At 54.0% G+C, this 58,443-nt stretch overlaps 1 protein-coding gene across 7 annotated transcripts; it reads left to right on the top strand.

Moving 5' to 3' along the window:
- Window positions 1-2,199: 2,199 nt before the first annotated feature.
- DIP2A (disco interacting protein 2 homolog A) lies at window positions 2,200-47,290 on the top strand. 7 transcript variants are annotated; one of them, XM_075607383.1, is made up of 40 exons: window positions 2,200-2,560; window positions 2,597-2,707; window positions 19,395-19,466; window positions 20,651-20,770; window positions 21,937-22,056; window positions 22,355-22,603; window positions 22,893-23,021; window positions 23,106-23,225; window positions 23,323-23,520; window positions 23,719-23,810; window positions 24,927-25,037; window positions 25,132-25,255; window positions 25,395-25,504; window positions 25,715-25,817; window positions 26,300-26,364; window positions 26,859-26,952; window positions 34,664-34,783; window positions 34,962-35,076; window positions 35,239-35,378; window positions 36,369-36,505; window positions 36,635-36,715; window positions 36,808-36,935; window positions 37,118-37,232; window positions 37,455-37,656; window positions 37,828-37,937; window positions 38,073-38,153; window positions 41,541-41,664; window positions 41,861-41,982; window positions 42,481-42,592; window positions 42,938-43,047; window positions 43,293-43,423; window positions 43,507-43,675; window positions 43,810-43,980; window positions 44,162-44,191; window positions 44,445-44,506; window positions 44,586-44,643; window positions 44,842-44,916; window positions 45,272-45,446; window positions 45,639-45,762; window positions 46,111-47,290. In XM_075607383.1, the coding sequence occupies exons 5-40, from the start codon at window positions 21,990-21,992 to the stop codon at window positions 46,361-46,363; spliced, it is 4,407 nt and encodes a 1,468-aa protein (XP_075463498.1). In that variant the 5' UTR covers window positions 2,200-2,560; window positions 2,597-2,707; window positions 19,395-19,466; window positions 20,651-20,770; window positions 21,937-21,989; the 3' UTR covers window positions 46,364-47,290. The 7 variants fall into 7 exon arrangements, with proteins under 7 accessions (XP_075463498.1, XP_075463501.1, XP_075463497.1 ...); XM_075607386.1 differs by lacking the exon at window positions 19,395-19,466; XM_075607382.1 differs by having other exon boundaries at window positions 2,200-2,707.
- The last annotated feature ends 11,153 nt before the right edge of the window (window positions 47,291-58,443 follow it).

Genomic DNA, 58,443 nt, shown 5'->3' with positions numbered 1-58,443 from the left:
TCTGAAGTATGGATTCCACCTTTTCCTTAAAAAAGTCAGCAAAGTCCTGAGGTGAGATGGAGGAAGAAGAGGAGGCAGCCGATGGTGGTCTGAGTAGAGAGTCAAAGACAGAAAAGAGTCGGCGTGGGTTAGACTTGTGTGTGTTGATTAGTGATGAAAAGTAGGTTTGTTTAGCCTGAGAGAGGGCAGAGTTGAAACAGGATAGCATAAATTTGTAGTGAATGAAGTCTGCGAGCGTATGAGATTTCCTCCAGAGGCGTTCAGAGGAACGAGTGAAGGAACGCAGCATGCGTGTGTGGGAGTTTAGACAGGGTCTGGGGTTGGAAGGGCGAGGACAGCAGAGAGAAAGTGGGGCATGAAGATCAAGAGAGGAAGATAAGGCAGAGTTGTAGTTCCTGACCAGGTTGTCAGGGTCTGTAGCAGAGCTGAGAGAGGAGAGGGAGGAGCGTAAAGTGGGCTCAAGAGCTGGTAGGTTAATAGAGCGCAGGTTTCTGCAAAAACGAGGTCGAGATGGAGGTGGAGAGAAGCGAGAGAGAGATAAAATGAGATGAGGTGATGGTCAGAGAGAGGAAAAGGGGAAATGGAGAAATCGGACAGAGAGAAGTTTTTAGTGAAAACCAGGTCTAGGTAGTGGCCATCCTTGTGGGTACTGGCTGCAGTCCACTGTTGAAGGCCAAAAGAAGAGGTTAGAGAGAGAAAGCGGGAAGCCCAAGGGAGAGAGGGGTCATTAATGTGGCAGTTGATGTCCCCAAAGAGAAGAACAGGGGAGTCTGAGGAGAGAAAGAGAGCCAGGATTCAAAGTGAGAGAAAAAGGCAGAAGGGGGGTGAGTAGAGGAAGGTGGGCGATTGATGACCGCCACATGGACAGGGAGAGGAGAGAAGATCTGGACTGTGTGAACCTCAAAGGAGGGAAAAGCAAGAGAGGGAGGAATAGGAACGGTTTGGTAGCGGCAGAGAGAGGAGAGCAGGAGCCCCACGCCTCCACCCCTGCCATCAGGGCGCGTGAATCACATTTTTTGTGTGTATGGTCTGTGCTGTGAGCGACAGCTGTGCGTGGCTATGATGCAAACGGGTAGGCAGACAACGTTCAATTTCAGTGCAACATGGTAATTAATAAATATAAACAGACTTAGATGTAATTTACAAAACTCATTTAATTGTTTTTGACTTTTGAGAAGAAACAATCAGTTCAGAGCATTATAAAACAGCTGCTTTTAGTCATTTTAAGACTCAAGCCATTATGATTATGTGGCTTGGTTTATTTTTGTTCCATGTTGATACATTTTGCACTGAATGTGTTTGTTTAAGTGGAGGATGTTTTGCAATCAAATTGCAGCCTCACTGTGATTGGCTAATGGAGCGTGACGTGCACCGGCAGCACCGCGAAAAGACACTTTTCATGTCTTTCCTCCGATCTGCCGGGTCAACACTCAGGCAGGGAGCGAGCGCGCTGGCGCTCATGCGCGGTGACGTCATGCTTCCTGCTCGACCGGGAGATTTGTGGCTGGCTATGTGCGCGTGCGGAGGGAGGCGCGGCCATGACATCACAGAACTTCACCCTTATTGGGCAAACAGCTAACGTGACGCGCAAGCGAGAGACAAATTCAAATTTGCTTGCTTCAAGCGCCGCGCATGCTCAGGCGCTTGCTGACGCTGGCCACACACATTGCAGCAATGGGTTTCATCGCGGGCAGCGTGAGCGCCCGCTCAGCGCCACCCTGGTCGAGGCCTCACTGCCGTGCGTAGAACATCAGGTTTAAACACAGTCGCTTATAATTGACGCGCACTATATTACAGACCTAATGGGAAATGCGCCACTGAATGGACACATATATGTCCACATACAGAACAGTCCGGTTCAATACTGCACAACTGAAACTCATACACTCCCATTTATACCCTGATCCTTCTCCTGACAGCCTGTCACGTGGTTCCGGCCCGGCTCCGTCACTCTGCTTTCAAACTGCGCGGCGGGGACGCGCTGCTGCTCTGTAGTCAGCACGTGCGGAGGTACTGGCAACGGCCAACCAATAGGATCTCGGCGGTTTATATCGTGACCAATCAGCCACCGAGGGGAGTGGGGTTCGGCGCGCGCCAATTCGCGGAGAGGAGGTGTACGTGTGCGCGCGCAGTGGGTGGGGTCTGTGAGATCTCCCCGCCCTCATGGGCGGAGTCAGAGCGAACACGGCGGCAGGCTTCCCTGTTACTAGGCAGAAGCCGAGTTCCCGGGAGCGCGCCTGTGTGGGATGCACCCCCCCCCCTCCTTTCTGCGCGTCCTCGGCACCGCTCCCACGCGCGTCCCCGCGGCGGGCCGGTCCTGCAGGGACAGGAGAGGAGGAAAGACAGAAGAGGAGGAGGGAGAGGCCCTGACATAGAGTGGAGAGGCTGCAGGAAGAGGAGGGAGAGGCCCTGACATACAGAGGAGAGGCTGGAGGGAGAGGCCCTGACATACAGAGGAGAGGCTGGAGGGAGAGGCCCGGACATTCAGAGGAGAGGCTGCAGGAAGAGGAGGGAGAGGTCCTGACATTGAGTGGAGAGGCTGCAGGAAGAAGGGGGAGAGGCCCTGACATAGAGGGAGGAGAGGCTGCAGGGAGAGGCCCTGACATACAGAGGAGAGGCTGCAGGAAGAAGGGGGAGAGGCCCTGAAAAGAGCAGGCTGCAGAGTGAAAGGAGGGAGCTGGGAGGCCCTGAGAGAGGAAGCTGCAGGGTGAGGAAGACTAGTGAGAGGATCAGCAAATATTAAGTGATGAGTGGGAGGGTGCAAGGTATCTGAAGGGTGGTGTGAGCTTTTGGGGGCATATAAGGGTGTGAGTGTTTGGGGTGTATGTGTGAGGTTTTGGGGGGGTGTATGAGGGTGTGGTGGTGGGGGGGTGTATGTGAGGTATTGGGGGGCGTATGAGTGTTTTTTGGGGTCTATGTGTGAGCTATCAAGTGTGTGTGAGGTATTGGGAGCCTGTGAGGGTATCTGGGGCGTATGAGGCTGTGAGGCCCTGGGATGGCGGAGAGGGGGGGCTGTGTACTCCTGGAGACGTTGTCGCTGCCGGCTGAGATCCGGGAGAGCCTGGCCGAGCTGGAACTGGAGCTGTCTGAAGGTAAGAGGGTGGCGATGGCCGCAAACCAGCCAGTAACCCTGCAAAAATGTGAGGAACCCCCCCTCTCAAAATAAACCACGTGTCTATAAATCTACGAGGTAGCCCTCCTATTACCCCCCCCCCCCCAAACCTGCGAAGTACACCCTGGGAGACTGTATGGTGCTCCTCGAGAGGTAACAACCTCTTCCCCCACCCCGTCTTTTCCTCAAGGACCCTGTGACACAACACTCTTTCCCTGTGACCCCTGCAAAGTACTCCCCCCAACCCTCAAAAACCCGTCATTGGTCAGTCACATGGCTTATAACGTCTCCTTATTGACCACCGATTGTCACGTTCAGACACGTAAATACTCTGAGCATCTCCCCTTCCTTGCACTGGATCCATGCAATAGGTGTCACCAGGCTTCCACATCCCTGAGGTTTGCAATGCAGGTTTTTCTAGCATCGAATAGTTTATTACCCCCACCAGGCCTGATGTTGGGTGTTATTGGCACCATGCGTATTGCAGCTAATCCCAAGTCCTGCTCATGTTACACATGGGGGATCTGCTCATCTTTCTCTGTTACAGAATGAATGATTAACCATCTAGTTTTCGAGTGTCTCGTGTTGTGCTGCAGAGACGCAAATCAAACGCACCCAACTTATCGCAGCAAAGCTTCCTAAACTATGTGACCTCTTTACACTTTTCCACGTATACCCTTTATTTTGGGGGGGGGGTTACTTTCTGCTAAATGAGGTGGAACAAATGACTGAGCTTGAGTTCAGAGTATTGAACGAATTGTTAATTGCAGCATTTTGTGTATATTTTTGATTCCTCAACATGTGTGGCTGGGTATCATGAAGTGTACAGATTCCCACGATGCAGAGCTCAGGCCCTCCAGTTTTTCGAGTATCCCAGTAGGAACCGTCCCTGAATTGATGGGCGCGCCCTACAATCTTGGTGTCTGCTAAGACGCTCACAATTTTAGGATTGTAGCATATGAACATCGCTATTGTTAACTCATATGTCTTCCTTTGATGCTGTCTGACGAATTAATCCACTTCATAAAGTTTGTTTAATGTAGCCTTTTATTTCACGGCCTGGTATTTAAACACCCACGGTGGCACCTGTACCAACTTGCACAGGTTGTGGTATAAGTGTTGTCTTTGGGTAGGTGAACATCATACATTTTCTATCCCGAGATCAGTCATTTGTTTTTTTTTCCTCCAGTGACAAAGTTTGCAATGACTTGTCTCGCTGTGTATGCATAGGGTTTATAGTCTGCTGAGTGGGGTTTTTGTGTTAGAAAGCATGCTGTCCATGTTCCGTTCGCAATGTTGTGTGTTGGTGCTGTATTCATGTGTTCTGCTCATGGATATTTGTCCCAGTCTGCTCCCCTCACATCAGATTATCTTCTTAATGTGGAACCTTCGGGAGTTGCCCACGGGATAAGTGCATACATATTTAAACCGTGCTCCGCTGTTTGTTTTAACAGTGATATTTCTTGAATTTCCACATGGTGCGGTTTAACTCCCAGGTCGCTGAGGAATGCGCATGTGTGTTATTATATACAGAGCTCCACATAGCTCTCCCAGCTCATTTGGATCGGGAGTACTGGGTATTAATTAAAATAATATCTAATATTCCAGGTCGGGCTGTGTAGTTTGCCCTCTAATTTCGCAGCATCTGTTTGATTTTAGACAGGTGCATTTGTTCATATACGTAATTAAGAATGTACGAAGCTTCTGAAACCTCACAGGTATCTTTTTAACATGTACAGATATACGGTACCGTGTAAATAACAAGTGAGGTTCAATGTTCTCCCCCCCCATTGAGAAGGGTGTAATCTGCTTTTGCAAGTGAGCTTTTCACGTATCATCAATTCAGATCTAAACCTTAAACGGTTCAGTTCAAATAAAATCACAAATAAAATTTGACTCTGGGTCACATATCAGATTTCAATTTTCCCTTCTCCCTTCGATACGAAGTTAGGCTGTCCTAACTATATGTAATGTTCTCTTGGTCACCAAAGAAGAAGCTGGATTGGAGGTGTGGGCAAAGCAAGCGATTGATGCTACGTGGAAACCATCGGCTGTCATGGAAATTGCAATGTTGGGGTTCAGGGCCTACATTTTAAAACCTTAAATATGCAATAATCCAGTTTTAGAATAACAGCGTACAGCAGTAATCGGCCTTTATCCTATTGTTCAGCTTGTCCGTTAACCCTTTGAAGCAGTGGCGCGTGCAAATGCTTGTTCTTCTGGCCCCTTCTGCAGGGATTGTATGGCGCTGGGGGGTTTGCTCTAGAAACTCTTCACTTCCACATGGGAAAATGTGCTGCTTCTTTGACATTGTGCTGGCTATTTCCCTCTGTTCTTGTGCGATTCATTGTTATTACAGGAAGTGAGGGAGGAAAAGGACCCAGATGTTAAACGCTTCATTGTGGGAGCAGCCGCTGTGACCTCTAACTGCACTATTGATTTCTTTCTGTGTTTGTCAGACCCCTGTTAGCCCTCATGTCTCATTTCCAATACTAGGATGGAGTCTGTGCAGTGTACACTCCTGAACACATGAACGTCAATACATGCACATACTATCCAACACACATGCACATAGATACATGTGCCCACTCGCCAACACACATGCACATAGATACATGTGCCCACTCGCCAACACACATGCACATAGATACATGTGCCCACTCGCCAACACGCAGGCACATGGGTCCATGCACCTACTCTTCCACACACAGACCTGTCCATGCGCCCACTCGCCGGCATGCATGTCCATGTGCCCACACAAACATGTACACTAGTTCATACCTCTTGCATTAGTCGTTTTTATTGCAGGGTCAAACAATACCCCATGCCCTGGAGTGATGGCATTTCCTTTACCTGAGGCAGGTGAAGTCCCAGCAATCACGGTCTGTGAGAAGTGATTAAAAAGAGTAACCGTGTGCAGTGGATGCCTGGCAATGCCAAGGGATGGGTAAAGAGACGGCTTGTTTATTTAATCATTTACCAACACAAATGTAAGAGGCTGGTATCTGGGTCACACCGGAGCACATTCAGTGGCTATGTGAGTGGTTTGAACCTCTGCATGTGATCGTACAGTAGGAGCGAGCGGCATTGGGATAACTCTGCATTGTGTCCAAGTTAGCACAAGGTCAGCGCCTGGCAGGAATTCTTTTGTCCCCTCCGACTTTCCGTCCTCTCCCTGTGACCGCAGGCCATGGTGGTGTTATATGGGGGCCATCATTGTGCGTGTGTTGCGCTGACACTGTGCTTAAAGCAGTATAACCCATTACTTGATATGAAAGGAATGTTGCAGTTTATGGTCTGTATCTGGAAGTCCCCAGAGCTGTTCTCTGCAATTTCTTGCACATTTCCTCTTCCTGATCTCCTCATCCGTGTTACTGGATTTCTAGGGGCTCTGAGTGATTTTCTGAGTGTGGAATGTGGGTGCAGTAGCGAATAGTGGCTCATTGCCGCTGCTTCTCCTCGTATCGCTCTACCGCGGGCTAGGCTAGAAGGCGGTATTGGGATGAGTCGCGAGCGTGGCGCTGACTGCCCCCCCCCAGGGCGAGCCACGAGCGTGGCGCTGACTGGCCATTAACGGGTCTGTCTGCCGCTACTACAACTCACCGCCAGGTAGGTCGCCACTTGACATTTAGCTGCGTGCGCTCCGACCCGACGCATCATCTTGAAATGTCAAGCGGCGATGTGATGTAGTGGTGATGAGGCGCTGGGCCAAACATCCCCTTCCAGCCTATTAAGACCAGTGCTAGTCAATAGTGTCACAAATTAGCCCAGAATCTTAACCATGAATAGTATCAAAGATTATGCCATAGTCGCTGCGGCTGGTTCTGGAGGGGTGTATACCTAACCGAGGCAGCATTGCTGTGATCAACGCTGAATTGTTAAGCAGTGTTTTTTTGTTTGTTTTCCAGTTGTGGCTTTTTTGTGTTTGTTTTTTGAGCGCACAGAGCCAATGTTATTGCAGAATGGAAATGTTGTGGTCATATCCCAACCGTGTATGTGTCTGGGAAAGAGAGAGATGGAATATAATAGCAAATTAATAATAATCAATGCCAAGTAAGCTACAGGTTTGTATATGCTGTAAGTGAATGTTCCGCTCCCTCCTGTCTCAGGGAGCGGTGATACCTCCCTGCAGACTCGTTATCTCAGCCCTGAGTCTCACCGTTTCCTAGTTATTGTAGCAGTGCAGAGACCTGCACAGGAGGGCTGCAAAGTCACCCGCAGGGAGACATCAAGCCAATTCCTGCTCCCTCCTCCCTGGAAGATCAGAAAGAACCTGTGTGGTCCAAAGGGAGGTAGTTAGCTGTTGGCTGCCAGGGGGGGTCTGTGTAGCCATGCATTGCAGGCTGCTCTGTCAGTCAATGTGTTAAGGGGCTGACATGTCTCTCTGAATAGTGTAGTTTAACCCAGGGGTTCTCAACTCCAATCCTCAAAACCCCCCCCTACCCCAGTAGGTCAGGTTATCAGGATATCCCTGCTTTAGCACAGGTGACTTGATCTTTGAGCCACCTGTGCTGAAGCAGGGATCATGAAAACCTGACCTGGTGGGGGGTCTTGAGAACTGGAGTTGAGAACCCCTGCTTTATCCCCTTCTATGCAGAAACCTGCAGCACATAGTGGAGTCCTTTAGCTTTTAGATATACAGTATTTATAGGAAGTAAGTGGTGTATGGTCCTACTTGCAGCTCCATGTTCCTGCAAAAATGGAGTGCTGGTTCTTGTCCAAACCTACCACTCCCTGCACAAGAAGCAGGTGTTGCTGAGCCGTAGGGACGTTCCCAGTAATGTTTTTTCAGTGGTGATAGGAGCCAAACGGACTTGTTATTGGAAACTATGCAGAGATGGCAGTCCACGGATGCTTTAAGTGTATAATATACTTTCAGTTTGCCTTGTGTACAACATATAACAGCAGCAGGGTTCCATGGCAATCTCCCTAGCTTCTGCTTATTTTGTGTTTGTTTTTATGGAGCGACACAATCCTGTCTCCTCTTCACAGCTGCCATGTGAAGCATCAGGTGAGGAAGATGTAGCAGGGCGAGGAAACGGGATTGTGCTATTCTAGGAGCTGGAGCAATGTAACTAGTAATAAATCTCAGTGCATTGCCGCTTTCCAGTCATTGACAAGTCAGACTCCTGGGTCGAAAGTAGAGATCCCTCATTCATTTCCTGTTCGAATTCTCTCTGTAGGGTGGCAGTAGTGTAGGTGGAGGGTGTCTTTGCCTCTCATCATTGGGTTCTCCGTGCCCGCGTCACCTGAGGGTTACAACTTACAGGGACCTCTGTAATGGTTGACCTGTCCTTTCCAACCTGTTTCTGTGATCGGGAGGAAAGGTCTGCAGCCCTTGCTGCTGGTCACAGGTAGACATTAGATGTAATATGGCATATAACTGATGACCAAGACAGGAGAGTACAGAATTGGTTCTGTATCAATTGTCTTAACTAGTTCATGGGCTGAAGGGGCAGGTCAGTGGTAATGTCACTGTCACTTCCTTTTGAATTGGGTTAACACACTCTACTTTTCTTGTGACCTTGGGCAAGTCCCCCTTCTCGCTCTCGTGCACCAACGTTGCATTGTAATGCAGAGACTGTTTATGTTGCCACTTCTATGTCCAGTTGTTCATAGACTCATTGCTATAGAAGAAAACTCTTGTTATTTTAACCATTCATTGGGTCTGCGGATGGCTAGTGTTGAAGCTCCCTCCAGCAAGGGGAAGGTTAAGGATTAGACCTTTGATTTAAAGCAGACTCTGAATACTTGGCATTGGTGGCCGAAGCCTTAATTGAACTCCCCTCTGTTTTGTGTGTGTTCTTTACTTCTCGCTCTCTCGTCCAGACAGCAGCTGGAAAAGGAATGGCCACTTTCAGCCTTGTCCTGACATCTGTCAGGTCCGATTGCTGGGGATCAGCATGTGTAAAAGTGCCAGAGCCATTAAGGGGTCTATATCGAAATAAGGAGCCCTCGCTCCGGATTGATCGAAGTGAAGGAAAATAAGTTTGCTTAATTTGGTGCTGTTAAGTTTTCTTCCTGTGGGGTTTGCAGCCGTGTAAAGTAGCAGCCTCAGAATGTCAGCGGGGGAGAGAGGTGATGTAGGAAGCCTGACAGTGATAGTCAGTGCAGGGACAGGGGACCACTCCTATTCAGTGCAGCAGCAGTAGGGAATCTGTTTAGCTGATCTGTTCTGGCTCTTGTTAGTGTGGACGCTCTGAGCTGGTTCAGCTACTTCCTTTACTCTGAGTCTAGTCACATAAAGAATGAATATCTTTATATTGTGCCCAGTGTACTTGGCGCTTTATAAAGACAACACAGTACAGGGATTTCTAATACAAAAAGCACAACAAAATCCGACAATAGGAAAATAAATCCCTGCCCCGGAGAGCTTACAATCTAAGTGATATGTTGGAAACTTCGAGAGAGCGTATGTAGGCAGGAGCAGATGACGGGAGAGCCTTAAAGGTAAGGAGGAGAACTTTGTAGGTGATCTTAAATTTGATGGGAAGCCAGGGAGGGATTTAAGGAGGAGATGAGCAGAGACTGTTTTGAGAGAGTGAAATTATTCTTGCAGCAGAATTTTGGATAGATTGTTAAGGAGAAAGTTGTGAGGCCTGTTAGCAGTATGTTACAATAATCCAGATGGGAGGGGATGAGGGCATGCATTAGTTTTAGCAGTCGATTGACAGAGGAAAGGTTGGATCTTGGCAATATTACGGGGGAAGAAGCGACACGTAATCTAAAATGCATTGAAGGCCGACAATCCTCAGCTCTGTTTTTTGCAACTGAGGGATGGTTCATTGTCTCTGCTGCTGTTCCCGTATCTGAAAATCTGTGTGCATGTAGTATAAGAATTTAACATGCAGTCCGTCACCCACACCCCCCAAAAAACAATTCCTATGTGTTACTCCACCCCTGACAAGCCTCTTATTAATGTTCGAGTGTTGTGTGGCGGGCGATGTATGTGCCACACAAAGGACTGTGTGTGATGGGTGATCTGTCACCCACCCTGCAGTCACACACACAAGCTTCCTTTACAGCATGAAGATTAATGACGTGGTTCTGGCTCTGGGTGGGGAGCAGGGCCAGTTCTCTGGGTTCGTGGGGATATGAGGGGAGTGGATGTTGCTCTGCGGGTTAGTTTTTGTATGAATTATTAGCCTCTGGGTCCTCCCAAATCTTTTATTCTCTCTTCAGCTCTGGCCGATCCACCCTTTTGTGCTTCTCCATATTATCCCCACGAGAGCTGTGTTCACTCCTAAAACAAACTCTCTTCCCAGCACGTCCTCGCTACCTTTCAGTCCAGGAAGATTTTCAAATAGCACTGCTCCCACCCAGAGGCCAGATGGGAATGTGTATAAATAGGAACACTTCTAAAATAACAATCTAATATTCATGGTTCATTGAAGTCTCATTACTATTGCTCTGTTGCCCTGTGTAATTATTATGCATTCAGTTGTGTGTCACCAAAGATCAACAATCCGTTGTGTTCTTTTCTCTACACCACAAACTCCCACATTCTCCCTTACCCCAACAGGTACGGGTTATGATTTAGTGTAGACCAATAGAAGCTGTATTGGTCTTAAGGAAGTGTGAATTTGTCTTAAGTTGTGGTATCATTGTAATGTATCTACATGGTAATTCTTCAGAAGAGAACTCACAGGTGGTGTCTTTACATGCGGTGAACCTTTCCGGCCTCGCAGGTCGCCTCTCTGCGCGCGGTGAACCTTTCCGGCCTCGCAGGTCGCCTCTCTGCGCGCGGTGAGCCTTTCCGGCCTCGCAGGTCGCCTCTCTGCGCGCGGTGAGCCTTTCCGGCCTCGCAGGTCGCCTCTCTGCACGCGGTGAGCCTTTCCGAGCTCGCAGGCCGCCTCTCTGCGCGCGGTGAGCCTTTCCGAGCTCGCAGGTTGCCTCTCTGTGCACGGTGAGCCTTTCCGAGCTCGCAGGTCGCCTCTCTGCGCGCGGTGAGCCTTTCCGAGCTCGCAGGTTGCCTCTCTGCGCGCGGTGAGCCTTTCCGAGCTCGCAGGTCGCCTCTCTGCGCGCGGTGAGCCTTTCCGGCCTCGCAGGTCGCCTCTCTGCGCGCGGTGAGCCTTTCCGGCCTCGCAGGTCGCCTCTCTGCGCGCGGTGAGCCTTTCCGAGCTCGCAGGTCGCCTCTCTGCGCGCGGTGAGCCTATCTGAGCTCGCAGGTTGCCTCTCTGTGCACGGTGAGCCTTTCCGAGCTCGCAGGTCGCCTCTCTGCGCGCGGTGAGCCTTTCCGAGCTCGCAGGTTGCCTCTCTGCGCGCGGTGAGCCTTTCCGAGCTCGCAGGTCGCCTCTCTGCGCGCGGTGAGCCTTTCCGGCCTCGCAGGTCGCCTCTCTGCGCGCGGTGAGCCTTTCCGGCCTCGCAGGTCGCCTCTCTGCGCGCGGTGAGCCTTTCCGAGCTCGCAGGTCGCCTCTCTGCGCGCGGTGAGCCTTTCCGGCCTCGCAGGTCGCCTCTCTGCGCGCGGTGAGCCTTTCCGAGCTCGCAGGTCGCCTCTCTGCGCGCGGTGAGCCTTTCCGAGCTCGCAGGTCGCCTCTCTGCGCGCGGTGAGCCTTTCCGGCCTCGCAGGTCGCCTCTTTGTGCGCAGTGAGCCTTTCTGAGCTCGCAGGTCGCCTCTCTGCGCGCGGTGAGCCTTTCCGAGCTCGCAGGTCGCCTCTCTGCGCGCGGTGAGCCTTTCCGAGCTCGCAGGTCGCCTCTCTGCGCGCGGTGAGCCTTTCCGAGCTCGCAGGTCGCCTCTCTGCGCGCGGTGAGCCTTTCCGAGCTCGCAGGTCGCCTCTCTGTGCGCGGTGAGCCTTTCCGAGCTCGCAGGTCGCCTCTCTGCGCGCGGTGAACCTTTCCAAGCTCGCAGGTCGCCTCTCTGCGCGCGGTGAGCCTTTCCGGCCTCGCAGGTCGCCTCTCTGCGCGCGGTGAGCCTTTCCGGCCTCGCAGGTCGCCTCTTTGTGCGCGGTGAGCCTTTCCGAGCTCGCAGGTCGCCTCTCTGCGCGCGGTGAACCTTTCCAAGCTCGCAGGTCGCCTCTCTGCGCGCGGTGAGCCTTTCCGGCCTCGCAGGTCGCCTCTCTGTGCGCGGTGAGCCTTTCCGGCCTCGCAGGTCGCCTCTCTGCGCGCGGTGAGCCTTTCCGAGCTCGCAGGTCGCCTCTCTGCGCGCGGTGAGCCTTTCCGGCCTCGCAAGTCGCCTCTCTGCGCGCGGTGAGCCTTTCCGGCCTCGCAGGTCGCCTCTCTGCGCGCGGTGAGCCTTTCCGGCCTCGCAGGTCGCCTCTCTGCGCGCGGTGAGCCTTTCCGGCCTCGCAGGTCGCCTCTCTGCGCGCGGTGAGCCTTTCCGGCCTCGCAGGTCGCCTCTCTGCGCGCGGTGAGCCTTTCCGAGCTCGCAGGTCGCCTCTCTGCGCGCGGTGAGCCTTTCCGAGCTCGCTGGTCGCCTCTCTGCGCGCGGTGAGCCTTTCCGGCCTCGCAGGTCGCCTCTCTGCGCGCGGTGAGCCTTTCCGAGCTCGCAGGTCGCCTCTCTGCGCGCGGTGAGCCTTTCCGAGCTCGCAGGTCGCCTCTCTGCGCGCGGTGAGCCTTTCCGGCCTCGCAGGTCGCCTCTCTGCGCGCGGTGAGCCTTTCCGAGCTCGCAGGTCGCCTCTCTGCGCGCGGTGAGCCTTTCCGGCCTCGCAGGTCGCCTCTCTGCGCGCGGTGAGCCTTTCCGGCCTCGCAGGTCGCCTCTCTGCGCGCGGTGAGCCTTTCCGGCCTCGCAGGTCGCCTCTCTGCGCGCGGTGAGCCTTTCCGAGCTCGCAGGTCGCCTCTCTGCGTGCGGTGAGCCTTTCCGGCCTCGCAGGTCGCCTCTCTGCGTGCGGTGAGCCTTTCCGGCCTCGCAGGTCGCCTCTCTGCGCGCGGTGAGCCTTTCCGGCCTCGCAGGTCGCCTCTCTGCGCGCGGTGGGCCTTTCCGGCCTCGCAGGTCGCCTCTCTGCGCGCGGTGAGCCTTTCCGGCCTCGCAGGTCGCCTCTCTGCGCGCGGTGAGCCTTTCCGGCCTCGCAGGTCGCCTCTCTGCGCGCGGTGAGCCTTTCCGAGCTCGCAGGTCGCCTCTCTGCGCGCGGTGAGCCTTTCCGAGCTCGCAGGTCGCCTCTCTGCGCGCGGTGAGCCTTTCCGAGCTCGCAGGTCGCCTCTCTGCGCGCGGTGAGCCTTTCCGAGCTCGCAGGTCACCTCTCTGCGCGCGGTGAGCCTTTCCGGCCTCGCAGGTCGCCTCTCTGCGCGCGGTGAGCCTTTCCGGCCTCGCAGGTCGCCTCTCTGCGCGCGGTGAGCCTTTCCGAGCTCGCAGGTCGCCTCTCTGCGCGCGGTGAGCCTTTCCGAGCTCGCAGGTCGCCTCTCTGCGCGCGGTGAGCCTTTCCGAGCTCGCAGGTCGCCTCTCTGCGCGCGGTGAGCCTTTCCGAGCTCGCTGGTCGCCTCTCTGCGCGCGGTGAGCCTTTCCGGCCTCGCAGGTCGCCTCTCTGCGCGCGGTGAGCCTTTCCGAGCTCGCAGGTCGCCTCTCTGCGCGCGGTGAGCCTTTCCGAGCTCGCAGGTCGCCTCTCTGCGCGCGGTGAGCCTTTCCGGCCTCGCAGGTCGCCTCTCTGCGCGCGGTGAGCCTTTCCGAGCTCGCAGGTCGCCTCTCTGCGCGCGGTGAGCCTTTCCGGCCTCGCAGGTCGCCTCTCTGCGCGCGGTGAGCCTTTCCGGCCTCGCAGGTCGCCTCTCTGCGCGCGGTGAGCCTTTCCGGCCTCGCAGGTCGCCTCTCTGCGCGCGGTGAGCCTTTCCGAGCTCGCAGGTCGCCTCTCTGCGTGCGGTGAGCCTTTCCGGCCTCGCAGGTCGCCTCTCTGCGTGCGGTGAGCCTTTCCGGCCTCGCAGGTCGCCTCTCTGCGCGCGGTGAGCCTTTCCGGCCTCGCAGGTCGCCTCTCTGCGCGCGGTGGGCCTTTCCGGCCTCGCAGGTCGCCTCTCTGCGCGCGGTGAGCCTTTCCGGCCTCGCAGGTCGCCTCTCTGCGCGCGGTGAGCCTTTCCGGCCTCGCAGGTCGCCTCTCTGCGCGCGGTGAGCCTTTCCGGCCTCGCAGGTCGCCTCTCTGCGCGCGGTGAGCCTTTCCGAGCTCGCAGGTCGCCTCTCTGCGTGCGGTGAGCCTTTCCGGCCTCGCAGGTCGCCTCTCTGCGTGCGGTGAGCCTTTCCGGCCTCGCAGGTCGCCTCTCTGCGCGCGGTGAGCCTTTCCGGCCTCGCAGGTCGCCTCTCTGCGCGCGGTGGGCCTTTCCGGCCTCGCAGGTCGCCTCTCTGCGCGCGGTGAGCCTTTCCGGCCTCGCAGGTCGCCTCTCTGCGCGCGGTGAGCCTTTCCGGCCTCGCAGGTCGCCTCTCTGCGCGCGGTGAGCCTTTCCGGCCTCGCAGGTCGCCTCTCTGCGCGCGGTGAGCCTTTCCGAGCTCGCAGGTCGCCTCTCTGCGCGCGGTGAGCCTTTCCGAGCTCGCAGGTCGCCTCTCTGCGCGCGGTGAGCCTTTCCGAGCTCGCAGGTCGCCTCTCTGCGCGCGGTGAGCCTTTCCGGCCTCGCAGGTCGCCTCTCTGCGCGCGTCACTCAGTTAATGATGCCTGTGTAGAAGTCCTGCAATTCTGGGACAAAATAAGATGCATTCAAGAAAATAAAAAATGCCGGTGAAAGCAAAATGTACCTTTTTTATTGTTTTTTCTATTATAAATTTGCTAAAAACAAATTTGCCCCAGAATTTCTCCACTGCCATTCATTCTTTTTGAACCCGGGTGGGACTGCATCTGTAATGAGTAATACTCCTGCTCAGGTGTGAGACACTGACTCACAGGGGACCTGAGGGAAGACTACGCTAATTAGCCTCTGCCCTCTCATTGGTCGGGATCCGTCTCTCCTCGGTTGCATTAATATGAGGAATCTAGTAGTTTGTGTTCTCAGAGGAATCAAAGTGCCCGAAAAACACTTTTTTTTTATTTTTTATTTTTTTGGTAACGCAAATATACAGCTCTTTAATTTCTTGTTTTTTTTTCACATCCCTGGTGGGAAATCTGAAGCCGGTTTCCTCCCTAGGTTGTATCTGCCCGTTCCTCCAGTCATTACTAATCAGTTATAGGAGGAGATGGGAGCGTGTCCTGTTACTTGCAGGAAGGGGCGAGATGTTAATCTGTTTTGTAAATCCGATTACTCCCTTGTTTGGTCTGTGAGAGGCATTACCAGTTACTGAGGTTCCTATCCTAATAGAAGCATCAGCTGGTACAGTTAATGCATCTCCCTTGGGGGAGGGGAGCAGGCTGGAGACTTCAATCCTCGCTTAGGGGCGTCAAACCATACCCTCAATCTGACCTTCACTGTGATGGGGCATTACAATCAGACACATTGTTTGCAGTATGGTTGTACCTCCTGTAGAGGTGTCAAAAGGTACACACACACTCTTACATCACTTGCTTTCAGGAACCTTTTGACACCTCTAGCCATAAAACACATCCACACCGGGGGAAGGACCAGCACAGATAACATTCCAAGAGACACTGTTTTTAAGTTTACCTTTTGCTTGCTTCATTGTAACATCGCCGGAAGAAGAGATCAGTGTATCTCGAAAGCTCGCACAAATAAAAGCATTTCGTTAGCCACAGAACGGTATCATCAATTTATTTTTTGATTATTGAAGCTCAGCTAACATGGTACTGATACCTCTACATATATCTATCTATCTATCTATCTATCTATCTATCTATCTATCTATCTATCTATCAGTTTTGTGCTTTCCCGGTCTCACACATTTGTGACTGATTTGTGAGCTTTCCAGGTCTGCTGCAGGTGTGTTTGGTAAACGCACAAAGTGCACATCCGTTCATCCCACAGGCTGCAGCAGGCCTGGTAAATGACCCCCATGTGGATGCGCCTGTGTGCGCTCTGGCTCACGGAGTTTCTGTTTACTCTGCGGTTTCAGCAAAGTATCTTGGTCAGTGGTTTTGGTGCATTAACCCTTTTCTGCCAGAGGGAAACCAAACCTTTGCTCTGCACATTGATGTATACATTGCTCTGTGTAGATACATACAGTACTGTGTACACAGTTGGATCTGTGTGTCTGTAATTGCCTGTCTGTGTAAACACTCGTTGCCTGTATCCTCTCTCTGCCAGATGATTCCTCTGTCTCCCATGGGAAGCGCAGCTTTGCTGCTGACAGTTATTAGGGGAAGATTTGCATAGGAAAAGATTGCATAATTAAGAGTGACTCCCATTTGCATGGACTAGTTTTTTAGGCTGGAACTTATACTGGTTTTCTACAAAGATCTCAGAGCTGCAATCTCCTTTCACTAGAGCTGAGCACATGCTCAGCGGCCCGTTCCTAAACCTTCCTGGTGACCCGTGTTATGTATCGCGCGCTCTCCAGCGCTCGGTGCCTGCTACCCAAAGCTTGACTCTCTGAAGCCTGTTGTGTATCGTAGTATCAGCCCTCTTCTTGATAAAGGCAGCTGTATACTGCCGACACGTTGGGTTTCTATGTGGCACATTAAATTGTTTGCATAAGTCGATGTGCCTGCTTCTCTTCACTGACATAACCTGGGATGTTTGGACCTCCCAGGACCCAGTGCACCGGCAGATAAGCACACCCCCCCCTCCAGCACCATAATATTGTGTGCATGTACCCCTCTCTATTACTGTATCATGGTATCTGTCAGGACTCCTAGTGGTAGCCATTTTTGCTTTACGATTTGTTGCGGGGTCCAGTGGAAGTGTTAAGTGATGAGCACTGGACCAACATTCTGACTTGTGTCATGAGGTTGTGTTTATCTTCTCTCCTAACATTCGGCAGCTCTGTGTGCCTACATCAGATTACCTGCACTGCACCCAAGGGGTGGCTGCACGACTCCAGGGCCTCTGTGCTCTGGCTTTCCACTGTATTTGAAGGCTGATTGAATGTCCGGTCGGATTGTCGGCTTCTGTTCTTCACTCTCCATGAATACGTTTTGGGGGTGACTGATAGCGGCGGTGCTTTTGTGCTGTGTACTAGGAATGCCTTGTTATGCTGTCACTTTGGCAGTTCTCCGCTTCCCATGAATGGGGGGAAGGTTTAGGATGAATAGAGTAAGCTGGCTGTGGTAATTGTGCTGCAGGACAGTGGCCAGAGGGTTTCTGATGTGTCGATGCAGAGCTGAAGGATGGATGAGTCTGTCTTGATGATATGATGTGACTCGGTGTCCTTGTGTGATCACAGGTTTGTGAACCGTTGGCTGACGGTCAGTGAAGCTTCTCCCGAGGCCGTGTGACACATCTCCCGTTCCTTGCAGAAGGAACAGCACTGTCGCTTATCCTGTGTGTACAGAGATTTTTAAACTTCATAGGTTACTTTAAGTGCATCCTGGGAAAATAACCCTATGTGGTTATATATTAAAGAACATGCTTTGCAGCTCACTGCATGCCTGGTGGCAGTAATGGGGTTAATATGAGGGGGTGAGTTTGGTAAGTGGGGGCTGTCCATGGATTGGTATCATTACCAGAATAATAGTCTTGTTGTCTGAAACTCCTGCTCTCCACGGCCCCAGGAGATGCTGTCTGTCTGTAACCAGGGAGAGCAAGGGACAGTGCGACGGCAGCTGTGTCCCTGCAGCCCCTCCATGCCTGTGGGACTGGCGGGGAGGGATCAGGGTAACATGAGTGACGGTTTAATCTCCATTTGGGGTGGGGAGAAGAGTTTCTGTGTCTCGCTGCTATTCAGAGAGGAACAAAGGGATGAGAGAGCGCAGTGAGTGTGGGACCTGGAGCACAGACACGGCAGAGCTGAAAGTCTCCTGCACGGCACTGTCAATGTGTCATTTTTTGCTTCCTTGCGGGTCACTTTGAGGATTTGCTCCCCTGGGCCTAGCTGTGACACACACCTCTGCATCCAGCAGCCTTGCTGAACTCGCAACCTCCGTGCGGAGGCTGGTACGCGTAGCGAGGAAGAAGATGCTGTGTTTTAGGTATTTCGCTTTCTCTTAGGAGCTGCACGGGAGGTGACGGTGACACTGGGTGTGCCGGGACATGTTGGAAGCTTTGCCCTGGCGGGCAGTGTCTGTCTCTGGGACTCTTGAGTTGGCTGCTTGTCGCACACTTCCTACAAAGCCTTGTGGCTTCCTGGGCACGTGTGATGTCCCGAGATTGTATGATGCGTCACGATTATCAGACCTGGGAATAACTGCATGAGGGTCACCGCTCTAGATTCTGATGTAAACGCACCTGTGGGGCTCCGTGACATCGCCAGGTGCGCGCAGCCCTGTGTGATACGGGTACACCGGGCTCTGTTATCTGGGAATCAGGCAGGGAAGTGCGAGTCTGAGGCTGTATGTAGGAAGTGGTGGGTGAGCTGTAATGTGCAGAGGGAGATTGCAGGGTGTCTGTGTGTAGGGTCACTCCACGTCCCTGGCATCCCTGGGTATCCTTGGTCTTAGTGTGTACATAAGTTATTCTGTGCGGCACAGAAAAGGATAAGGGATCATCAGAGCTGGCTCGGCTTCTTACCCACAGGACGGAGACACGTGTTTGTGGTGTGCCAGGGTTGTCTCGCGTGCATGTAATGGTGGTGTGCCACAGCTGACCATCAGCTCCCTCTGCAGATGTCTGCAATATGCATGTCTCACAAATGTAGTAAACTCTCCTGCTTGTGAGGTGGGTGCCCCCAGCAGTCCGCAGTGCTATACAGGTGTATAAGGTGTGTCTGCAGCTGGCAGTGCCCTTAAAGGATGCCAACTTGTGTGCTGTTGCTGGGCTTTGCTGCTCCGGTCACTTGGATGTCAGACCGCAGAGCGAGCACTTCTGGCACAGCTGCTTATCTGGTGTTTGAGTCCCAGCCTTGAAATCCTATTAAAGGGCTTAATGTGGGGCTTTGTGCTGTGTGTTTTCTGCTGTCCACTCTGCAGGGTCTCGGGAGATAAGCTGCCTGGTAATAGAGATATGTTCAGTGCATTAAATGAAACCTACCCTCAGGGCTGTCTGTCACAGACCCCTTTGTGTTGTGTTTAGAGTTGCAGTCCCTCTTATCCGGTACCAAGATTTAAAAAAAGCATTGTGTCAATAGTCCTTCCTTCCCCTCTACCTCAAGTAATGCGCGATTGTGACATTCGTTTGTAGATGTATGTTATTCAGGAGGGTACTAATGTAAGGACACACTGCTCTAAACCCAGCCCTCATCACTGCAACTTTGGGGGCTGCTGCAGCATTCCTTGTACATTCATGTGTGCGCTACTGTCTAACCCCAATAAAAGCAGGGGTATAAATCTACCCTGACACCCAATTACTCTGCGTGAGCCTCATTCTCTCCCCTCCCTATTGTGTTTTCCAGGGGACATCACTAGGAAAGGTTATGAGAAGAAAAGGGCCAAGCTGCTTGCACGTTACATCCCACTCATCCAAGGTAACCACATGCGTGTGAATGTGTAAGATCATGCATGCTTCACGACCTGTGCACAACACACGTCTGTATTTAAGAGCGAGCACGTGGTAAGTGTAAGTGTTTCAGAGCGTACATGTGGTGCTGTCTGTGCAGGATGTGGCTGCTCTGTTTGGGGGTGTCTCTATCCATCTCCACACCCGGGTCAGTTAGACTAACTCGGGTTTTTACTTCTCCTTGTTAAGTACCATCACATTTAGTACAAAATGTTTAACAATTCACAAAGCAGCAAATAATTGCAGGGGTGTTGTCAGCACTACACAAGAGATGCTGACACACGTCACGGACTTCCCTGGTTTAAAGTTTTATATACGATTGTGCCTTTGGATCATCCTTGCTCTCCGTTTGCAATGTATATACATGCAGCAGTATTAAATGTGTGCTTTTACGAGGTAGCACCCACCTGCAGCGTACGGGTTAAGCACGTGCCGCTGGTACATGGTTGTGGGGAGGTGCCTGTAGCTCCCCTGCTTGCAGTTTTCATGGTGTCTGGCGTTTCTGGCCGTTTCACTTGCTGAGTGAGCTGTTTTAGCTGAGCTCTGATCCCAGACCCAGCGTATGACAGCCAAACCATACTGAGCCCCACACACCCCCTGTCCCTGCTACAAACCCAGGGAGTTGGATAGAGCACATTCCTCCCTGCTCTGAGGCGCTCGCTAAAATCACTAGTGGGAAGGGCAGTTATTAGCTGGGAGGCTCATGTTTATAGTGAGTAATGTATGTGCTACTCGTAGCACCCTGTAGTGTGGGGCCCTTCATTGTTTGGGCTGTACAGTGAGTGGACCCTGCACCTCTCGGGTCAGAGTGCAGGGCTTGTCGAGATATCTGTAGCAGTGAGAATATAAAACCCATGTATCCAGCACACCAAGGGTTGTCTGTTTCTTGCACAGCAGACACTTTTAGCCCAGATACATCAAACAGTGGTAAGGAAAACTGGAGGTGTTATCTCCAAAAATAGTACATTTTTGGTCAACTTGCATACTAGTTGTGCCTGGGCCTTTGTCTGTTGATCCCTGCTAGGCTCTGCATGTTGTTGCTGCTTAGTCTGTGCTTCCTGCGCCTCTAGGACAGATTATCCTTGAGTGGGAGTGTTTCTGATCTCCTTCTCTGCTGCTCCTGTTTTCGGACGCGGGGACGTTTCCCTGTAGGTGTAGATCCTTCCCTGCAAGTGGAGAGCAAGCTCGCAGGCTCCACACAGATCGCGGCGGCCGGAAATAAGCAGCACAGGTCGCGCTCCACCAGCTCGCGGGATGAGCGCTTCCGATCGGGTGAGTGAGGTCACATCTGGCTGGGGGGGGGGTTTCCCATTCAGGCAGCCATTTAAAGATCCCTTCAACATCCTACTGAAAAAAAATAGGGGGTGAATTGAGTTTCTAAGTTAATAATTTAATAATCGTTTTCTTTTTCCCCTTGTATACCAACTGTGTAAGCAGAGCGGTACATAGACCTCTTTTTGCAGACAGGAGTCCCTGACCCATAGAACTTACAATCTATCCTTTGGTGGCAGAGGATGCTAGCTACTTGCACAAGGTCACAAGGAGCTAATACTGGGATTTGAGCCAGGCTCGGGCCTTTTACTCACTGTGCCACTCCTTCAGCAGATGGAGGTGTAATCTTCACATCATCCCTGGAATTAGCAGGACACTGTGTTTGTTTTGCTTTTTCCCCGTCTGTAAAGGAACCACGGTGAAGGAAGCCTGGAGTCTTCTCCAGTATTGGAAGGAAACTTTATTGGAGTTGATTTATACAGAATCCAATGTACAAGTAGAAAGTACAGAGGGTATAGGACCCACTTCAGCATGCGATGGGTGCGCAGCAATGCAAAAGAAATGAGAGCTTTGGCTATACTGATCTCAAGCCAGTTTATATAGGGCAGCTGTTTACCACTCAAACTGTGTCAGTCATACTCATTCCATCCCAAACCCACCTTCCCTTCACTCTTCTAGTAGTTTTTCAGTACCTGCCTAAGGGCTATCATCACGCATGACCATTCTCCATCTGCAGGGCCACATATCTCTTGGGGCCTGATACAGGGCTCCTCTTCTTGGCTGCTTTTGCTAGGTGCGAAGTTTCCAGCGTTTAACCCCACAGTTGCCAAAGTGCAAGCTCAATCGTAGCAGCTTGTTGAAAGGTTTTAGTGTGGTCCAGGAGGTTAAGTGGGTTTGCAAGGGGATTTGTCAATCTTACACCGCACATTGTAGAACACATTTTGCAAAAGGGATCCCGTCCGAGGCACCCCTCTGTGAGCTAAACACACTGTTTCAGGCACATGTCCACTGCTCTGATCAGCAGCTGTAATTTCAGGTCCTCCTTAGGGGTGTTGGTTTAGCCCTGAATAGGGGAGAAGGTGTTCGTTGAACAGGACACTTATCCCTTTCCTCTGTTCTGATGACTGTCCCATTCTGAGCGCTGTGTGCACCCTCTTCCTGTGCAGATGTTCACACAGAAGCCGTACAAGCAGCCCTGGCCAAATACAAGGAGAGGAAAATGCCCATGCCTTCCAAGAGACGCTCTGCACTCGTGCAGCCTTCTGTAGAGACCTACACTCCTCCTGGTAACTATCTGTTGTGTGACGGATCCTTCCTACTCACGACACTGCTACAGAAGGGCTGGGGGGAAAGAGCAGAGCCTCCTGTCAGGACACAGTATCCGACTTGTGTTGGAATGGTCCGTGCTTTTTGAAGTTTATATTCTCCCTTTTAAAGGGCTCTAGATCCTCTGATCTAACCTCTTCCTGCTCCCCCCTCATTTCCGTGTTCGCTCTCTCTCCACCCTGTGTTCCTTACGGATTTGCCAGGTTTGGTTTCTGTACCTGCTCATCACACGCCTGTCACCGGTTATTTTGCTCACAGACACCTCGTCGGCCTCGGAGGATGAGGGCTCATTGCAACGTCAGGGACACATCACATCCACACCGCTCCAGTGCCATTCCAGCGGGGAGCCCTGGATTAGCCGGGTAACCCAGGGCTCCTCCACCTCATCATCAGCATCCTCCACCTCATCTCACCCCGGAGCCAAGTCTGCTGCCACCAACCCCAACAACTGCCCCGTCGCCGCCGCTGCCACTATGCTGGCAGATCTCATGGCACATGCCCAGATAGGTCAGTACCAGGCCATGTGCTGCCAGAACTTATGGCACAGATAGGTCAGAACCACGGCATGAGCCGGCACACCGGAAGGTATAAAGAGTAATGTGGAATATTTCCTTAAGAGCTGTATGCATTAGTAAAGGTAGGATTGCAAAGGTTTATAAACCTGATTAAAATGCGGTTACGGCCGCCGTGACCGGTTCTCTGACGCCTGTCTTCTATGGGCAGAGGAGGCTTAATTGGGTTGAGGAGTACATTTGAGTCGCATGTTTTTTCTTTTTCTTCCTCTCCCGATGAGCAGAGAGTGTTCCCGCTCCGCCGGACGTGACCACAGGGCTCCTGGGACACTCACACCATGAGCGCCCGCAGGTGGCATCCGTGCGTGGCGTGCCTCGGGGGTTTAACAGCAGCATCCTGGAGACAGCCGACGGTAAGTGGGATAAGGGGGCTGGGGAGGGGGCTGCATTCAGGTTAATGTGACCCACTGTGACCGCCTGCTTTCCTGGCCCCTCAGGAGTGCCGGTAAACAGCAGAGTGTCCTCCAAAATCCAGCAGCTCCTCAACACCCTCAAGAGACCAAAGCGCCCGCCTCTCCGAGAGTTCTTCCTGGATGATTTTGAGGAGCTCCTGGAAGGTAAGAGTCGTACATTAGTGGGTTTCCTCACTGCCATTACAACGTGTCGGTACTGTGTCTGTCTCACACTAGTCTCCTCTCTTCCTACGCGGTGCAGTCCAGCAGCCGGACCCCAACCAGCCGAAGCTGGAGGGCGTAGAGATGGCTCTGCTGAAGGGGGAACCGCTGGGAGTGGTGACTAACTGGCCCCCCTCACTGCTGACCGCTCTGCACCGCTGGGGAACAACCCAGCCCAAAGCCCCGTGCCTGTCTGCCCTGGATACCACTGGGAAAGCCATGTACACGCTCACCTATGGTAAGGGGGCACAGGTTGTGGGGAGCAGACAGGACAATTTGATGGGGGAATTCCTGTCACTCTTTGGGGTGATGGAAAGATTATGGGGGGTGGGGGGAAGCGACAATATTGGGCTTCAGTAAGTGTGAGCTGAGGTTTGGAGCATGGGGTATGTATGGGGGCTAAGCCTCTGAAGCCTGTAACTGTGTCTTATCCCAGGCAAGCTGTGGAGTCGAAGCATTAAGCTAGCGTACACTCTCCTGAACAAGCTAACCAGCAAGAACGAGCCGCTGCTCAAACCAGGAGACAGGGTGAGCGCTGTCTGTGTAAAAGCAGGGGGTGCTGTGAGCTGGGTGGGATGTTGGGGAGCTGTGTGAACGAGCGATTGGGCAGCGGGGGGGTATTGTGCTTCTGCTGTGTGGTGAAAGGGGCAGAGCAGGATTTAGTTAGCGGGGAATAAAGGGAGGGCCTCGCCTACTGCAGATGGTGATGGGACACTAAATAGAAAGAACCGGCGCCTCCAAAGTGAAAATAAATAAATCTGACCAAATGTAAAGTCCAATACGAATGGCAAGCAATCCTGAGGGGAATCTTCAATGGAGTCTCATGGAAGGACAAACAGGCACATAAAACAAAGACAAAAAAGACAAAAGAGAGAGATCATAGCGCAACTCAAATAACAAAACAAAAAACTACAAACACAACACTGAAAAGATTGGCAAAAGCATAATTACAGATTTAATGCAATTAAATAAAAATATTAATAAAACAACAAACAAATGTCCGTTGGGCTAAAGACGCTAATGAAGCTATATCATCCGGTAGGAGTGAAATTAGAATCCTACTTACAGCAAAGCTGAAAAGTTAAAGCCCATAGAACAGCTGTCCTGGGGGCTTAACTTTTAAGCTATGATCTTTCTCTCTTGTCTTTTTTGTCTTTGTTTTATGTGCCTGTTTGTCCTTCCATGAGACTCCATTGAAGATTCCCCTCAGGATTGCTTGCCATTCGTATTGGACTTTACATTTGGTCAGATGTATTTATTTTCACCTTGGAGGCGCCGGTTCTTTCTATTTATTGTTTCTATTGGTCTGGTTTAACCCTATTTTACCTAGGCAGCCCCTACTTTAAGTTTAAAGTTTATTATATTAACTACTGTCACTTATATTGTCCCTGTGTTATATTAATAGCATTAGCGCTGATTTCACTGCTCTTTCCCTTTATCTGGGGATGGGACACGCCAATGCTGATACACAGATTAGTGCCTGCGTTCCACGTTGTTACTCTGTACAAACGCCTCCTATTCCTGAGCCTTTCTGTTGGCGCTGTTTTCGCCACGAAGCAGGTGTCGGTCCTGGGCACCGGGACTCGGAGGCTGTCACAGCCCAAGTTACTTACACGCTGTGTCACGGCTCATGGTTTCTTGCAGGTGGCTCTGGTGTTTCCCAACAGCGACCCGGTCATGTTCATGGTGGCGTTTTATGGCTGCCTGCTGTCCGATCTCATCCCTGTGCCCATAGAGGTGCCCCTGACTCGGAAGGTAATTCCAGGCACGGGGACTCCTGCCGCATGCGCAGCGCTGGGCAGCGCTGAGGTTTCCTGCAGTTACACACTGTGCCTCTGCTCTCCCGCAGGATGCTGGGAGTCAGCAGATTGGCTTTCTCCTGGGAAGCTGCGGGGTTTCGCTGGCGCTCACCACAGATGCCTGTCAAAAGGGGCTGCCCAAGGCCCAGACCGGGGAGGTGGTGACATTCAAAGGTGAGCAGAGACCCCCAGCCTGTCATACAGGCAGACAATTACTAACCCTCTCCCCCCCTTCCCTTAAACAGGGGGCAGCCAGGCTGCTTCAGGGGACAGCTGAACCGGTGCTGAACCTGAGGGTTTTCTCTGTCTGCAGGTTGGCCGCGCCTGGTGTGGTTTGTGATTGATGGAAAGCATTTAATGAAGCCGCCTAAAGACTGGTACCCCCTTATTCGAGACGCCAGCGGTGACGTAGCTTATATCGAGGTGAGACTCTGAAATTCCCCACGAATTCTACCCACACCTGGCACAGTGCCCGCTCTGTCCTATCCTGCCACCTTCCTGCATGCGTTCTCGCTAATACTCCTCTTCCCCCTCTCTGATCCTGTGCCCTTGCTTCCCTGCTTCCGTGTCCTCACCCTCCTTGTCTGCCCGGCTCATCGCTAGTCCCACTCTGTGTCCCACCTCTCTCTGCAGTATAAGACCAGCAAGGAGGGCAGCACGATGGGCGTCACCGTGTCTCAGGCAGCCATGCTGGCGCACTGCCACGCCCTGACACAGGCATGCGGCTACTCGGAAGGTATGAGTGTGAGTGAGCGGGCCGGCGGCTCAGCGGAGTGTGCTGTGTGCAATTGAACCCTGTTTAGGGTGCGTTTTGCGAGGGGTACGGAAATGGAATTGCGTTAAATCTGCAATTCTTTGCGCTTTTTATTTTAAAAACCATTGAAGCACAAAGCGTATATGAGCAACAGACAGAATATGTAGTAAACCAGCTGTGCCCAGTTTAAGGGGTATGGGAATGTCTGAACCTTGTGACGTTTGTTACCCCAAGAAATACAGGGACATAAGCAGAGCGGTGTAATCTGAGCGAGAATGTATGCACGGGGAAGACAGCACAATTCAGGGATTATTCAACTATCTAACATTGTATGCTAAATAATCCAGTGCAGATCACCGGGAAGATACTTTCAAGTCTCTGAACTTCCCGGACTCTGATCCCTTAAACCTGAAGAAGTCAATGATTTTTTTCCATTCATTTAAAATGTATTTTTATTCCCCAAGCGGAAACGTTAACTAATGTTCTGGACTTCAAGCGTGACGCCGGTCTGTGGCACGGAGTGCTGACGGTGAGTGGTGTGAGTGGGTCGTGGGTCATGTGTCCATCATTCATTTTATTATGGGGTTCTAATGATACTATAGTGCAGCGGGGCTCAAGTCCAGTCCCCAAGCACCCCCAAACAGGTCAGATTTTCAGGATTTCCCTGCTTCAGCACAGTTGGCTCAATCAGAGGCTCAATCAAAGACTGAGCTTCTGATTGAGCCACCTGTGCTGAAGCTGGGATATCCTAAACCTGGGTGGGGTTCGGGGTGCCTTGAGGATTGGGGTTGAGTACCCCTGATATAGTGCACACAAAGCTCCTCGTATTGCTAGTCCCCTGTATTGTAACACTGGGGATGCAATAGAGGCAGTGTCCCCCTGTAACATTGCTTTGCACTGTGTGTGTGTATACAGACATGTTTTATAACGTGTATTTGTCCATACATGCTTACCCCGTGTGCTGTGCGTATCCATGTTATATACGCACCTCAGTGACCCTGGTGGCCATTTCTTCCTCCGCAGAGCGTTATGAACCGGATGCACGTGGTCAGTATCCCGTACGCTCTGATGAAGGTGAATCCTCTCTCCTGGATCCAGAAGGTCAGCGCCTACAAAGGTAAATTCCCAGGGTCCCGTGTTGGGTGCACCGGCGCTGTCCTGCTGCGTGTATCTGTATTGCAGTGCTAGTGCACCGGCGCTGTCCTGCTGCGTGTATATCTGTATTGCAGTGCTAGTGCACCGGTGCTGTCCTGCTGCGTGTATCTGTATTGCAGTGCTAGTGCACCGGCGCTGTCCTGCTGCGTGTATATCTGTATTGCAGTGCTAGTGCACCGGTGCTGTCCTGCTGCGTGTATATCTGTATTGCAGTGCTAGTGCACCGGCGCTGTCCTGCTGCGTGTATCTGTATTGCAGTGCTAGTGCACCGGCGCTGTCCTGCTGCGTGTATATCTGTATTGCAGTGCTAGTGCACCGGCGCTGTCCTGCTGCGTGTATATCTGTATTGCAGTGCTAGTGCACCGGCGCTGTCCTGCTGCGTGTCTCTGTATTGCAGTGCTAGTGCACCGGCGCTGTCCTGCTGCGTGTATCTGTATTGCAGTGCTAGTGCACCGGCGCTGTCCTGCTGCGTGTCTCTGTATTGCAGTGCTGGTGCACCGGCGCTGTCCTGCTGCGTGTATCTGTATTGCAGTGCTGGTGCACCGGTGCTGTCCTGCTGCGTGTATATCTGTATTGCAGTGCTAGTGCACCGGTGCTGTCCTGCTGCGTGTATATCTGTATTGCAGTGCTGGTGCACCGGCGTTGTCCTGCTGCGTGTATATCTGTATTGCAGTGCTAGTGCACCGGTGCTGTCCTGCTGCGTGTATATCTGTATTGCAGTGCTAGTGCACCGGCGCTGTCCTGCTGTGTATATCTGTATTGCAGTGCTGGTGCACCGGTGCTGTCCTGCTGCGTGTATATCTGTATTGCAGTGCTGGTGCACCGGCGTTGTCCTGCTGCGTGTATATCTGTATTGCAGTGCTAGTGCACCGGCGTTGTCCTGCTGCGTGTATATCTGTATTGCAGTGCTAGTGCACCGGTGCTGTCCTGCTGCGTATATCTGTATTGCAGTGCTAGTGCACCGGTGCTGTCCTGCTGCGTGTATATCTGTATTGCAGTGCTAGTGCACCGGTGCTGTCCTGCTGCGTGTATATCTGTATTGCAGTGCTGGTGCACCGGCGCTGTCCTGCTGTGTATATCTGTATTGCAGTGCTGGTGCACCGGTGCTGTCCTGCTGCGTGTATATCTGTATTGCAGTGCTAGTGCACCGGTGCTGTCCTGCTGCGTGTATATCTGTATTGCAGTGCTAGTGCACCGGTGCTGTCCTGCTGCGTGTATATCTGTATTGCAGTGCTGGTGCACCGGTGCTGTCCTGCTGCGTGTATATCTGTATTGCAGTGCTAGTGCACCGGCGCTGTCCTGCTGCGTGTCTCTGTATTGCAGTGCTGGTGCACCGGCGCTGTCCTGCAGCGTGTATCTGTATTGCAGTGCTAGTGCACCGGTGCTGTCCTGCTGCATGTATCTGTATTGCAGTGCTGGTGCACCGGCGCTGTCCTGCTGCGTGTATCTGTATTGCAGTGCTAGTGCACCGGTGCTGTCCTGCAGCGTGTATCTGTATTGCAGTGCTAGTGCACCGGCGCTGTCCTGCTGCGTGTATATCTGTATTGCAGTGCTAGTGCACCGGCGCTGTCCTGCTGCGTGTATATCTGTATTGCAGTGCTAGTGCACCGGTGCTGTCCTGCTGCGTGTATATCTGTATTGCAGTGCTAGTGCACCGGCGTTGTCCTGCTGCGTGTATATCTGTATTGCAGTGCTAGTGCACCGGTGCTGTCCTGCTGCGTGTATATCTGTATTGCAGTGCTGGTGCACCGGTGCTGTCCTGCTGCGTGTATATCTGTATTGCAGTGCTAGTGCACCGGCGTTGTCCTGCTGCGTGTATATCTGTATTGCAGTGCTAGTGCACCGGCGCTGTCCTGCTGCGTGTCTCTGTATTGCAGTGCTGGTGCACCGGTGCTGTCCTGCTGCGTGTATATCTGTATTGCAGTGCTAGTGCACCGGTGCTGTCCTGCTGCGTGTATATCTGTATTGCAGTGCTAGTGCACCGGCGCTGTCCTGCTGCGTGTATCTGTATTGCAGTGCTAGTGCACCGGCGCTGTCCTGCTGCGTGTATCTGTATTGCAGTGCTAGTGCACCGGCGCTGTCCTGCTGTGTATATCTGTATTGCAGTGCTAGTGCACCGGTGCTGTCCTGCTGCGTGTATATCTGTATTGCAGTGCTAGTGCACCGGCGCTGTCCTGCTGCGTGTATATCTGTATTGCAGTGCTAGTGCACCGGTGCTGTCCTGCTGCGTGTATATCTGTATTGCAGTGCTAGTGCACCGGCGTTGTCCTGCTGCGTGTATATCTGTATTGCAGTGCTAGTGCACCGGCGTTGTCCTGCTGCGTGTATATCTGTATTGCAGTGCTAGTGCACCGGTGCTGTCCTGCTGCGTGTATATCTGTATTGCAGTGCTAGTGCACCGGCGCTGTCCTGCTGTGTATATCTGTATTGCAGTGCTAGTGCACCGGCGTTGTCCTGCTGCGTGTATCTGTATTGCAGTGCTAGTGCACCGGCGCTGTCCTGCTGCGTGTATCTGTATTGCAGTGCTAGTGCACCGGCGCTGTCCTGCTGCGTGTATATCTGTATTGCAGTGCTGGTGCACCGGTGCTGTCCTGCTGCGTGTATATCTGTATTGCAGTGCTAGTGCACCGGCGTTGTCCTGCTGCGTGTATATCTGTATTGCAGTGCTAGTGCACCGGTGCTGTCCTGCTGCGTGTATATCTGTATTGCAGTGCTAGTGCACCGGTGCTGTCCTGCTGCGTGTATATCTGTATTGCAGTGCTGGTGCACCGGTGCTGTCCTGCTGCGTGTATATCTGTATTGCAGTGCTAGTGCACCGGCGCTGTCCTGCTGCGTGTCTCTGTATTGCAGTGCTGGTGCACCGGTGCTGTCCTGCTGCGTGTATCTGTATTGCAGTGCTAGTGCACCGGCGCTGTCCTGCTGTGTATATCTGTATTGCAGTGCTAGTGCACCGGTGCTGTCCTGCTGCGTGTATATCTGTATTGCAGTGCTAGTGCACCGGCGCTGTCCTGCTGTGTATATCTGTATTGCAGTGCTAGTGCACCGGTGCTGTCCTGCTGCGTGTATATCTGTATTGCAGTGCTAGTGCACCGGCGCTGTCCTGCTGCGTGTATCTGTATTGCAGTGCTAGTGCACCGGCGTTGTCCTGCTGCGTGTATATCTGTATTGCAGTGCTAGTGCACCGGCGTTGTCCTGCTGCGTGTATATCTGTATTGCAGTGCTAGTGCACCGGTGCTGTCCTGCTGCGTGTATATCTGTATTGCAGTGCTGGTGCACCGGTGCTGTCCTGCTGCGTGTGTATCTGTATTGCAGTGCTAGTGCACCGGTGCTGTCCTGCTGCGTGTATATCTGTATTGCAGTGCTAGTGCACCGGCGCTGTCCTGCTGCGTGTATATCTGTATTGCAGTGCTAGTGCACCGGTGCTGTCCTGCTGCGTGTATATCTGTATTGCAGTGCTAGTGCACCGGTGCTGTCCTGCTGCGTGTATATCTGTATTGCAGTGCTGGTGCACCGGCGCTGTCCTGCTGCGTGTATATCTGTATTGCAGTGCTAGTGCACCGGCGCTGTCCTGCTGCGTGTATATCTGTATTGCAGTGCTAGTGCACCGGCGCTGTCCTGCTGCGTGTCTCTGTATTGCAGTGCTAGTGCACCGGTGCTGTCCTGCTGCGTGTATATCTGTATTGCAGTGCTGGTGCTCCGGCGCTGTCCTGCTGTGTATATCTGTATTGCAGTGCTAGTGCACCGGCGCTGTCCTGCTGCGTGTATATCTGTATTGCAGTGCTAGTGCACCGGCGCTGTCCTGCTGTGTATATCTGTATTGCAGTGCTAGTGCACCGGTGCTGTCCTGCTGCGTGTATATCTGTATTGCAGTGCTAGTGCACCGGTGCTGTCCTGCTGCGTGTATATCTGTATTGCAGTGCTAGTGCACCGGTGCTGTCCTGCTGCGTGTATATCTGTATTGCAGTGCTAGTGCACCGGCGCTGTCCTGCTGCGTGTATCTGTATTGCAGTGCTAGTGCACCGGTGCTGTCCTGGCGTGTATATCTGTATTGCAGTGCTGGTGCACCGGTGCTGTCCTGGCGTGTATATCTGTATTGCAGTGCTAGTGCACCGGCGCTGTCCTGCGTGTCTCTGTATTGCAGTGCTGGTGCACCGGTGCTGTCCTGCTGCGTGTATATCTGTATTGCAGTGCTAGTGCACCGGCGCTGTCCTGCTGCGTGTATATCTGTATTGCAGTGCTAGTGCACCGGCGCTGTCCTGCGTGTATATCTGTATTGCAGTGCTAGTGCACCGGCGCTGTCCTGCTGCGTGTATATCTGTATTGCAGTGCTAGTGCTCCGGTGCTGTCCTGCTGCGTGTATATCTGTATTGCAGTGCTAGTGCTCCGGTGCTGTCCTGCTGCGTGTATATCTGTATTGCAGTGCTAGTGCACCGGCGCTGTCCTGCTGCGTATATCTGTATTGCAGTGCTAGTGCACCGGCGCTGTCCTGCTGCGTGTCTCTGTATTGCAGTGCTAGTGCTCCGGCGCTGTCCTGCTGCGTGTCTCTGTATTGCAGTGCTAGTGCACCGGCGCTGTCCTGCAGCGTGTCTCTGTATTGCAGTGCTAGTGCACCGGTGCTGTCCTGCTGCGTGTATCTGTATTGCAGTGCTATTGCACCGGCGCTGTCCTGCAGCGTATATCTGTATTGCAGTGCTAGTGCACCGGTGCTGTCCTGCTGCGTGTATCTGTATTGCAGTGCTATTGCACCGGCGCTGTCCTGCTGCGTGTATCTGTATTGCAGTGCTAGTCCGTATTGCAGTGCTGGTGCACCGGCGCTGTCCTGCTGCGTGTATCTGTATTGCAGTGCTAGTCCGTATTGCAGTGCTGGTGCACCGGCGCTGTCCTGCTGCGTGTATATCTGTATTGCAGTGCTGGTGCTCCGGCGCTGTCCTGCAGCGTGTCTCTGTATTGCAGTGCTAGTGCACCGGTGCTGTCCTGCTGCGTGTATATCTGTATTGCAGTGCTGGTGCACCGGCGCTGTCCTGCTGCGTGTATATCTGTATTGCAGTGCTAGTGCACCGGTGCTGTCCTGCTGCGTGTATATCTGTATTGCAGTGCTAGTGCTCCGGTGCTGTCCTGCTGCGTGTCTCTGTATTGCAGTGCTAGTGCACCGGCGCTGTCCTGCTGCGTGTCTCTGTATTGCAGTGCTAGTGCACCGGCGCTGTCCTGCTGCGTGTATATCTGTATTGCAGTGCTGGTGCTCCGGCGCTGTCCTGCTGCGTGTATATCTGTATTGCAGTGCTGGTGCTCCGGCGCTGTCCTGCTGCGTGTATCTGTATTGCAGTGCTAGTGCACCGGCGCTGTCCTGCTGCGTGTATCTGTATTGCAGTGCTAGTGCACCGGCGCTGTCCTGCCGCGTGTATCTGTATTGCAGTGCTGGTGCTCCGGCGCTGTCCTGCTGCGTGTCTCTGTATTGCAGTGCTGGTGCTCCGGCGCTGTCCTGCTGCGTGTGTATCTGTATTGCAGTGCTGGTGCTCCGGCGCTGTCCTGCTGCGTGTCTCTGTATTGCAGTGCTGGTGCACCGGCGCTGTCCTGCTGCGTGTATCTGTATTGCAGTGCTGGTGCTCCGCGCTATCCTGCTGCGTGTATCTGTATTGCAGTGCTGGTGCTCCGCGCTATCCTGCTGCGTGTATCTGTATTGCAGTGCTGGTGCTCCGGCGCTGTCCTGCTGCGTGTCTCTGTATTGCAGTGCTGGTGCTCCGGCGCTGTCCTGCTGCGTGTATCTGTATTGCAGTGCTGGTGCTCCGGCGCTGTCCTGCAGCGTGTCTCCGTATTGCAGTGCTGGTGCTCCGGCGCTGTCCTGCTGCGTGTATCTGTATTGCAGTGCTGGTGCTCCGGCGCTGTCCTGCAGCGTGTCTCTGTATTGCAGTGCTGGTGCTACGGCGCTGTCCTGCTGCGTGTCTCTGTATTGCAGTGCTGGTGCACCGGCGCTGTCCTGCAGCGTGTATCTGTATTGCAGTGCTGATGCTCCGGCGCTGTCCTGCTGCGTGTATCTGTATTGCAGTGCTGGTGCTCCGGCGCTGTCCTGCAGCGTGTATCTGTATTGCAGTGCTGGTGCTCCGGCGCTGTCCTGCTGCGTGTATCTGTATTGCAGTGCTGGTGCTCCGGCGCTGTCCTGCAGCGTGTCTCCGTATTGCAGTGCTGGTGCTCCGGCGCTGTCCTGCTGCGTGTATCTGTATTGCAGTGCTGGTGCTCCGGCGCTGTCCTGCAGCGTGTCTCTGTATTGCAGTGCTGGTGCTCCGGCGCTGTCCTGCTGCGTGTCTCTGTATTGCAGTGCTGGTGCACCGGCGCTGTCCTGCAGCGTGTATCTGTATTGCAGTGCTGATGCTCCGGCGCTGTCCTGCTGCGTGTATCTGTATTGCAGTGCTGATGCTCCGGCGCTGTCCTGCTGCGTGTATCTGTATTGCAGTGCTGGTGCTCCGGCGCTGTCCTGCTGCGTGTATCTGTATTGCAGTGCTGATGCTCCGGCGCTGTCCTGCTGCGTGTCTCTGTATTGCAGTGCTGTTGCTCCGGCGCTGTCCTGCTGCGTGTCTCTGTATTGCAGTGCTGTTGCTCCGGCGCTGTCCTGCTGCGTATATCTGTATTGCAGTGCTGATGCTCCGGCGCTGTCCTGCGTGTCTCTGTATTGCAGTGCTGTTGCTCCGGCGCTGTCCTGCTGCGTATATCTGTATTGCAGTGCTGGTGCACCGGCGCTGTCCTGCAGCGTGTATCTGTATTGCAGTGCTGATGCTCCGGCGCTGTCCTGCTGCGTGTATCTGTATTGCAGTGCTGGTGCTCCGGTGCTGTCCTGCTGCGTGTCTCTGTATTGCAGTGCTGGTGCTCCGGCGCTGTCCTGCTGCGTGTATCTGTATTGCAGTGCTGGTGCTCCGGCGCTGTCCTGCTGCGTGTCTCTGTATTGCAGTGCTGTTGCTCCGGCGCTGTCCTGCTGCGTGTCTCTGTATTGCAGTGCTGGTGCTCCGGCGCTGTCCTGCTGCGTGTATCTGTATTGCAGTGCTGTTGCTCCGGCGCTGTCCTGCTGCGTGTCTCTGTATTGCAGTGCTGGTGCTCCGGCGCTGTCCTGCTGCGTGTATCTGTATTGCAGTGCTAGTGCACCGGCGCTGTCCTGCTGCGTGTGTCCGTATTGCAGTGCTGGTGCTCCGGCGCTGTCCTGCTGCGTATATCTGTATTGCAGTGCTGGTGCTCCGGCGCTGTCCTGCTGCGTGTCTCTGTATTGCAGTGCTGGTGCTCCGGCGCTGTCCTGCTGCGTGTATCTGTATTGCAGTGCTGGTGCTCCGGCGCTGTCCTGCTGCGTGTCTCTGTATTGCAGTGCTGGTGCTCCGGCGCTGTCCTGCTGCGTGTCTCTGTATTGCAGTGCTGGTGCTCCGGCGCTGTCCTGCTGCGTGTATCTGTATTGCAGTGCTGGTGCTCCGGTGCTGTCCTGCTGCGTGTCTCTGTATTGCAGTGCTGGTGCTCCGGCGCTGTCCTGCTGCGTGTATCTGTATTGCAGTGCTGGTGCTCCGGCGCTGTCCTGCTGCGTGTCTCTGTATTGCAGTGCTGGTGCTCCGGCGCTGTCCTGCTGCGTGTCTCTGTATTGCAGTGCTGGTGCTCCGGCGCTGTCCTGCCGCGCGCGCTGATATCTGGTTTTCCCTCTGCAGCCCGTGTGGCCCTGGTGAAGTCCCGGGACATGCACTGGTCCCTCTTGGCACATCGAGACCAGCGGGATATAAGCTTGAGCTCCCTCCGGATGCTGGTTGTGGCAGACGGAGCTAACCCATGTAAGTGAGGGGAACATAGAACGTGTCCGCCTGGACATGTCACCTGCTCCCACCTAACCTCTGTGCGGGGCAATGTATATTCTTACCGTCCGAGCACAGAGAGGCTCTCGCTGGGATCCCCTGGCTGAGCGCACGGGAAGTGGACACGCTGGGTATAATGGGGTCTGTGTGCTCACAGGGTCAATCTCCTCCTGCGATGCCTTTCTCAACGTCTTCCAGTCCCGGGGCCTCCGGCCAGAGGTGATCTCTCCCTGCGCCAGCTCTTCGGAGGCGCTGACTGTGTCCATGCGCAGGTGAGTCCGGGGTCCCGAGAGGTGTGACCATCTCCTCGCCGGAACATTCCTGCAGTCATATAGTCGCCCTGCTAGCCACAAAGACCCGCAGTGCTGTGTGTATTTGTATATTCTGTGCAGTTGATGTTTCTTCCTCCTGCCTCCCCCATCTCTCGTTTTCAGGCCACCAGATCTGGGGGGAGTGCCTCCTGGGAAGGCGGTTCTGTCCATGAATGGGTTAAGTTATGGCGTGATCCGAGCGGACACGGAGGAAAAGCTATCTGTGCTGACTGTGCAGGACGTGGGACAGATCATGCCTGGAGGTAGGGAGGGTCCAACCACAGGGGTCGGGAGAGACCACGGTCTACTTGCCGCTCTAATAAGGCACTCCGAAATTGGGTTAACATGTTGCACTGAGTCCAAGATTAAGCAACGTCCGAGTGCCTTATTACTTGAACAGTGACTAGTTTAAAGCTGCACTCTTGAAGCCAACAAGGGGGAACAGGGAAAAGCAATTGGACGAGAGCCCTGTGAAGTTGGGGTCTGCCTCACCGCGTTGCTGCTCTGCACATTGTATTGTATGTCTTTATATAGCGCCATTAATGTACATAGCGCTTCACAGCAGTAATACATGTGTAATCAAATAATTAACAGCTAATATATAAATAACAGATCATGGGAATAAGTGCTTTACACATAAACGTAACATTAAGGAAGAGGAGTCCCTGCCCCGAGGAGCTTACAGTCTAATTGGTAGGTAGGGAGAATGTACAGAGACAGTAGGAGGGAGTTCTGGTAAGTGCGTCTGCAGGGGGCCAAGCTTTATGTATCATGTGTTCAGAATATCCACAGTGCTATTCATATGCTTCTTTAAGCAAGTGTGTATTAAGGTGGGTCTTAAAGGTGGATAGAGAGGGTGCTAGTCGGATATTGAGGGGAAGGGCATTCCAGAGGTGTGGGGCAGTCAGTGAAAAGGGTTTAAGGCGGGAGAGGGCTTTAGATACAAAGGGGCTAGAAAGAAGACATCCTTGAGAAGAACGCAAGAGTCTGGATGGTGCATAGCGAGAAATTAGGGCTGAGATGTAAGGAGGGGCAGAAGAGTGTAAAGCTTTAAAAGTGAGGTGGATAATGGAGTGCGAGATACGGGATTTGATCGGAAGCCAGGAGAGGGATTTCATGAGGGGAGATGCTGAGATGCATAGATTTATATGCTGCTCTGCACCCATGGCAGTGAAGGTGTTAACACACACACACGGGGCTATATGTGTTGCTCTGTGAGAGAAGATGACTGAGCCTGTGTCTGTGGCCCCCAGCCAGCGTGTGTGCAGTGAAGGTGGAGGGCACCCCGTACCTGTGTAAGACGGACGAGGTGGGGGAGCTGTGTGTAGCCTCCAGCTCCACGGGGACGGCGTTCCACGGACTTCAAGGGATTACCAAGAACATCTTCGAGGTATGTCGTGGGATTCCCAGACACGGGGTGGCAAATCGGGGAGTAGTTTTTGTTGGCCGCACACGTGCCTATGATGGGCAGGAGAGGAGTGGGTTAATTGTTGGAGTGAGATGACTTCATATCTCTTAGACTGTCCCAGTGACTGCGAGCGGAGATCCTGTTTCTGACCAGCCCTTCACCAGAACTGGACTACTGGGCTTTATCGGACCGGTGAGTACCCCAGAACATCCCGTTTCTTCCATCCCCTTTCCCCCCCCGTCTCTTCCTGGTGTCTGAAAGATTAAACCTGGCTGTTCTTCCAGGAGCGGTTGTTGTTCGTGGTCGGGAAGGTGGACGGGCAGATGGTGGTGAGCGGACGCAGACACAGCTCCGATGATGTGTTGGCGACAGCCCTGGCTGTAGAGCCCATGAAGTTTGTTTACAGAGGCAGGTGAGGGAACAAGGTAAAGAGGCAGGGAACAAGGCAAGAGTGCAAAGGGGCAGTGGGGCCCAAGGAGCGTCAGGATCTGGGGGGCTGGCGTAAGAGTAGGTGCAGAGCGCGTGTGGGCCAGAGATGCTCTGGCTTTGAAGGGGTGACTTTAGCTGCTGCTGACGCTCCGCTCACCCCGGCAGGATAGCCGTGTTTTCGGTTAGCGTGTTACATGATGAAAGGATCGTGCTGGTTGCAGAGCAGCGTCCAGACTCCTCTGAAGAGGACAGCTTCCAGTGGATGAGCAGAGTCTTGCAGGTATGCACACCCCACCCTGCCAGGCGTGTGCTGAGGGGGCTGGAGGACCAGGGAGCCCATTCCAATCACTGTGATCTTCTCTGACCAACTATCCTGAAGTCACTTATGGCAGAGGCCAGACCCCCATACTGTGCACCTCGTATACACCTGCTGTGTCACCCGACCTGCAAAATCAAACCGCCCCCCATGCCTCTTACCCCTCTCCTGTCTCTGCTTCCGCAGGCCATAGACAGCATTCACCAGGTGGGTGTGTACTGCCTGGCACTGGTACCCGCCAACACTCTGCCCAAGGCCCCTCTAGGGGGAATCCACATCTCTGAGACAAAGCAGCGCTTCATGGAGGGCTCCTTGCACCCCTGCAACGTCCTTATGTGTCCCCACACCTGTGTCACCAACTTGCCCAAGCCACGGCAGAAGCAGCCAGGTAAGCTCAGGAGGAGAACGTGGCCCTCACCCTTTCAAATGGTCTGGGGACGTGACCGCTCCCTATGGAAAATCACCGAGTCTGTCACATGAGAGACGTGCCCCTCGTGTGGTCACCTACTTCCCCTGTGTGTCCGTCACGCGATCTCATGTTCTGACGTGTCTCTCTCAGACGTGGGCCCGGCCTCCATGATCGTTGGGAATTTGGTGGCTGGAAAGCGGATCGCGCAGGCCTGCGGGAGGGACGTGTCGCAGCTCGAGGACAATGACCAGGCGCGAAAGGTAAAATAAGTGTGACCCTGTGGGGTCCTGGAATTGATGTGCGATACTGGTCCTGACCCGTTTAGTCGCTGTGGTCTCTTCTGGTCTGTATTGGGCACCTCTCACCTCTCCCATCTCTAACGTTCCCCCCTCCAGTTCCTGTACTTGGCGGATGTGTTACAGTGGAGAGCGCAGACCACCCCTGAGCACCCGCTCTTCCTGCTGCTCAACGCCAAGGTGAGGCACGCAGGTGTGCTGGGACGCTTTCATTCGGCCTCTCGCTCTGCTCTCTACGCTTCGAGACGTGCGCTGGTCGCTCTGCACGGTGATGACTGCTCTGCGTTCTGCGTATGGGGTGCTTTGTATCCTGCCGTCACTCCGCTTCAGGGGAGGACAACTCAAGTCGTCAAGGGCCACAAACAGGTCTGGTTTTAAGGATATTCCTGCTTCAAGATATCCTTAACACCTGACCTGTTGGTGGCTCTGTTCTGTACATTGACTTCTGCAGTCGTCTCGCTGCTCTGCGCTCTCTTCTCGCTGCTCTGCGCTCTCTTCTCGCTGCTCTGCGCTCTCTTCTCGCTGCTCTGCGCTCTCTTCTCGCTGCTCTGCGCTCTCTTCTCGCTGCTCTGCGCTCTCTTCTCGCTGCTCTGCGCTCTCTTCTCGCTGCTCTGCGCTCTCTTCTCGCTGCTCTGCGCTCTCTTCTCGCTGCTCTGCATTCCATCATCTTTGCTGTTCTCTGCATTGTGTTCCCTTCTCTCTGCAATCTTCTTTGCACGGTGTGCTCTGACCGTGGCTCTGCGCGCTTCCCTCCGCGCCCCCTCTCACTGCGGTGTGCTCTGTGCGCGCTTCCCTCCGCGCCCCCTCTCACTGCGGTGTGCTCTGTGCGCGCTTCCCTCTGCGCCCCCTCTCACTGCGATGTGCTCTGTGCGCGCTTCCCTCCGCGCCCCCTCTCACTGCGGTGTGCTCTGTGCGCGCTTCCCTCCGCGCCCCCTCTCACTGCGGTGTGCTCTGTGCGCGCTTCCCTCCGCGCCCCCTCTCACTGCGGTGTGCTCTGTGCGCGCTTCCCTCCGCGCCCCCTCTCACTGCGATGTGCTCTGTGCGCGCTTCCCTCCGCGCCCCTTCTCACTGCGGTGTGCTCTGTGCGCGCTTCCCTCCGCGCCCCCTCTCACTGCGGTGTGCTCTGTGCGCGCTTCCCTCCGCGCCCCCTCTCACTGCGGTGTGCTCTGTGCGCGCTTCCCTCCGCGCCCCCTCTCACTGCGGTGTGCTCTGTGCGCGCTTCCCTCCGCGCCCCCTCTCACTGCGGTGTGCTCTGTGCGCGCTTCCCTCCGCGCCCCCTCTCACTGCGGTGTGCTCTGTGCGCGCTTCCCTCCGCGCCCCCTCTCACTGCGGTGTGCTCTGTGCGCGCTTCCCTCCGCGCCCCCTCTCACTGCGGTGTGCTCTGTGCGCGCTTCCCTCCGCGCCCCCTCTCACTGCGGTGTGCTCTGTGCGCGCTTCCCTCCGCGCCCCCTCTCACTGCGGTGTGCTCTGTGCGCGCTTCCCTCTGCGCCCCCTCTCACTGCGGTGTGCTCTGTGCGCGCTTCCCTCTGCGCCCTTTCTCACTGCGGTGTGCTCTGTGCGCGCTTCCCTCCGCGCCCCCTCTCACTGCGGTGTGCTCTGTGCGCGCTTCCCTCCGCGCCCCCTCTCACTGCGATGTGCTCTGTGCGCGCTTCCCTCCGCGCCCCCTCTCACTGCGGTGTGCTCTGTGCGCGCTTCCCTCCGCGCCCCCTCTCACTGCGATGTGCTCTGTGCGCGCTTCCCTCCGCGCCCTCTCTCACTGCGGTGTGCTCTGTGCGCGCTTCCCTCTGCGCCCCCTCTCACTGCGGTGTGCTCTGTGCGCGCTTCCCTCCGCGCCCCCTCTCACTGCAGTGTGCTCTGTGCGCGCTTCCCTCCGCGCCTCCTCTCACTGCGGTGTGCTCTGTGCGCGCTTCCCTCCGCGCCCCCTCTCACTGCGGTGTGCTCTGTGTGTGCTCTGTGCGCGCTTCCCTCCGCGCCCCCTCTCACTGCGGTGTGCTCTGTGCGCGCTTCCCTCCGCGCCCCCTCTCACTGCGGTGTGCTCTGTGCGCGCTTCCCTCCGCGCCTCCTCTCACTGCGGTGTGCTCTGTGCGCGCTTCCCTCCGCGCCCCCTCTCACTGCGGTGTGCTCTGTGTGTGCTCTGTGCGCGCTTCCCTCCGCGCCCCCTCTCACTGCGGTGTGCTCTGTGCGCGCTTCCCTCCGCGCCCCCTCTCACTGCGGTGTGCTCTGTGCGCGCTTCCCTCTGCGCCCCTTCTCACTGCGGTGTGCTCTGTGCGCGCTTCCCTCTGCGCCCCCTCTCACTGCGGTGTGCTCTGTGCGCGCTTCCCTCTGCGCCCCCTCTCACTGCGGTGTGCTCTGTGCGCGCTTCCCTCTGCGCCCCCTCTCACTGCGGTGTGCTCTGTGCGCGCTTCCCTCTGCGCCCCCTCTCACTGCGGTGTGCTCTGTGCGCACTTCCCTCTGCGCCCCCTCTCACTGCGGTGTGCTCTGTGTGTGCTCTGTGCGCGCTTCCCTCCGCGCCCCCTCTCACTGCGGTGTGCTCTGTGCGCGCTTCCCTCCGCGCCCCCTCTCACTGCGGTGTGCTCTGTGCGCGCTTCCCTCCGCGCCCCCTCTCACTGCGGTGTGCTCTGTGCGCGCTTCCCTCCGCGCCCCCTCTCACTGCGGTGTGCTCTGTGCGCGCTTCCCTCCGCGCCCCCTCTCACTGCGGTGTGCTCTGTGCGCGCTTCCCTCCGCGCCCCCTCTCACTGCGGTGTGCTCTGTGTGCTCTGTGCGCGCTTCCCTCCGCGCCCCCTCTCACTGCGGTGTGCTCTGTGCGCGCTTCCCTCCGCGCCCCCTCTCACTGCGGTGTGCTCTGTGCGCGCTTCCCTCCGCGCCCCCTCTCACTGCGGTGTGCTCTGTGCGCGCTTCCCTCCGCGCCCCCTCTCACTGCGGTGTGCTCTGTGCGCGCTTCCCTCCGCGCCCCCTCTCACTGCGGTGTGCTCTGTGCGCGCTTCCCTCCGCGCCCCCTCTCACTGCGGTGTGCTCTGTGTGCTCTGTGCGCGCTTCCCTCCGCGCCCCCTCTCACTGCGGTGTGCTCTGTGCGCTCTTCCCTCCGCGCCCCCTCTCACTGCGGTGTGCTCTGTGCGCTCTTCCCTCCGCGCCCCCTCTCACTGCGGTGTGCTCTGTGCGCGCTTCCCTCCGCGCCCCCTCTCACTGCGGTATGCTCTGTGCGCGCTTCCCTCTGCGCCCCTTCTCACTGCGGTGTGCTCTGTGCGCGCTTCCCTCTGCGCCCCCTCTCACTGCGATGTGCTCTGTGCGCGCTTCCCTCCGCGCCCCCTCTCACTGCGGTGTGCTCTGTGCGCGCTTCCCTCCGCGCCCCCTCTCACTGCGGTGTGCTCTGTGCGCGCTTCCCTCCGCGCCCCCTCTCACTGCGGTGTGCTCTGTGTGTGCTCTGTGCGCGCTTCCCTCCGCGCCCCCTCTCACTGCGGTGTGCTCTGTGTGTGCTCTGTGCGCGCTTCCCTCCGCGCCCCCTCTCACTGCGGTGTGCGCTGTGCGCGCTTCCCTCCGCGCCCCCTCTCACTGCGGTGTGCTCTGCAGGGCACAGTCTCCAGCTCGGCGTCCTGTTTGCAGCTGCACAAGCGAGCAGAGCGTGTGGCAGCCGGATTGGTGGAGAAAGCTCGCCTGGGCGTCGGGGACCATGTGGCCCTGGTGTATCCCCCAGGTGAGGAACATGGGGGCATCCTGTCAGTGCGCCAAGGCCCAGATCCAGAAACGGGTGCTAAGTTTGAGCGTGTTTCACATGATTCCCTTCATATGAATAGGAGTAAAGGCGTGCTAAGGCTTGGCACCGTATTGTGTTGTGCTGCACGTAGCAGCTGCTCTGTGCGCATCGCTCAATGTGTTTATCTGTTTCCCAGGAATTGACTTGATTGCTACATTTTACGGCTGTCTTTATGCTGGTTGTATCCCCATCACCGTGCGCCCCCCTCACCCGCAGAACCTCACTACCACCCTGCCCACCGTCAAGATGATTGTAGAGGTGCCAGTCTATTCCGTGTATGCTTTCTTACGTGTGTGTGTGTGCGCGCCACCCCGTTCTTGGCAGTTAATCATGGGTTAAATGATCTGTGTGGACCATGCCCTTCCCAGTAGTTGGTGGGTAAGGGGAGGGAAGTTATGTCCATCTATAGAAACGGTTCAAACCCTTTTTTTCCAGTTGGTTCTTTAAGTTCCGTTAAATCCGGGATTTACCGGAGGGTGACGTTCTCGAAGCTGACGTTATTATTTTTCTTTGTGGAACGCATTGTTAAACTTGACTCACACACACTCACACACACTCACACACACTCACACACACTCACACACACTCACACACACTCACACTCTCACACACACTCTTTGCTCACAGCCCTGTGCTGTAAGAACCTTTTTTTTGCTTCTAAAAAGTGGTGTGTGTGTGTGTGCGTGTGCTTTGTGTATTTCTCCCTGTCCGAGTTTGTTCACTGGTGCTGCGTGTCCGTGTCCCTCCCGTGTGCAGGTCAGCAAGTCCTCCTGTATTCTCACCACACAAGCAATAATGCGGCTGCTCAAGTCCAAAGAAGCTGCTGCGGCCGTGGACATCAAAACGTGGCCAACCATTCTGGACGCAGGTGAGGAAATTTGGGGATATTTAATATGCTTTGACCGTCCGTCATGTAACCCCGAGATTGCTGCGGGCTTTCAGTAATGATCGCAGTCATTCGGGAGGAGCGGTGATTAACCCTTGTCAGGCTGAAATACATTTTCACTTGATCCACTTTGTGAATAAACGATATCAAGTCTCAGACTATTCACTCTTGTATCACAAGCGACCTACACAAAGTGTAGTGACTATTTCACTTATGGAACAATCTCACTGGGGATCCGTGTGTGTGTGACATTCTGCAGTCGGATCCGGTCACTGTAAGCGTGTGCAGTTTCGTGGAGTTCCGTGTAACCTCCTTGTCTCCCTGCAGAGGACATGCCCAAGAAGAAGGTGACGAGCATGTTCCGGCCACCTTCACCAGACACCCTGGCGTATTTGGATTTCAGCGTGTCCACCACAGGGATATTAGCCGGAGTGAAGGTACGTTGACGGCCTGGATATATCACCCACATGTAGGATAGGGATGGCGGATAGTGAAGTCCCCTCGGTGTGTGGGTGATCTGTGTGATAAAACCAGGGTATTCTAATACCACACAATATTATGCACAGAAGGGTATTATCCCGAGAAGTGTCACCGTGCCCCGTCCCCTCTCCTCCAGATGTCTCACCCTCTCTTGTCCCCTCTCCTCCAGATGTCTCACCCCCTCTTGTCCCCTCTCCTCCAGATGTCTCACGCAGCCACCAGTGCCTTATGTCGCTCCATAAAGCTGCAGTGTGAGCTGTACCCCTCTCGTCAGATCGCCATCTGCTTGGATCCATACTGTGGCTTGGGCTTTGCCCTCTGGTGCCTCTGCAGGTAATGTATCCACCTTCTCTGCTTCCAGCCTCTCTCGCAGGGAGTCTTCACCTCACGTGCGAACGTGTCTCTTCTCTCCGCAGCGTGTATTCCGGACACCAGTCCATCCTGGTGCCGCCCTTAGAGCTGGAGACTAATGCATCTCTGTGGCTGAGCGCTGTCAGTCAGTACAAAGTGCGCGTCACCTTCTGCTCCTACTCTGTCATGGAAATGTGCACCAGAGGCCTGGGCACACAGACCAGTGCCCTGCGGGTGAGGAGCTCTTCCCTCCATGTGGGCATCTGAAACCATGTCACTCTTCTGCCTCCCACCCTCTGATTCTTTCTCTCTGTCTCTCTCTCTCCTCCTCCTCCTCCTTCTTACTGGATCCGTTTCCCCTGCCCTAGGCGCGAGGTGTGAACCTCTCCTGCGTGAGAACGTGCATGGTGGTGGCAGAGGAGCGGCCTCGTATCCCTCTCACTCAGTCCTTTTCCAAGTTGTTCAAGGATATGGGATTGTCTACCAGAGCTGTGAGCACCACGTTCGGCTGCCGTGTCAACGTGGCCATCTGTTTACAGGTGAGCGTGGGCTGCAGCTCATGCGGTGCTCTCCTTTCCGCCTGCTAGGTGTGTGGTGTCCCAATTGGTCAGATTGGCGTCGCTCTGGAGCGGGTCCATTTTCTGTTATATCTCCATTCCTTCTCTCGCTCTCCTCTTTGGCCTCTCTCTCTCTCACTTCTCTTTGTGGTTCCTCTTTCAGCCCAACAGACTGGGCAAGCTTGCTGACCAGGTATGGTGTCTGCATGTGTGTGCCCTGACATGCTACCAGACCCGTGCTTTGCTCTGGGCTGGGCAGTGCTAGGAAGGTGTGTGAGCGCAGGAGTATCAGCGTATGGCTGGGTTGTAGTTCAGGCTTCCACACACTGTGTTTGTAGCAAGGTTGTGTGCTTTGCTCGTCACCTGCATGCCAGCTCCCTGCTCATTATGTGGGCACCTTGTCGCAGCAGTTTGTGAGAAGTAACTGTTTGATTCCTTTTTCTCAGGGCACAGCAGGCCCCGACCCGACCACTGTGTATGTAGACATGCGAGCCCTGCGGCACGATAGGTAAAAAACCCAGACCCTCCTGCTTTCTCTGCTCCCCCTTTTGTACCTTTCATCCTCTGAGCGTCTGTCTGTCTTGCAGGGTGCGTTTGGTGGAGAGAGGGTCCCCGCACAGTCTGCCACTGATGGAGTCTGGAAAGGTAACTTCCGTCTGTTAGTCGCAGGGTGTCAGTGGGAGCTCCTAGCTGGGTCTGTGCAGACTTAACCTGGATGTATTCAGGCTGAGTCTGTAAATGAAATCAGGGCATGTGGAGGCCGGGGGAAGGGGGGTGTTTGAGGTGACTGGAGGAGCTGACCCATCCCTAGTTGAGCCGAGATCTCTGCTTCTGTCCCTGCAGATTCTCCCAGGTGTAAAAGTGATCATCGCGCACACAGAGACCAAAGGGCCACTCGGGGACTCTCACCTGGGGGAGGTGAGTATATGTGAGCACGACCGGACCCCAATAACCAGTGCTGCACCCCCAGGCTCCCGTCAGTTATAGGTTTTCCCTGCAGTGATGTTGCAGATGGATGTATTTCAGACATCGTACTAGGAATCCTGTGGCACAGGGAAGAAGCTTCCAATGCCACCTCCTGTAACGTCTTAATCAGCAGGTTGTTCTCAGACGCAGAATTCTGCCCTTACACGCTAAAGTTGTCTGAGGAGGTTCAGCATGTCTCTGTGATGTAGTATGTGTCAGGGAAAGAATGCTGTGAGTACTACAGACTATAGCAGGGGGTTCCCCATCCTCCTTTCTCCCTCTCATTCCTGCACCTTGTCTTTTCCAGATTTGGGTGAGCAGCCCCCATAACGCCAACGGTTATTACACGGTGTATGGGGAGGAGACGCTGCACGCTGACCACTTCAACGCGCGGCTGAGCTTCGGGGACACGCACACCGTGTGGTCACGCACGGGGTACCTCGGCTTCCTCCGCAGAACAGAGCTGACGGACGCCTGCGGAGGTGGGTGGGAGAGTAAAGAGGGGTGGGGGCGATGTGCGCTGTGAGTATAGGGGAGGTGGGCTGCAGTAGGCAGGGGGGCAAGTTTAATATGTTGGACACCATGATCGAAGCTGGCACAGGGCACACTGAGCACTGCTCCCCCGCGGGAGGATAGACGAGAGGCCCCAGAGTTTTTAACCCTTTCTTTTTCAGAGAGACACGATGCTCTGTATGTGGTGGGTTCCCTAGATGAGACTTTGGAGTTAAGGGGCATGAGGTACCATCCCATCGACATAGAAACCTCTGTGATTCGCTCCCACAAGAACATCGCTGAGTGGTGAGTGCCGGGGGGAGGGGGGAGGGGGCCGCAGCACGTTAGCGGGAGGAGGGGGATAAGTGTGTGGAGAAGGGCACCGAGCCAGCACAGAACATATCCTGCAGACAGCAGTTATCCGTGTCCCTTCCTTCCGCTAATTGGGGATTATGGGGTGAGATCTGCTTATTTGCTCAATTTCACGGCTCTACAACACTGTATTGTGTATGACACAGTGGCGCCTCTCACAGGGGTATCTCCTAGCGCAGCCCGAGAGGTAACATGCCTTTGGTGGTCTGCCTGTGGCAGGCGAGTACCTTGCATCAGATTATGCAGCATTTGAGGCTTCACGTTGCATCCTTTCCCCCTCAGCGCCGTCTTCACGTGGACAAACCTGTTGGTGGTCGTGCTAGAGCTGGACGGGCCAGAGCAGGAGGCGCTTGACCTGGTGGCACTGGTGACCAACGTGGTCCTGGAGGAGCACTACCTGGTGGTGGGCGTGGTGGTCATCGTGGACCCCGGCGTCATCCCCATCAACTCCCGCGGGGAGAAGCAGCGCATGCACCTTCGCGACGGCTTCCTGGCTGACCAGCTCGATCCCATCTACGTGGCATACAACATGTGATCCGCGGCGCCGAGCGTCCGCCTCATCCACTGAACGCCTCACGCGGATAAAGGAGTGAGGGAGCCGATGTCCGGAAGGAGCCCGTCTTACTACTTACAACCAGCAGTCTGTGTCCTGAACACAAGTGGCCGGAGCACGTGGTGTTGGTTCGTCTTCCTTGCCCGTTGGTTATGATTGCAGAGCGCCGCCCCTGATTTGGGGCACATGCAGCAGCGGTGCCATTGCCCGTCTTGCAGGGGGTCTCCTTGCTACACATGCAGGGAAAGACCCTCTTGTTCTTGCCAAGTATCTGGAAGATCGCCCCCATGTCTCGGATCAGAATACACCCGAAATGGTGAACTTATACCTCTTACTATGACACTGGATGTAGCATTTCCTTCCCCACCAGGAGGGTGCGTCTCTCCCTCGCGCCGCCGACGCAACACAGCTGCTGCGCTCCTTTTTTATCACTCGCCCTTTAGTATGTTATGTCCGTGGCTCCTGTCTTGTCGCCCCTGTGAAACTCAAACTCTTGCAATAATGTGAATCTCCAGTGTCCCCGAGGGGGGGCGGATGGATCTGAGCACATAGTTATTTTTATATGGAAGGGAGGGGGTATGTCCCCCCCCTCTCTGAGCCAAGTGGGACTAAAACTTCTCCAAAGTGTGACTGTTCACCAGCCTTGAGTGGGCTGCTGCTGCTGCTTCCCCTCTCTGCAGGTAGCTGAATGTAATTCTGTACAGAACTTGTGTAATTTATTAAGTGCATCGGTTTAAAGGACATTCCTGCTGGTTCTGAGGCAGAGGGAAAAGGGCGCCTTCCATTTTAACAATGTTTTTATAGCAAAAGTATGAAAATACAAGAAAGCATTGGGAGCTCTGGAGGCCGACCAAGTTACATTGTGAAGTTACAAAAAAAAAAAAAAAAAAAGCACATTAAACATTTTAAAACTATTTCCCGACGTGACGCGTCTGTGTTTGGAGGGAGGTCTCCGCTTGCTGCGGAAAGCAGAGCATTGTATGTGTCTCCTGTAACAGGGAAATGCAGTGTTTATTCCCCACAATTGGCTTAACCCGGATATACATCATTAAGGAAGCGTGCTCTCCAGTTTAAGTGGGAGCTTTCAAGATTGGTGCAGGGTGAAGTAAGTAAAAAGGAGCTGGGCTTAGTGTATGTATGGTATGTATGTCTTTATTTATATAGCGCCATTAATGTACATAGCGCTTCACAGTAGTAATACACGTGACAATCATAAATAACAAATAACAGGTCATGGGAATTAGTGCTTCAGACATAAAAGTAACATTTCGGAAGAGGAGTCCCTGCCCCGAGGAGCTTACAATCTAATTGGTAGATAGAACATACAGAGACAGTAGGAGGGAGTTCTGGTAAGTGCGTCTGCAGGGGGCCAAGCTTTATGTATCATGTGTATAGTATTAGCCACGGTGCTACTCATATGCTTCTTTAAGCAAGTGTGTTTTAAGGTGAGTCTTAAAGGTGGATAGAGAGGGTGCTAGTCGGGTGTTGAGGGGAAGGGCATTCCAGAGGTGTGGGGCAGTGAGTGAGAAAGGTTTAAGGCGGGAGAGGGCTTTAGGTACAAAGGGGGTAGAGAGAAGACATCCTTGAGAAGAACGCACGAGTATCGTAAAGAGATTTAGGAGCTTGGTATTCTTAAACATAACCTGAATCCCAGGAACATTGTTTCGTCTCCTCCCAACCACCGGCGAGAACATGCGCACTTACTGCAGCGTCTCTGTTGCTGGATCGAGTGTCATGATGAGAGAGGGCAGCACGGTTTGGTTTCAGGTTGCCCAAATGCAACTGGCCTCTGCCTGCTCCCCCTCGCTGTCTCTTAGGCTGCGGTCGCCTCCTCTCCACATGGGAAATGCCTTCAGCTCCGTTTCCAGCAAAAGAGGCAAACCTGTGCCCTACAGCATGGGTGGGCAACTTCGGTCCTCAAGGGCCAACAGGTCAGGTGTTCAGGATATCCCTGCTTCAGCACAGGTGGTTTCAGCAGGGATATCCTGAAAATCCTGCAGGTTCTGGCATTGGGCGGTGAAACCATGCAGGGGGCACAAGGAACGTAAAATCCCTGCTCATCCTCCGTGCACAGGGAACACGGAGCAGAATCATCCAAAACGGTCAGGTAGAAGTGAGGCTATTAAAGGAAGCGCGTGGTTAGAGTGTAAGCTTTCAAACCCAGGCAGGTCCATTTTGTCAGGCAGATGTTTTACCCTTGAGCTGAATGATGTAACATGAAACCTCCCCTTGTAGTGTGGGGCTGATAAGGACAGCGGTCCCCTGTCCACACTCGGCAGGACACATGGCTCGGACACTGTTGGCTGCAGCACGTGGTCATTTTGGTTTGGATAGAAATGTCTTCGCTGTGAGAGGCCTCCAATCATAGGTGTGAGAGAGGGCAGCACTGGCCATGTGATAGTGCACCCGGGCCGAAACGGTGCAAAACACATACAGGAGCAATACACGTGTCAAGGAAGGCAGGGGTGGGGGGGGGGGGAGAAGGAAGGCGGGGGGGGGAGAAGGAAGGCAGGGGGGGAGGGGGTGTCGGTGTGTGTGTGTCAGTTGGGGGTGTGGCTAAAAACGGAGCTGGGGGGTGTGGGGCTAAAAATGGAGCTGGGGGGTGTGGGGCAAATAATCACACGTCGTCTTCAAATTACCCCCACCCCCCGCAACAGCCACAGGGAGCATTTCCTCACCTCAGGCGGCAGCAGCAGTGTGCCTGGGGGTTGGGGACCCCTGGGTTAGAGCGCACCGGCCAATGAGAGCTGTGGGGGGGCGGGACACCGGCCATTGAGAGCCGTGGGAGGGCGAGTGGTCCGACGGACCAATCTGATTGGTCAGTTGGCCTGTCACACAGCCTCTGGCCAATCAGATTGCCCATAAGCACAGCCAACATACAAAGTTAAAAAAAATAAATCTATATATATATAGATCTCTATATATAGATATAGATCTATATAGATATAGATAGAGAGAGAACTTACACTGTTTTATTTATTTTTTTAAACAACCCTGAATTACATTTGTAATGTATTATAATGTAACAAGCATATTTGTTTCTATAGCAACCATTTACAAAGTCACATCCACTTCCTCTTCTGAGACAGGCTCTGGCACACCCCTTTTTGAGCCCTGCCCTCTCTTGCAGTGCACCAATTGTTCCTAGTGACTGCCTGGTCACATGATCTTCCACACAGAACTTTGTCAGTGCAGCAGAAGAGTACCAAAGATGCAGCCATTTAGTGAACCCCTGAGCTGATCGATCTGCAACTTAGCGAATTACTTATCATTGTGTGGATTGTATTGATGCACATATTAAAGAGAAGGAAAAAAACGCCAGCTTGGACAGCTGCTTTAAGCCAGAAGCTTTGTGGCAGTGACAAGACACAGCCGGTTTGTCCATCTTTATTACAACACACTGTTCCCAATGCAGTGCTCTGTGATACAATGTATATGCATAGGGAACACATGGGTGCCCAGGCTAGCATTCTTCTCAAAGGCTGAAGTGCAGGTGTAAGAGCGAGTCCCAGAACAGGACTTTGCTGCCGTACTCTCTGGTCACGCTATGCGGCACCGGGTGAAGGTTTGCGCTGCTTGGTCACATGACCTTGTCCTTCAGCCAGCGATCAGGAGCACAGATTCTAACATGAACGCAAAATGCAGAGAGGAGAGGGTGTCAGGCTGCAGGGTGCATACAGAGAGAGGGTGTCAGGCTGCAGGGTGCATACAGAGAGCGGGAGTGAGACTGCAGGGTGCATACAGAGAGAGGGAGTGAGACTGCAGGGGGCATACAGAGAGAGGGAGTGAGACTGCAGGGTGCATACAGAGAGCGGGAGTGAGACTGCAGGGGGCATACAGAGAGAGGGAGTGAGACTGCAGGGTGCATACAGAGAGGGAGTGAGACTGCAGGGGGCATACAGAGAGAGGGAGTGAGACTGCAGGGTGCATACAGAGAGAGGGAGTGAGACTGCAGGGGACACAGAGAGGAAGAGATGGAAGACAAGAACCAAAAGATACCCCTTGCACATGAGAGGAGCAGGACTCCTTGAACTTTGCAGACAGATTCACTGTGGTTTGACCTTTGCCTTTATTCACTGACGGTTCCTCTGCGAATCACATATACTCAGTGCTATACAATTAAGCTGACTTAATTGTTTCTATTTTGTGTGGGGGGTTGTTAGATTTTGTTTGGGACTTGATTTGGTTCTTGTGGGGACAGGGAAGTACCCCTCTGTTCCTTTGGAGCGAGGGGGAACGGGCCTAACTAAGGGGTGTTCCCTGAAACGTTGCCCCCTGCTGTCTCCCCTTGTTGCACCCATTTTTGTATTGTCTTGTCCCCCTTTTTTTTTCTTTGTTTTCCCCTCTTCCCTTATCCCTTCACTGGACTGCCTATGTTTATTTATTTTTAGTGGCTGTGGTTTTGGTTTTTCAGTTCTCTTGTCTATACATTAAATTATGTTTTTTGGTATCATTCCAGCTTTGACCTATGATTTCTATAGACAGTGAGTGCTGGATAGCTTGGATTATTGTATATTATTAGAGGAATTGGGTCCTCTTCTATCCTTGGCACCCTGCACTGCATATATACTAACTACTATTGCTTTGTGAGTGTTGTTTATCAGTATTTTTATACAGAGAGAGGGTGTCAGGCTGCAGGGTGCATACAGAGAGAGGGTGTCAGGCTGCAGGGGGCATACAGAGAGAGGGAGTGAGACTGCAGGGTGCATACAGAGAGAGGGAGTGAGACTGCAGGGTGCATACAGAGAGGGAGTGAGACTGCAGGGGGCATACAGAGAGAGGGAGTGAGACTGCAGGGTGCATACAGAGAGAGGGTGTCAGGCTGCAGGGTGCATACAGAGAGGGAGTGAGACTGCAGGGGGCATACAGAGAGAGGGAGTGAGACTGCAGGGGGCATACAGAGAGAGGGTGTCAGGCTGCAGGGTGCATACAGAGAGGGAGTGAGACTGCAGGGGGCATACAGAGAGAGGGAGTGAGACTGCAGGGAGCATACAGAGAGAGGGTGTCAGGCTGCAGGGGGCATACAGAGAGAGGGAGTGAGACTGCAGGGTGCATACAGAGAGAGGGAGTGAGACTGCAGGGTGCATACAGAGAGAGGGAGTGAGACTGCAGGGTGCATACAGAGAGAGGGAGTGAGACTGCAGGGTGCATACAGAGAGAGGGAGTGAGACTGCAGGGGGCATACAGAGAGAGGGAGTGAGACTGCAGGGGGCATACAGAAAGGGAGTGAGACTGCAGGGGGCACAGAGAGAGGGAGTGAGACTGCAGGGGGCACAGAGAGGGAGTGAGACTGCAGGGGGCATACAGAGAGAGGGAGTGAGACTGCAGGGGGCATACAGAGAGAGGGAGTGAGACTGCAGGGTGCATACAGAGAGACGGTGTCAGGCTGCAGGGGGCATACAGAGAGAGGGAGTGAGACTGCAGGGAGCATACAGAGAGGAAGAGGTTGAAGACCAGAACCAGAAGATATGAACAGAAGACAGAGAAGACCACCTTCTCGGTCAGACCCAGGTTCTCTGCCTCGTGCTGCTGGATGAGTTGCATAGTGCCTGAGAATCTGTGTCTGCTCCGCGATCTCACTGGCTCCCACTGCAAGCACCTGCACGCCAAGCAGTCACTACAGTCATAGAGACCTCAGCCTGCATGGCCGGGGTCACTGACCTCTGTGCCAAATAGTGCTGTATAGCTAAGATGAAAGCACTCAGCCATTTAACAGACCGTCCCCTATACTGAGGGTGTGTGCTGCCCAGCAGCTGGAGCATACTATGTGTTTATTGTGTGAATGGAATTCGAGTGATTCGGAATCCATGTTGTCTGATAGAATCCATTTTGTTTCCCCAGACTATTCAGACTGGACTAAGATTGTGGAATATGAAAAAAAAACAACAAAAAAAAACAAAAACATTTAAGGGACATGACTGATTTGTAGGAAAGTTAGAACAAGTGAATTGTTTATAGTACATTCTGGGTACATGATGAAGTCTGTCCAAGGCCATGGTAAGAGTTTAGGCTTTGTGCCCAGACTTTCCAAGGTCTGTTTAGTTGTATTACAGTTTCATACTAACAAGTCCTGCATAGGTTACATTAATAGCAGGGTTTACTACATGAATCTGTTTATAGAGTAGGTACAGTGTTACATACATGCTCCGGTCCCAGTGCGTACGTTAATGCAGGGTATGTCTGTACGTCAGAACTTAATGAATGAACAAACCAACAATAGAGCAATCAAGAGTCCTCCGTTCTCCATCCATAGTAAGTTTTAGTTTAGCCGGTACCCGTAGAGGAAGCTTATTGTTATTTTACCTAACGATAAACAGATGAACTGTCGAGAGATCTGTTTTTGGATATTGGATGTCAGAAAACGCTCAATTACAAATATGAACAAATAAAAGGAACTTTCTTTATCATCCTTTATCTATCTTTCCTATAATTTTGATATGGACATGGCACCTGTGTGGGGGGACGCTCTGCTTGCTATGTTGTTGAGGTCTCCCCTCACCATGGTCTCTCTTCCTCCCACCCTGGGCTCTTCTCCCTCCCCCCTCATCTTAATCTCTCTTCTCTCTCCCACCACACCCTAATCTCTCCTCACACCCTGGTCTCTCCATTCCCCTCACCCTTGTCTCTCCTCCCTCCTCCCCTAACATTGGTCTCCCCTCCACACCATACCTATGTCTCTCCACCCCCTCACCCTTGTCTATCCTCCCCCCATCACCTTGGTCTCTTCTTCCTCTCCCCCACCTTCAACCTGGTCTAACCTTCCACTCTCACCTTGGTTTCTCCCCCCCCCCCATCACCCTGATCTCTCTCCCCACTCCTTACCCAGATCTTTCTCCCCCTTCCTTTCCCAGATCTCTCTCCCCCCCTTACCCTGGTCTCTCTCCTCCACCGCTCACACTGATCTCTCTTCCCCCCATCCTTACCCAGATCTTTCTCCCCACCCCCTGGTCCCTTCTTCCCCATCCCCCTGCCCCACAAGCTAGTCCCTTCTCCCCCTCCCAATTCCCACACCCTGGTATCTCCTCTCCTCCTCATCTTTGTCTCTCTCACCCGCCCCCCCCACCTCACCCTGGTCTAACCTTCCACTCACCTTGGTTTCTCTCCCCCCCCGCCCCCTTCCACTCACTGGTCCCTTCTCCCCCTCCTCTCACGCTGGTCTCTCCTCTCCCCCTTCCCATCCTTGTCTCTCTCCTCCCACTCCCTCACCTTGGTCTCTCCCTTTGCCCTAGTCTGTCCCCCCTCACCCTAGTCTTTTCTCCTTCCATCCCCCTTTTCCCTAGTCTCTCCTCCCCCCCCCCCTTACTCTAGTCTTTCTCCCTCCCCCTCTCTTTGTATTAGAGGTCCTCCTGTGGGGTTATAAACACTGCCGAATGACTGGAACCCTGCGGCCTGCTGAACAGTAGTAATATGTGTATAACCCCCAGGCTCCGCTTCCCGGGCACCGCACACACCCCTAGCAGAGGTTTCCTCCGATACAGGAGCCTCTCCGAGCAGCGGGACCCTGCAGCCTCGGCCCCGGAAGGCGGGTCAGAGAGAGAACCCACAGAGACTGCAGATCCCTCAACCCCGCTGTGTGTTGTTTACATAAAATGTAGTTTGTCTGTCAAGGGTTTTATTAAACACATTCCAGCTGTTACAACCCGTTTTATGGTTTCTGCAGGGATGTTCACCTTTCTCTGTGATTGAGCAGCCATATTTAACTCTCCCATTCAGATCACCATGATACATATTTAATGCTCACATGAGGCTCTCCCCAAATGTATTGTTAGCTCTTGCTATCCCTGGAGCACCCTTGGTGCTGTCATAGCTCCCTACCCTGCTGCACGCCCTCAGGCCCCTCATATTGGTCCCCCCCCCCCTCACCTTGCTCTCTTCTCCCCCACTCCCCTTACCTTGGTCTCTCCTCCCACCCCACTGTGGGTTCTCTCCCCTCCCCCAAACCCACACCCTTGATCTCTCCTTCACAATTGTCTCTTCTTTCTCCCCCCATCACCTTGGTCTCTTCTCCCCCCCACCCCCACGGTCTCTCTTCCCACCCACCCCACACCCTTGGTCTCTCTTCCGACCCACCCCACACCCTTGGTCTCTCCACAGTAATGTAGGAAAATCCCTTTAACCCAGTGTTTTTCAACAGGAGGTCCTAAGAGTCATTGGGGTCCCCGTGCATTCCTAAAGGGTTCCCTGCAAATTTCAGGTAATTTGAAAATGGTACCAAATACAGAAGAATTTACAATGCATCTGATCTCAGACGCGCTATTAGAGAGGGTTGGGGTTCCTTACAATGCATCTGATCTCAGACGCGCTATAAGAGAGTGTTGGGGTTCCTTACAATGCATCTGATCTCAGACGCGCTATTAGAGAGGGTTGGGGTTCCTTACAATGCATCTGATCTCAGACACACTATTAGAGAGGGTTGGGGTTCCTTACAATGCATCTGATCTCGGACGCTCTATTAGAGAGGGTTGGGGTTCCTTACAATGCATCTGATCTCAGACACACTATTAGAGAGGGTTGGGGTTCCTTACAATGCATCTGATCTCGGACGCTCTATTAGAGAGGGTTGGGGTTCCTTACAATGCATCTGATCTCAGACGCGCTATTAGAGAGGGTTCGGGTTCCTTACAATGCATCTGATCTCAGACGCGCTATTAGAGAGGGTTGGGGTTCCTTACAATGCATCTGATCTCAGACGCGCTATTAGAGAGGGTTGGGGTTCCTTACAATGCATCTGATCTCAGACGCGCTATTAGAGAGGGTTGGGGTTCCTTAACCACAAAATAGTACAGATGCCAAGCACAGCACCAGAGCTGAAGGTATCCAGAAGACTACGATCCTTTTCTGCTTTAAGTTATAGGCTGTATATTTTACTTGTATTAGTTCCTAGTAGTTGCTTCGGGTATTAACTGCCGTTACTGGATCAACGTACCTTGATTTAGCCCTACGTGGAATCTTATCCGAGACCGGAGCCTTTGCTGCGGAGTATTTCTTACATGAGTTGTGCATTAGTTAGTAAATTGTATTATTAATATTATTATATTTATTCAGAGCCTAATTTGCCAAAGCCGTGTTTGCCATAATTACTTGAGAAATCACTCATATTTAGGTTGCCAGGTGGCATCACCAAAAATACTGGACAGAATGGTGAAAGGTGCGACGCACTCGAGACACACACACACCTCTCGTCTCCATGCTGTTTCCTTCTCTCCTTGGCCCCACCCCCAGGCTTCTGACACCTCCTCCTAATTGGCTGCTGCTGGGTAATGCAGCCAATCAGGATCGAGGAAGCTGCCCAGTCCCTAGTAACAGCCCTTCTGTCTGCCTGCTCAGGGAAATTCCACAGCCCCCCAAAGCCGGTCAGGTCACTAGGTCCAGAGAAGTAATACCAGACACACACATGTCCAGAATTGCCTCTAATTTTTTACTGGACAGTGACCAAATACAGGCCAGTCTGGTTCAATTCTGGACACCTGGCAACCCTACATCACATTTAATTTCTTCCTTTGGAAATACCTTCAGTTTCTACATGTCTGCACCACAGCCTGGGGACATTTTAGTTCAACTAATACCTCCAAGAACATTCATCTGGGCCAAGACACAGTACTGTCTGAAGTGGACTTAAGGTTACATCTCATACTAGCTCCGCTGGCTGGTACTATACATCTCAGATCCACTGACCTTGGCCCCTTGCAGATGCACTAACCAGAACACCCGCCTAGTGTCTCTGAAAGCTCTCCCTACTTACCCTGGAGATTGTCAGCTCTTCGGGGCAGGGACTCCTTTTCCATGTGTTACTTTTGAGTCTTAAAAGCACTTGTTCCCATTGTGTGTGTGATATTATTACCTTATGTCACCTGTAGTGCTGCTGTGAAGCGCTATGTACATGAAAGGCGTTATATAAATAACGATAAACATACAAACTGGTACCAGTTAGAAGTTTATGGACTCGTATTTGGAATAATTTTATAGTTTTATATGTGTTTAATAAAGATTGGTCATTGGTAATTTAACAATCTTGTCTGGATTTAACATTTACAACCTTTCCTCATTCCTGACCCCTGGACTCTGTCCCCCCTCCCCCACAGACCTGACCCCTGGACTCTGTCCCCCCACCCCACAGTCCTGACCCCTGGACTCTGTCCCCCCACCCCACAGTCCTGACCCCTGGACTCTGTTTCCCCCCCCCCACACATACAGTCCTGACCCTTGGAGTTTGTGTCCCCCCCCCACAGTCCTGACCCCTCCCCCCCACAGTCCTGGACTCTGTGTCCCCCCCACAGTCCTGACCCTTGGACTCATCCCCCCGCAGTCCTGACCCCTGGACTCATCCCCCCACAGTCCTGACCCCTGGACTCATCCCCCCGCAGTCCTGACCCCTGGACTCTATCCCCCCGCAGTCCTGACCCCTGGACTCTATCCCCCCGCAGTCCTGACCCCTGGACTCTATCCCCCCGCAGTCCTGACCCCTGGACTCTATCCCCTCGCAGTCCTGATCCCTGGACTCTGCCACCCCCCACAGTCCTGACCCCTGGACTCTGTCCCACCACAGTCCGGACCCCTGGACTCTGTCCTCCCCGCAGTCCTGACCCCTGGACTCTGTCCCCCCCCTCACTCCGGACCCTTGGGCTCTGTACCCCTCACTCCTGACCCATGGACTCTTTCCCCCTCACTCCTGACCCTTGGACTCTACCCCTCACTCCTGACCCTTGGACTCTGTACCCCTCACTCCTGACCCATGGACTCTTTCCCCCTCACTCCTGACCCTTGGACTCTACCCCTCACTCCTGACCCTTGGACTCTGTACCCCTCACTCCTGACCCCATGACTCTCTCCCCCTCACTCCTGACCCCTGGTGTCTGTTCCCTTCAGTCCTGGGGACACATCTCACTGTCCCGACTCCAGTGAATCTTGGTGCCCTTCTTACGGCGCCTCTCAGCGGTCACAACGGCTCCAACCACGGTAACGGCCACGGTCAGCGTGATGACCAGCACAGTGACGGTCTCAGCCGCGCAGAGCCGTGTGTCCAGCGAGGCCAGCGGCCTCCCCCTGAGCGCCGGCGGCTCCGCGCAGCGCACCTCCCCCGCGTCCTGCAGGCGCAGCCTCCGCACCCCGCCCAGCTTCCCGAACACCCGCTGCAGGTCACAGTCACACTCCCACGGGTTGTGGGACAGCAGGAGCAGGGTCCCCGGGGCCGGCAGGTTGCGAAGCGTCTGGAAGCGGAGGTGGCGCAGCAGGTTGTGCTGCAGGCTCAGGAGGGCCAGGGAGCGCAGCGGGGAGAACACCTCGGGCGCCAGCTCCCGGATCCGGTTCCCAGACAGGTCCAGCAGCTCCAGCCGCTGCAGCATGGAGAAGTCGTCTCTCCGCAGGCGCTGCAGCAGGTTCCCCTGCAGCCGCAGGCGGCGGAGCTGGGTGAGCGCTCGCAGGGTTCCAGGTTCCAGGCTGGAGATCAGGTTCCCCTGCAGCTCCAGAAGCTCCAGGCTGTGCAGGTGCTGGAAGCAGCGTCCCGGGAGGGAGCGCAGCGCGTTGTGGGCGAGCCGCAGCTGAGTGAGGGAGTCCAGGCCCTGGGAGAACCCGCTGCTCAGCTGATCCAACCCGTTGCTGCTCAGATCCAGGCCCTGCAGGCTCTGCAGGCCAGCCCAGGAGCTGGCCTCCGAGAGGTGGTTGTGAGCCAGGAGCAGCGTGCGGAGCCGGCAGAGGAGGCGGAGCGGGGGCAGGGCCCGCAGGGAGCAGCCGGAGAGATCCAGCAGCTCCGTGTCAGGGGGAGGGAGGGCAGCGGAGGCGGACAGGTTGGTGCCCGAGCAATTCACAAAGAGGGACCCCGAGAAACAGGAGCAGAGAGAGGGGCACAGGGAGTGGGGCAGGAGAGCAGAGAGAAGGGGGAGGAGGAGCAGGAGGGAGGAGATAGAGGGGCACAGGGAGCGGGGGGAGAGGGCAGAGAGCAGGGGGAACAGGAGGTAGGAGAGATGCATTATGATCCTGCAAAGAGAGAGAGAGATAGGGTGACCAGATTTAAGTAAAAACCGGGACACATTAAAAAATATATATTTTTTAAAACAAATGACATC

The sequence above is a fragment of the Ascaphus truei genome, chromosome 7 (assembly GCF_040206685.1).
Source record: "Ascaphus truei isolate aAscTru1 chromosome 7, aAscTru1.hap1, whole genome shotgun sequence".
Lineage (NCBI taxonomy): Eukaryota > Metazoa > Chordata > Amphibia > Anura > Ascaphidae > Ascaphus > Ascaphus truei.
The sequence above is the reverse complement of the archived record's forward strand: the minus strand, read 5'-3'. Positions and strand labels throughout refer to the sequence as shown.

Coding starts and splice junctions, on each gene's coding strand:
- DIP2A (XM_075607380.1), top strand. CDS start 2,996: ATGGCGGAGAGGGGGGGCTGTGTACTCCTGGAGACGTTGTCGCTGCCG. Junction 34,784..34,961: donor GGCAGACGGAGCTAACCCAT/GTAAGTGAGGGG, acceptor GTGTGCTCACAG/GGTCAATCTCCTCCTGCGAT. Junction 43,676..43,809: donor CACAGACCAGTGCCCTGCGG/GTGAGGAGCTCT, acceptor CCCCTGCCCTAG/GCGCGAGGTGTGAACCTCTC.